This window comes from Glycine max, chromosome 5 (genome assembly GCF_000004515.6).
Source record: "Glycine max cultivar Williams 82 chromosome 5, Glycine_max_v4.0, whole genome shotgun sequence".
In the NCBI taxonomy this organism is placed as follows: Eukaryota; Viridiplantae; Streptophyta; class Magnoliopsida; order Fabales; family Fabaceae; genus Glycine; species Glycine max.
Genome location: NC_038241.2, coordinates 14,673,430 through 14,745,518, shown reverse-complemented (window position 1 = coordinate 14,745,518; position 72,089 = coordinate 14,673,430). Strand labels below are relative to the sequence as shown.

Here is a 72,089-nt window from a genome sequence, read left to right as displayed (position 1 = left end):
TCATCTGAAACTAAGAAGCTTGAAGGCAAACTGGATGCATTGGTTAACTTGGTAACCCAGCTGGCCTTGAATAAAAAATCTGTACTTGTCGCAAGGGTTTGTGGTTTGTGCTCCTCTGCTGACCACCATACAGACCTTTGCCCTTCCATGCAGCAACCTGGAGCAATTAAGCAGCTTGAAGCTTATGCTGCAAACATTTACAATAGACCTCCTCAAGCTCAGCAGCAAAATCAACCACAGCAGAATAATTATGACCTCTCCAACAACAGATACAACCCTGGATGGAGGAATCACCCTAATCTTAGATGGTCTAGCCCTCAACAACAACAACAGCAGCCTGCTCCTTCCTTCCAAAATGCTGCTGGCCCAAGCAGACCATACATTGCTCCATTAATCCAACAACAACAACAGCCCCAGAAACAGCCAACAGTTGAGGCTCCTCCACAACCTTCCCTCGAAGAACTCGTGAGGCAAATGACGCTGCAGAACATGCAGTTTCAACAAGAGACCAGAGCCTCCATTCAGAGCTTAACCAATCAGATGGGACAATTCGCTACACAATTAAATCAACAACAGTCCCAGAATTCTGACAAGCTGCCTTCTCAAGCTGTCCAAAATCCCAAAAATGTCAATGTCATTTCATTGAGGTTAGGAAAGCAGTGTCAAGGACCTCAACCCGTAGCACCTTCCTCATTTGCAAATGACCCTGCCCAACTACACTCTACCCCAAAAAAAGGTAATGACAAAAATTTACCTAACAATTTATGTGCAGGTGAATCTTCCACTGGTAATTCTGATTTGCAGAAGCAGCACATCCCTCCTCTTCCATTCCCTCCAAGAGCAGTTTCCAACAAAAAAATGGAAGAGGCAGAGAAAGAGATCTTGGAAACATTTAGAAAAGTAGAGATAAACATACCTCTACTGGATGCAATAAAGCAAATTCCAAGATATGCTAAATTCTTGAAGGAGCTGTGTACTAACAAGCGGAAGCTTAAAGGAAGTGAACGAATTAGCATGGGCAGAAATGTCTCCGCATTGATTGGTAAATCTGTTCCCCAAATTCCTGAAAAATGTAAAGATCCAGGTACATTCAGCATACCTTGTATTATAGGGAATAGTAGGTTTGACAATGTCATGCTAGATTTAGGAGCTTCTGTTAGTGTTATGCCTCTGTCTATTTTTAATTCTTTATCTCTAGGTCCCTTGCAGTCAACTGATGTGGTAATTCATTTAGCTAATAGAAGTGTTGCCTATCCTGTTGGTTTCATAGAAGATGTCTTAGTTAGAGTTGGTGAACTGATTTTCCCTGTTGATTTTTATATTTTGAATATGGAGGATGGATTCTCTCAAGGATCAGTTCCCATCATTCTAGGCAGACCCTTTATGAAAACTGCTAGAACTAAGATAGATGTATATGCAGGCACACTATCCACGGAGTTTGGTGATATAACTGTTCATTTTAATATTCTGGATGCTATGAAATACCCATCTGAAGATCTTTCTGTATTTCGTGCTGAAATAATTGACCATGTTGTTGATGAATACATGAATGATCTTTATTCTAATCTGCATGCCTCTCACTCTTCATGCATTGAGTCTAAAATTGTACTTGATCATATGTCTGAATTTGATGCTGAGAGTGAATCTGAGAGTGATATTGATTGCATGTCTGGTGGTGGTGTTTTACCTCTCGAGATTGATTTTATAGAGTCAGATAGGACTAACCATGTTTCAGGAAGTACACATACCTCTGACTTTCTTTATGAGGTAAAGGCTGAGAAACCATCTCCTTCTGCCACTATCCAACCGACCACACCAGAATTGAAGCCTCTGCCATCAAATTTAAAATACGCTTACTTGGATGATAGCAAGAGTTTTCCAGTGATTATATCTGCCTCCCTTGCTGATGAGCAAGAGGAGAAGTTGTTGTCTGTTCTCAAGAAGCATAAGAAGGCTATAGGCTGGACCCTGGCGGACATTCCTGGTATTAGCCCATCCACATGTATGCATCGAATAAATTTAGAGGATGGAGCTAAACCCGGTGATTCTTGATGTAGTGAAGAAGGAGATAACCAAGCTTTTGCAAGCTGGTATCATTTATCCTATCTCAGACAGTCAATGGGTGAGTCCCGTCCAGGTAGTCCCGAAGAAGACCGGCCTCACAGTGATAAAAAATGAGAAGGAGGAGCTAATTCCTACTCGGGTGCAGAACAGTTGGAGAGTCTGCATTGACTATAGGAGGCTGAACCATGTTACCAAAAAGGACCATTTTCCCCTGCCATTCATTGACCAGATGCTTGAACGCCTGGCAGGTAAATCCCACTACTGTTTCCTTGATGGTTTTTCTGGTTATATGCAAATTACTATTGCTCCTGAGGATCAGGAGAAGACCACATTCACCTGCCCCTTCGGCACTTTTGCCTATAGGAGGATGCCTTTTGGCCTGTGCAATGCCCCTGGTACCTTCCAGCGGTGCATGATTAGTATTTTCAGTGATTTCTTAGAAAATTGCATAGATGTGTTTATGGATGATTTCACTGTATATGGATCCTCTTTTGATGGTTGTTTGGATAGTTTGGAAAAAGTTTTGAATAGATGCATCGAAACTAATCTTGTTCTAAATTTTGAAAAATGTCATTTTATGGTTGAGCAAGGTATAGTTTTAGGGCACATTATTTCTAATAAGGGTATTGAAGTAGATCCTGCAAAAATTTATGTTATTTCACAATTGCCTTACCCCTCTTGTGTGCGAGAGGTGCGATCTTTTCTTGGTCATGCAGGATTCTACAGGCGCTTTATAAGGGATTTTAGCAAAGTAGCCCTTCCATTGTCCAACTTGTTGCAAAAGGTTGTGGAGTTTGACTTTAATGACAGATGCAAAGAGGCTTTTGATTGCCTCAAAAGAGCGCTGACTACCACCCCCATCATCCAGGCACCCGATTGGACAGCCCCTTTTGAGCTTATGTGTGATGCATCAAATTATGCATTGGGGGCTGTCCTTGCTCAGAAAATTGATAAATTGCCCAGGGTGATATATTATGCTTCTAGGACTTTAGATGTTGCCCAAGCGAATTATACTACTACTGAGAAAGAGCTTCTAGCCATAGTTTTTGCTCTTGAAAAATTTCGATCTTATTTGCTTGGTACCCGCATTATTGTTTATACTGACCATGCAGCTCTAAAGTACTTGTTGAAGAAGGCTGATTCTAAGCCTAGGTTGATCCAATGGATGCTCTGGCTCCAAGAGTTTGACTTGGAGATCCGTGATAGGAGCGGAGCACAAAATCTAGTTGCTGATCATTTGAGTCGGATCGAACGTGTATCTGATGCAGATTCACCTATTCGGGATGATTTCCCGGATGATCATTTGTATATACTGTATAGTATTTCTGACTCTCTTTCTACTCCCTGGTTTGCTAACATTGTCAATTATTTAGTTGCTTCTATTTTTCCTCCCTTAGCATCTAAGGCCCAAAAAGATAAAATTAAAAGTGATGCTAAGCATTTTATTTGGGATGACCCCTACTTGTGGAAATTATGCAGTGATCAGGTCATTAGACGGTGCATTCCAGATCATGAGACTGACTCAGTCCTGCAGTTCTGTCATTCTTCCACACCGGGAGGTCATCTGGGTGTTCAAAGGACAGCTCGCAAAGTGCTTGATTGTGGTTTTTATTGGCCCACCATCTTTAAAGATGCGTGGAAGATCTGCAGCACTTGTGAGCAGTGTCAGAGAGCAGGAAATACACTTACATGGCGACAACAAATGCCTCAGCAACCTATGCTATTCTTTGAGGTGTTTGATGTCTGAGGTATAGATTTCATGGGTCCTTTTCCTGTCTCTTTTGGTTATGTTTACATTCTCCTTGCAGTTGACTATGTTTCAAAATGGGTGGAAGCCAAACCCACCAGAACTAATGATGCTAAAGTTGTTGCAGATTTTGTCAGGTTTAATCTGTTCTGCAGGTTTGGAGTACCTAAAGCAATTGTTAGTGATCAAGGAACCCATTTTTGCAACAGAACAATGCATGCCCTGCTTAAAAAGTACGGGGTGGTACACAGGGTATCCACACCATACCACCCCCAGACCAATGGACAGGCATAAATTTCTAACAGGGAAATCAAGAGAATTCTAGAGAAGATTGTGCAGCCAAACAGGAAAGATTGGAGTACCAGGCTTGATGATGCTCTCTGGGCACATCGGACTGCCTACAAAGCACCCATAGGAATGTCTCCTTATCGGGTTGTCTTTGGAAAGGCATGTCATCTTCTAGTGGAAATTGAGCACAAAGCATACTGGGCAGTGAAAACTTGCAACTTCTCTATGGATCAAGCTGGTGAGGAAAGAAAGTTGCAACTGAGTGAGTTAGATGAAATCCGCCTAGAAGCCTACGAGAATGCCAAGTTCTACAAAGAAAAGACCAAGAAGTTCCATGATAGCATGATAGTTAAGAAGGACTTCATGGTTGGGCAAAAAGTGTTATTGTATAATTCTAGGCTTGGACTCATGAGTGGTAAGTTGAGGTCTAAGTGGATTGGTCCTTTTGTTGTTACTAATGTTTTTCCTTATGGTACAGTTGAGATCAAAAGCGACTCCACCAACAAGAGCTTCAAGGTCAACGGACATCGACTTAAGCCATTCCTCACGAATCTTTCTCTAGTGGACGTAGTGGTGGAAGAGACTTCCTTACTCCACCCTACTCTTCCTCCACCATGACTTATGGAGTTTTTCTTTTCCTATCTCCTTCTTTGCTTTTATTACACTTGTCCGATTCTATTTGATGATTTAATTGTTTTTAATCTTTTAATTGTGCTACATTGAGGACAATGTGTTGTTTAAGTATGGGGGGGGGGGGGGAGTGTTCTTTGGTTTTGCTAGTTTTGTTGGTTTTGTTAATTTGTTAATGTTGTTAGTTTCGTCGGATTGTTAGTTTAATATTTTGGGTCAATTTTGTGTGCATGTACGACTTTGCATGTTTTTCTTTGAATTATAGGATATGTTCAAGAAATGGGTAATTGTTTTGAAAATAAAAGTTTTTGGCATGTTGTGACTTGAAATCCTTGATTCTCATCTACATGTCATGATAGTTTTGAAAGCTCAATTTGAAAGTGATGAGTTTACCTTTGTGAGAATTTGAGCCATCCATCATCATAATCATTTGGTGTGTTTTGCCCCATTGATTGCTTGCACAATAACCTTGGCTTGATTCTTGTTGATGCGTCCTAATTCACATGCATATTTGGAAATGATTGATGCAATTTTGTTCTTATAAGCTTCTAGCCAAATGGACTTACCTTGAATTAATTCCTTTGATAGCCCTTTTGAGCCTTGTTTCCCTTTCCTTGTTTTGAAGCTCACTACAAGCCTTAAGTGAAAAACCATGATATCACCATATCCTTAAGGAATTTTGGAGCTTTGGAATTGTTTTGGGAATAAGTGTGGGGGGTTTTTTGTTTCAATGGATAACTTGTTTTGTTGGCTATACTTCATGATGTATTTTGGGCCATACTTGATGTACATTGTATATTGGTTAAATGAATGAAATGCTGTTTCTCAAAGGATATAGAGTAAAAAAAAAAAATCGAAAATGAAAAAGAAAAGCAATAAAGTTGAGTGAATAAGATCTTAAATGGCAAAAGAATGATGAGACTCTTGGTTCTACTCTTTATGTTTAAATTTTATCTTTACTTCTTTTTATTTTCTTATTTTTTCTTATTATGCACTTATTCCCCATTGCTCCTCTATTCCTTTGGGATTTAGCCACTTATTCCATATTTTTCCATACCTTGTCCTTGGCCCCATTACAACCTTAAAAGACCTTTTGATCCTCATGTGCTTGTGTTTATGGGTTGATTGTCAATTTTAGAATCTTGCCATGTTTATGTGGTGTTTGTTTTCTTGGGTGCTTTGAGGGTAAATAGTAGCCTAGACACTTGAGAGATAGAGTGTATATCTTGTGAGGCTTTATCACTTTTCATTCTTGAGCTGATTAACTATTTTGCCATGATTGGGTTGCTTGGATGATTTTCATCAATGTCTTGACTTTTCGGATCTCCTTATGTTAGATGATACCCATTACTTTCATTCCTTGATGTTCATTGAGAAATATGTGAATGTTTTCGTTTGTCTCTCTTTGATATCCTTGGTTTTTGTTCTTTGTTTCATTTTGCCCAGGAGTGCAAAAGGCTAAGTATGGGGGGTTTTGAGGTGCCATCATTTTCTTCTATTTTCTAAACCCTTTTTGCACCATTTTAATTACTAATTGGTCTTAATTGTCAATTAATTAGGCAGTTTTATTATTTGGGCCCATTTAGCTAATTTGATGTTTTTAATCTAATTTCAGGAATTAATGAAACATTGGGCTTAATCCGGATTTTGGTTGTGGACTTGAAGAGGGCAAATAAAGCAGCGCTTACCTTAGTTAATTTCTAATTAGGAAATTTTGCAATTTTATTTTATTTTGTTTAGTGTTTATTTCGTTTTGGGCCAAAGTATTGTAATAGGGCCCAGTGACTTTGAGTGACTCTTTTTAAATAGCAGCCTTGGGATTCGTGCAAGGCATTCTGTTATGCTATTTTATTATTCAGAGCTTTTGTTTTAGGTTTCTACGTTTTTCTGTTCTAAGGCTACTGTTTTCGTTCTTAATGCAATTTTCCGTTTTCTGCTTCTAATTACAATTTCGTTCTTGCTTCTTCTTCTACTTTCATTTACGTTTCTATCTCATTTACGTTTCTGTTCATTTACGTTTCTGCTTCATGTTTCGTTTGTGTTTTCTGTTTGAATCCATGAAAGGCTAGATTTTCTGGTGTTGTTTCCTTTTGAGGACGAAGCCCAACTCTCTTTGAGGTTTTGCTTGTAATGTGGTTTCCTGGCAGTTTTCCCTTCACCAGTTATCCCAAATTCGTGAATATTAATCAGTGCACGCTTCGTGTTCGATTAATTGCCTCTGAGCCTAACTTGCGTTCATGCTTAATGGACGAAGGGCTAATTGGTGTATGTGGTGCCTAATCACGTATTGACAACCCTAAGTTGATTTTCGCTTAGTAAATTGAAATAAGGTTGGATTAAGTGGTTGACTGTTAGGGACGAATTCTCCATAACCCAGGATAAGAGAATGGCTTCTGAATCAGAGGAAACAACCCGTTTTTAATATTAGTAGTTTCGTATTCCAGTTTACTTGTTCTGCTCTTTAATCACAAAACAAACAACCCCCCCCCCCCCCCCCAATCGTCACTGTTACTGCAAGTATATTATGAACATTTGGTTTATCACTGCTCGTTGGGAAACGACCTAGGATCATTTCCTAGTTACTGCATTTTCATGTTTATTTGATTTGGGTACGGCCTCGATCATAGTGGTAGCTAACCCACTACTTTCTCAACTCAGATCACTTGTTACAAATGTGGTAAGCCAGGGCACATCTCCTCAAATTATGCTGATAAAGGCATGACCTGTTTCAATTGTAGACAAAAGGGGCATATTCAGTGAGACTGTCCATATTCCAAGAAGGAGCAGAATGGTGGGGGCCTGAATGACCAAACTGGACATCCAAAGGACACGGGAAGAGTCTTTACCCTTAACGGTGTCAAGGCTTCGAAATCCAAAGATCTAATCCAAGGTAAATGTTTCATAAGTGGGATTCCTTTACTTGTGCTATTCTATTCCGGTGCAACCCATTCTTTTATATCTTGTTCGTGTGTAGAGAAAATTAAGCTTTTTGTGTCTTCTTTAAATAAAGACCTGGTCGTAGAGACCCCAACTAGTGGTTATGTGTTAACTTCTAATATGTGTTTGAATTGTCCTGTGGAAATTTTTGGTAGAAAATTCTTGATTGATCTGATTTGTTTGCCTTTGAGCCAAATTGATGTTATTTTGGGTATGGACTGGTTATCTTCCAACCATGTCTTGTTAAACTGTTTTGATAAAACTATGGTGTTTGATGATTCTGGAGTGAGTAAGGATATGATGTTTATCTCTGCCAACCAAGTCGTGACATCTTTAAAAGAAGATGCTCAAGTGTACATGATCTTGTCTAACCTAGAAGTAGAGACAAAGGTTTCCATGGGTGACCTCTCTATTGTCAGAGAGTTTCCTGAAGTGTTCCCTGAAGATATATCCGGTCTACCACCCGAGAGAGAGATAAAGTTTTCCATAGACCTAGTACCTGGTGCTGGACCCATATCCATAGCCTCTTATAGGATATCTCCTATAAAGTTAGCCGAGCTTAAGAAACAGTTAGAGGAGTTGTTGGAGAAGTGGTTTGTGAGACCCAGTGTATCTCTACGGGGAGCACCAATGTTGTTAGTAAAGAAGAAAGATGGGACCATGAGGTGGTGTGTAGACTACCACCAATTGAATAAGGTGATGATTAAGAATAAGTACCCTTTGCCTAGAATAGACGACCTTATGGACCAACTGGTAGGAGCTTATGTGTTTAGCAAGATAGACCTTAGGTCAGGTTACCATCAGATCCAAGTGAAGTCTGAGGATATACCGAAGACTGCTTTTAGGACCAGTTATGGTCACTATGAGTATTTAGTCATGCCCTTTGGTGTCACTAATGCTCCAGGTGTGTTTATGGACTACATGAATAGAGTCTTTCACCCTTACCTCGATAGTGTAAACTAATGCTCCAGGTGTGTTTATGGTCAGTAAATAAGCGTCTTGTTGTAAAAGGTTTGTGTGTAGTATGGACAGTGTGTAAACTAACTAATCAAAGGTAAATAAAAAGGTGAGCCGTGGTGGGTGCGAAGGCAGATGGTCAACGTGCTGGTCTTCCTACTGGGTGACTGATGCTACTAAAGATGTTCTCTACCTAACAACGTTCCTGTGTTCTATGTTGTCTCCAGGAGTGCTAAACCCCAATGTGTCGTGCATGTTTAGCCTAATCGTAATCAAGTGTCGTCCTTAGATCCCTCTGGTTGGACTAAACTTGACCAAAACTGCATTAAGACATACAAAACAACAACTAGGTTACCGTACCCAGATCCCTTGTAAAAATACGATAAACTAGCCTCGTCCTGTCAAGTTCTAAGGATCAAACCATTTCCCAATGTTGAATGATCCTAACTAAGCATACATCTACGTGATCAAGGCAAAAGCATACTAAAATGAAGTACTGATAGCACAGAGAAAACATGCAACATCATTAGATAGATATAAGAGTATTTACATCAAGTACCCCGTAGGAAAAACCAACTGAGGATTTAGCTCTCCATAGCTGGGAAGCTTCTCATACAAAGATGAAAAAGAGAAAATAAAAGATTAGGAAGTACAAGTGGTGAGGATGTCTCCTTCACCTCTAGAAACCTCACAATCACTCAAACTCTCATCCAATACTTTGCATGATAACTTCCTCTTCAATCTCTGTTGTCCCTTAGGATCTTCACACTAGAAGTTCTCTTCGCCACTCAGCCACTCAGATGAATGCTTCCAAGAACAGAGAAAATGCCAAAAATTGAGAACTCTCTTCCATTTCTGATTTTAGGCTTTAAATAGTGTTGCTGATTTTTGGTCGTTCGCTCAGCCACATTCTGGTTCGCTTAGCCAAATTAAGTGACATTTGGCTTAGCGTGCCTCTTCTTCGCTCAGCCTGGAGGTGCAAGCGGTGCACTTAGCGAGTTTGACTCTCGCTCAGCACACCTGTACAGGTCATCTTCTTCCAGGTTCTTCTATGCGCTCAACCAATCATGCTGCGTCCAGCGGATCATGCGCTCAGCCAGAAGAGGATGGCTCAGCGAACTGCAAAAATCACACTTCACCAAACTTGCTTATTTTACCTGAAATTGAAATGGGAAGGTTATTAAATACACAAAAGTAGGATACTAAGTACTTATTACCTAAATTTACAAAAAGTACTTACAATACTACAAAAAGAACTGCAAATGGAAGGAGTTGAATACAATTTACACAGCTTTTTTACACAAAAGTTAGTCGCATTAACCGACTAACAAACTCTCCCAAATTTACAGTTTTGCTTGTCCTCAAGCAAATAAAGAGCAGCTCACTGGTCCCCAAGTGATAAAACATGCAGTGATTGTGTACAAAGGTGTGTAACTCCACAATATTAGTTGCATGATAAAAAATGAAATAAAAATGCCTTTATCAATTGCTTTTCTCAAGGCATGCAGTTTTTCAGAGAAAAGAACATGTTAGCAAGCAACACAACTAAATAAAGCTAGGTTGGAGACAAATTTCATGGAAAGATGCTTAACCGAAATCTCACGACTTCTGTTTCACTCAACCACAAGTGTTTAAGCTTTTTATCAATAACGACTAGCAAGAGGTCCAATCTTTGAACTTCATCTCATGTCTTAAAGTCAGAAATGCACAAATTGAATCAGAAGGACTTTTATTGGCTTGTAATGAGGCTAGGTTATAATGAATATTGGTTTTTCTAGGATGCCAAAGCTTGGATTCTAAGTGAGCACAAATCCTAGACTTAACCAATTAGTCTTTTTAATATACTTAGCTTGCTCATTAGCCTTTCACTTGACTTGTTCTAACAACACACACACACACACGCTTATTTGAACTCTTTTTTTTTAATTTATTTATTTGTTGTGTGTGTTGTTGTTTCTTACCTTTAAACATTAACCATCTAACAGACCCCCAAATTTGGGGTGAAATTGTCCTAAACCAATGTGCCCTCTTAAAACCTAAGCAAGGTAAATAGGAATTACAACTTAAGGCTCACGGTTCAATACAATTACAGTTTAGCTCAAAGATGGGTGCAAATGATATAATCATTGATAACAGGTAAGCTTTTGGTCAAGTGGCTTGTATATACAAAAATGGCCTTCATCATTTCAAATTCATACATTTCATTCTAAATTTCAGAGATTGATGCAAAAATTATTACTCTATGCTAGTTGTTCTCTCAACAATTAAGTTCACACTCTCACCGGTTTATGATCAAGCTTTTCTTTCACAATCAACATGTCTACTGACTAACATTTCTAACTGTGAGCCTACTTTCTTGTTCTTTCTCATCTAACATACACACTTGCTCAACTCTTGATAAAACACACTCTTCATTTCAATCATGCATTCATTCCACAATCAATTCACAACACCAATTCCACAAAAAGATCAAGTGCTTCCACTGCATACTCAGAGAATTAAGTTAAGCTGTTCAGTATGCTTCAAAACATTCATACTAATTATCCATAGAAACACAAATATATAATTATAAATATAAACCAAAATCACCAAAAACAATGTACTAAGACTAAAATAATTATAATAATTTCCAAAAAGACAAAATAAAAAATTTAGAATTCCTGCGACTGGTCCTGTGTGCCTTGTGTGTCCTGGTCCTGCATATCCTCCTCATCTGTCAGATGTAAAACTGGGGTAGCTGAAGGAGTGGATGACAATCTCAGGACTGGCGTGGTAGGGTCTTCTAGCATCTCCATGATGGGTGTAGGAGGATCTGCTTGTCTCTCATGTACTGGTGTAGGAGGAGCTGCTACCTGCTAAGCAAAAGATAGGTCCATCCCCGGTGAGAGTGGATCTTTTGGGGTCTATGGTGTCCTCTCAAGAGTAGCAGCCTCCTGTCCCAATTGTGACTCACCTAGTTCAATAGTCTCATGTATAACTGACAATTGGCTCAGAAAGAACATCCTCATTAGGCCTCATCTCTACTCCTGCACCAGAAAAATCAAAAGCTCCAGGGATGGTAGCCTCAGAAGACGCACCCTGTACCTGTTGAGGTACCTGAGCACTGGGGACCTCACCCTCTCTCACAGCAAAAGGTAAGGTTCTAGGCCAGGATACCTTCTCAATGAACTGCTCTGCCGACAGAATGGACCCTGGAGGAGCTACCACATGCAAGCTCTGCAGTAATAAAATTTTCCCCTGATGAATACTCTGAAGCATGGCTTCAAAGCGTTGAGAGTCCTAGGTAGCTGGTGTAGGGGTGGCAGAAGTGGGAGGAGCTGGTGGTGCGGAAAAAGAAGGAATATTTGCTGGTCAAGCCCTTACCTTCCTAGCCCCTCTGAAGTTAACTGTCAGATCATCCATATTCCAACAATTTTTCTTAATGTAGGCCAAGTTAATGGCCGGGCTCAGGCTCTCATTGGTCAGACTGTCAGAGGTAACTCCTCTAGCTCTGCATAGAGCAGTGATCAAGGATGGGAATCCGAGCCTAGAGGAGTTACTCTGGGCAATGGTAGAAATCTGACCTGAGATTAGGGCTCCGATATTCATGTTCATGCATGTGACCAAGCCGTAAACCAACCTAGCTCTATCCATATTAAGATCAGAGGTGTGGGAAGTGGGGGTCAGGTTGCTGTAGGAGAGGACACTCCATGTCTGTGCAAGAGTGGTGAGATCTTTCCTCAGAAGCTTCCAAGGATGGCCCTCTGCATTCAAAACAAAACCCCTACCAGGGATGCAGAGACGTGCAACAAACTCTTGAGGATCAATCCTCATCCTCGTAAATCTGGAATAGTAAGGCAATGTCTCACCCTCCTCCAAAACTATTGGGGTCTCTAAGAGGTATTCAGGCTGTCAGCATCAATCCTGATTAAGTGTCCTCTCACCCTCACTTCCTTAGGGCTCTGGTCTTCCGAGCTGTATAAGTTGGTATAGAATTCTTTAACCACCGCCACTTTTATGCTTCCCTCCTGAAGGTTGGTGAGGCGTTTGTGTAGGTTATGCCTTTCCAACTCTGCCTTAAACTCATCGAATTCAGTATGATAAATTTTAACATTCCTTTCCGGAAGGATCTTTCGATCCAGAATGTTATCTGTATATCGGTTCCAGGCTTCCAAGGATTGGAATCTCCTGGTATCATACTGAGCTTGAGGCCTGGAAGCAGTGCTTTTCCTTTTCCTGGATGCCATCTGTAAAAAGAACCCAAAATTCATATTAGAGCAAAATTTATTTAAGTTCAAAAATAGAAAATAAAAGTTGAAATTAACTATGTGCGCTTAGCAGGATACTACTCGCTTAGCGCGCTCTCAGAAATATAACACTACAGCTTAGTGCAACAGGGGCACGCTTAGCCAATTATGACAAAAAAATTTGTTTCTACATAATTGGCTTAGCGAGGCAGGTAGTCGCTTAGCCAAGCTCTAGTTATTTCACACAGTGGCTTAGCGCAACAGGGTCACGCTTAGTAGAGTCATGGCCGCACTGAATAGCGCTTAGCCCACAATAGTGGTGCTTAGCGCACACAAAACTTCACAAAATTTTTCTAAGTTAAGTGGTTTAGTGCATTAGACGCGCTTAGCTCAAATATCCTTGGCTTAGCGCACAGTAATTGATCAGAAAATGCTCTAAGTTATTTGGGCTTAGCGAGACAATACTCGCTTAGCCTCAAGTTTTGTCTCTTTCAAGGCTCTGGTGGCATAGCGCGCATAGCTGTCGCTTAGCCATGTCATACCAGATGATGAACATTCATCTTAAAAGATGAACTCGCATAGCGAGTTCGTCTAGAAATCCATACATTCAAGCACTTTTGATGAACTCGCTTAGCGCAGTAGATGCGCTTATCGAGTTCGTCGCGTTTTCCAGAAAAAATGCAGAAAACGAACTTCATTTTCTTCTTTTCTTAGGCCTCTAAAAGGCACCTATCAAACATCCAAAATCATCACATTTACATACATTGTACAATCGCTAACAAAGTCCTAATTTTTACCTAATCTACTTACAATCTAACCTAAAGAAAATCAAAGTCTCTAACCTAAGGTTTTCTATCCTAAGGTTCAACAAAAGCAAACACAAAGGTAAATTTAAGGAGCTTACTTGATTCAGAGATGTTCGTTGATGATCGGAAAAGAATTGCGCTAAAGGATGCTTAAAAATGCAAGAAGGATTTTGTAGGTAGAGAGAGAGTGCAGGAGAAGGTTTCGGATTTTTGGCAAAGTGAAGTTACACTCACTTTAGCCAAAATCGACGCGTTCGCTTAGCGAGCTGGCACGCTAAATGAATGTGCGAGACATTTGGTTTCTCAACAAGCTGAGCCCAAGCCCAAAATTTAAACTTCAAATATTATTTTTTCGTTGGGCTTAGCGCATACCATGGCGCTCAGCGAGGTGTGCAAATGAAAATTCCTGCAACTCTTGCTCAATTGGGCTTAGGGCCAGCTCAGCGAATTAAATGCATCCTATAGTACAGGGGTCTTTGGCTTAGAGAGCCGTTACTCGCTTAGCCAAATACAGGCCGCAAACATATTGGGCTTAGTGCAGTGACTACTGGCTTAGCCCAACTCAAATAAAACTGAAGTGGGCCTAGCTCAATGATGGTTCGCTTGGCACGCCCAGCTAGCTATAGATGCAGGGGTTGAATCGCTCAGCGCGGCCTATGGCTCGCTTAGCGGATCACAACTATGCACTCAGCTAGAGCAATTTGGCTTAGCGAGAGGACTATTTTTCAGAAGAAAAAATTTCTGAGTTAAAACTCAGTCCTTCTTCAAGAAAAATCCCTATATCTATTATTCAAACAAGCTGATATACCCCTGTCTAATGATTATGAAGTAAGTTATAACTTATACCATGCAAGAAAAACAAAATAACATAATTAAAACTGGGTTGCCTCCCAAGAAGCGCTTCTTTAATGTCATTAGCTTGACGCTTTTACCTCAATGGGTGATATCCACTTTGTCCTTTAACTTCAGGACCTCCTTACCACCCTCCATCACTTGCAAGCAGACATTCTGATCTGACATAGGCTTGTCTTTTTCAAATAGATCAAAATTGATCTTTTGATCTTCAAAACCCATTTCCAATGTCTTTCTTCCCATGTCAACTACACAGCTTGCAGTTAACATAAAGGGCCATCCCAAAATGATGGGAACCTCATGGTCTTCCTCCACATCCATGACCACAAAGTCAGCTGGAAAGACCATCTGCTTAACTCTTATCAGAATGTCTTCAATTACCTCGTAAGGCATTGTGATGGTTCGATCAGCAAGCTGTAAAGTCATTCTGGTGGGCATGATTTCCAACTCTCCCAACCTTCTACACATGGAGATTGGCATTAAATTGATATTGGCTCCCAAGTCAATGAGAGCCTTTCCCACTGTGACTTCACCTATTGAACAAGGAATAGTCACACTTCCAAGGTCCTTGTGTTTTGGTGGAAGGATCTTCTGTATCACAGCACTGCAGTTGCCTTCCACAATGATATTCTCCTGGTGAATGTATTTGTGCTTCCTTGTCAACATATCTTTCAAAAACTTTGAGCAGAGTGGCATCTGCTGCAAAGCTTCTCCAAAGGGCATAGTTATTTCCAATTTCCTGAAAATGTCTAGGAATCTCGCCAGATGGCGGTCCTTATCTTTCTTGGAATGTACCACGGGATATGGCACTTCCGTACCCTTATCAGAAGTTTTTTCTTTCCTCTTTTCTCTTTCTTTTTCACTCCTACTCTTTTCTTCTTCTTCATTTTTTTCAACTTTTTCTTTTTCTCCTTTTTCTTTTTCTTTTCCTACCTCTATTTCTTTTTCTTGGTCTTTTATTTCTTTCTCTTCGACCATTATTTGTTTTTCCTCCCTCTGACTCATTGCATTTGTTACCTCATTCTTCTTTTTAACCGTAGTGTCCTTCAAAGAAACAACATCTTCATCCTCAGCCGCCACAAGTTTCCTGCTTCTTGTTACAACAACTTTGCATTTTTCTTTAGGATTCTTCTCAGTATTTGCCCCAAAGCTGTTGGATGACTCCTCAGCTAACTGCTTGGCTAGTTGACCCACCTGAATCTCAAGGTTTTTCAGGGCTGACTCAATACTCTTATGGTTGGACATGGTCACTTGCATGAATTGAGCCAGGGTTTCTTCCAGTTTGGTAGTCCTCTGGAAAATATTAGGCCCTTGTTGAGGTGGCCTATTGGAAGTTCCACCCTGGTCCTTATTGAATTGATTACCAGGGTGTGATCTCCATTGTCCTTGCTGATTGTAGGGACCTTGCTAGAAAATTGAGAATCCTCCTTGGTTGTATCCTTGCCTTTGTTGATTTCCCATGTAACTAACTTCCTGTGTTTGTTCTTCAAAAGGAATACAATGGTTGGATTCATGAGCACCACCACAAATGGTACAACTTGTAACCTGCAAAACAGAAGACTGCGAAGGTTGACCAGTAGACAATTTAGTTGGCAACTTACTGGTTGTTTCTGTTAAGATCTCAAGTTGCTTAGAAAGCAACTTATTTTGTGCCAACACAGCATCTTGTGATGATAACTCCAATAAGCTCTTCTTGGTGGGTTGATGCACTCTATCACGTAGAATAGCATGATCACTAACAAACATATTTTCAATCAACTCAGTTGCCTCCTCAAGGGTCTTCAGCTTTATCTTTCCTCCTGCTGAAGCATCTAACAACTGCTTAGTTTGTGGTCTCAGCCCGTCTATAAAAATGTTCAATTGAATTGGCACAGAGAATCCATGTGTGGGAGTCTTTCTCAACAAACCTCGAAACCTATCGAATGCTTCACTCAAAGACTCATCAGGGAACTGATGAATTGATGAAATAACAGCTTTCCCTTCTATAGTCTTTGACTCGGGGAAGTATTTCTTTAGAAATTTCTCAACAACTTCCTCCCACGTCTTTAGACTGTTACCTTTGAATGAATGGAGCCACTTCTTGGCTTTTATTGCCAAAGAAAATGAAAATAAACTGAGCCTAATGGCTTCATCTGGCACTCCTGCAATTTTTACAGTGTTACAAATCTCTATGTAAGTTGCTAAGTGTGCATAGGGATCCTCATTTGGTAATCCATGAAATAGGTTCCCCTGTATTAGATGAATCAAAGAATGAGGGTAGTTTATATTATATGCTTGGACTTCTGGTCTCGTAATACTTGTAAAGATTTGGGTACTGAACTACTGGAATAATCCTCAAGGGTAACCCTTTGCTGGTGTTCATCAGCCATGACAGAGGCTTCTGGTAAGTATATAGTTGATTCCCTTGATGATAGTGAATCAGATGATGTAGAGTCAAAAGATTGAGCTTCTTCTTCTAGAATGGAAGCTACTGTCCTATCTTGCAACAACTTCCTTCTCCTCTCGGCTCTGTTCCTTTCTTAAGGTGGCTTCAATTTCCAAGTCCAGAGGAACTAGGTTGCCTGTGGGAGATCTATGCATACAAAATACTGACAGCAATAGCGGTTATCCAATGTTGGATCAAGTGGCCTCAGAATAATTAAGAAGGGGGGGTTGAATTAATTATTCCTAAACCTTTACTAATTAAAAATTTACTCTTCTAAGGCTTTTACTTATGTTGTTAAGAGAATAAGGAGTATAAGAGAAACTTAACCAAAAGTAAAAGCGGAAATTAAAATGCACAGCGGAAAGTAAAAGAGTAGGGAAGAAAGAGACAAACACACAAGAGTTTTTATACTGGTTCGGCAACAACCCGTGCCTATATCCAGTCCCCAAGCGACCTACGGTCCTTGAGATTTCTTTTCAACCTTGTAAAAATCCTTTTACAAGAAAACATCCACAAGGGATGTACCCTCCCTTGTTCTCTTTGAACCTAGTGGATGTACCCTCCACTAGAACTGATCCAAAAGAGATGTACCCTCTCTTGTTCTCAGTCAACAACCCAAGTAGATGTACCCTCCAATGTGTTAAGACAAAGTTCTCAGGCAGTTAAACCTTTGAAACTTTGTGAATGGGGATACAAAAGAATTCTCAGGCGGTTAGTCCTTTGAAATCTTTTGTATATGGGAAAGGGAAGAATCAAAAGAATTCTCAGACTATGTCTTATTGAATTCTTTGACAAGGGAGAAGGGAGACACAAAAGAATTCAGGCGGTTAGTCCTTTGTTCTTTTGGAAAAGGGAGAAGAGAGACACAAAAAAGAATCCAGGCGATTAGTCCTTGGCGAATTCTTTTTGGCAAAGGGAGAAGAGAATGAAAAGATGAATAGCATAGTTTTCAAGGTTTGGAAAACCAGAAAACTTTGGAAGGCTTTCGGCAAAAGGAAGAAGAAGAGGTTCAAAGAGATTCAGAAATAATCAAAAGCAAATATTCACAAATAATCAACGAATAAAGAATAGACACTTAAAGAATTGAACTAAACTTTCCAAATAGAAAGAAGTTCCCCGGGAACGGCGCCAAAAACTTGTTCGACGGCTGACAAGTGCACCGGATCGCGCAAGTAGTATAAAATGGTAAGAACCGAGTATCGAACTCTCGGGGAACTTGTTTTACTCGGAAAAGCTGTGGTTCAGTAAATAGGCGTCTTGTTGTAAAAGGTTTGTATGTAGTATGGACACGTGTGTAAACTAACTAATCAAAGGTAAATAAAAAGGTGAGCAGTGGTGGGTGCGAAGGCAGATGGTCAACATGCTAGTCTTCCTACTGGGCAACTGATGTGCCATTATTTTCTCCTATTTCTTAACCCTTTTTGCACCATTTTAATTACTGATTAGTCTTAATTGTCAAATTAATTAGGCAGTTTTATTATTTTGGCCCATTTAGCTAATTTGATGTTTTTAATCTAATTTCAGGAAGTAATGAAGCATTGGGCTTGAATCCAGAATTGGGCTTGGACTTGAAGAGGGCAGACTATTTTATTCTACAAAATTTTATCTTATCTAGACTTTATCTTATCTAGATATTATTTAGATTTGATCTCATCTAGATATTATTTCATCTAGATCTTATCTTATTTTATCTTATCTAGATATTATTTAGATTTGATCTCATCTAGATATTATTTCATCTAGATCTTATCTTATCTTATCTAGATTTGATTTTATTTTATTTATGGGCTTGGATTTAAAACAAATTTGTAAGCTTTGGGGTTGGAAAACTATATAACAACACCAAGGTTCTAGTTTAGGCCTTCTCTTCTCTCTCTTCTGTTTTCATTTTTAGTTTTAGGCTTTTTTTTCTTTTAGACACTTTTTTGTTTTGCAATTCCAGTTTTTACTTTTCGTTTCAGCGATAAAATTTCGTTCTTCAATCCATAATTTCGTTCTCTATTGATTAATGGAAGGCTAAGTCTCCAGCGTTGTTTTCTCTTGAGGATTAAGCACAGTTCTCTTTGAGGTTCTATTATTACTGTTAAATTCTGTTCAGTTTTTTCTCTTCACTAATTACTCTGAATTTGTTGCTATTAATTCATGCATGCTTAGTGCTTGATTAATTGTCTCTGCGCTTAATTTACGTTCATGCTTAATGATCGTTTATGATTAATTGGTGTATGTGTTGCTTAATCACATAATGAATGCCTTATGTTAAATTTCGCTTAGTAATTTAATTTAGGGTTGGATTAAGTGGTTGAACTGATAAAGGATAAACTCTCGTAACCTAGGATAAGAGACTTGCTTGTGAATCAAGGGGAAGCAACATGTTTTAATTTTGATATTTTCTAATTCACATCTATTCGCTGTTTAATTTACAAAAGCAAACAACCTCCCCCAATTCGTTACTATTTTCCTACTATCTGTCATGAACATTTGGTGTATCATTGCTCATTGGGAAACGACCTAGGATCACTTCCTAGTTACTACATTTTAATGTTTATTTGATTTGGGTACGGCCTCAATCAACGACTGATGCTACTAAAGATGTTTTCTACTTAACAACGTTCTTGTGTTCTATGTTGTTTCTTGGACTGCTAAACCCCGATGTCTCGTGCATGTTTAGCCTAATCCTAATCAAGCGTCGTCCTCAGATCCCTCTTGTTGGACTAAACTTGACTAGAACTGCATTAAGACATATATACCAACAACTAGGTTACCGTACCCCGATCCCTCGTGAAAATACAATAAACTAGCCCCGTCCTATCAAGTTCTAAGGATCAAACCGTTTCCCAATGTTGAATGACCCTAACTAAGCATGCATCTACGTGATCATGGCAAAAGCAAACTAAAATGAAGTACTGATAGCACAGAGAACACATGCAACATCATTAGATAGATATAAGAGTATTCACATCAAGTACCCCGTAGGAAGAACCAACTAAGGATTTAGCTCTCCATAGCTAGGAAGCTTCTCTTACAAAGATGAAAAAGAGAAAATGAAAGATTAGGAAGTACAAGTGGTGAGGATATCTCCTTCACCTCTAGAAACCTCACAATCACTCGAACTCTCATCCAATACTCTGCATGATAACTTCCTCTTCAATCTCTGTTGTCCCTCAGGATCTTCACACCAGAAGTTCTCTCCGCCACTCAGCCACTCAGATGAATGCTTCCAAGAATAGAGGAAATGCCAAAAATTGAGAACTCTCTTCCATTTCTGATTTCAGGCTTTAAATAGTGTTGCTGATTTTTGGTTGTTCGCTCAGCCACATTTTGGTTCGCTTAGCCAAATTAAGTGACATTTGGCTTAGCATTCCTCTTCTTCGCTCAGCCTAGAGGTGCAAGCGGTGCGCTTAGCGAGTTTGACTCTCACTCAGCACACCTGTACAGGTCATCTTCTTCCAAGTTCTTCAATGCGCTCAGCCAATCATGTTGCGCCCAGTGGATCATGCGCTCAGCCAGAAGAGGATGGCTCAACGAACTACAAAAATCACACTTCACCAAACTTGCTTATTTTACCATAAATTCAAATGGAAAGGTTATTAAATACACAAAAGTGGGATACTAAGTACTTATTACCTAAATTTACAAAAAGTACTTACAATACTACAAAAGAACTGTAAATGGAAGGAGTCGAATACAATTTACACAGCTTTTTTACACAAAAGTTAGTCGTATTAACCGACTAACACAAACCACCGAGAAGGTCAAGTTGATCCAAGAAAGGATGAGAATTGCTCAGAGTAAGCAGAAAAGTTATTAGGACAAGAGGAGGAAAGACCTGGAATTCGAGGTTGGTGATCATGTATTCTTGAGAGTCACTCCATGGACTGGGGTTGGTCGAGCATTGAAATCCCAAAAACTCACACCTTATTTTATCGGTCCTTTCCAAATTCTTAAAAGAGTCGGTCCTGTGGCATACCAAATTGCATTACGCCCATCACTTTATAATCTTCACAGTGTCTTTCATGTGTCTCAACTCCGTAAGTATATCCATGATCCATCTCATGTGATCGAATTGGATGACGTATAAGTGAAGGAGAACTTGACATATGAAACATTGCCTTTGAGGATTGAGGATAAGCGTACAAAGCACCTAAGAGGGAAGGAAATTCCATTGGTCAAGGTGATCTGGGGAGGTGCATCAGAAGAAGATGCCACGTGGGAATTAGAGTCAGATGCGAGCAGCCTATCCAGCCTTATTTGAGTCAGGTAAATTTCGGGGATGAAATTTCTAAAAGGGTGGGAGAGTTGTAACACCCTGAAATATTGCAAATTATAAATTGATGTTTACTTGTATTTATCGTGTTATTTGACTATATAGTTGACGGGAGAAGCGCGCTAAGCGCAATTCCAACCCGAAAAGGAATTGCGCTGAGCAAGAATTTTCGCGCTTAGCACAAGAGGAGTTGCGCTCAACGTGAATTGTCACCCTAACCGCGAAAAGTAGACTCTCGCTTAGCGAGACAAGCTCGCTAAGCGAGATCTGCAGATTATAAATACGTTCTTCAACGTGAAAACATGATTTTCTTCACTCTCCTCCTCTCCAAACACCCACCCAAACCCTAACACCTTCTTCTCCACCACCCACGACCACTGATGGCTAGCACGAGCCATTGTTGCTTGTCGTCGAACCCCCACACCAAGAGGAACGTTTTAATCAAAGTGGAATCCTTAGAATCCCCCTTAAGGATTCAGTGGAGAAAATTCCCTCAATCCTTCCTTTCGTAGCTTCTCTGAGGTAATCTTGACTTCTAAGCCTTTCTCTTAGTTAGTTTGACTTTCTCTTTGTGTCTCTTGTGTTTTGGGTACTATAATAAGGTATTTTTACACTTCCTTTGAAAAACCCTTGAAAATGAGACATTGTAAAAATTATCTTTTTATAACATTGATGTTATTTTCGTGACCTTCACTGAACCCCGGTCACATTGGCATGAGCGGAATTTCAAAATGACTTTTCCTTTAAGTAAAATTCGAAACACCCCTTATCCCTTTATGTTTTGACAGGGGTATTTGACTTCGATGTTGTCATTAACCTTATTTCTAAAATCTATACTAAATTTCCTTCAATTTGGTATATAGAACCTTGCATTTGGACTGACGAACGTGAATGAGAGAGGTCTCTGAGTGACACAAAGAGAAACTGACGTAGAGCTTACAGTAGATGAGGGGAGTTTATTATAATTTACGGCTTTTAAGACCATAGTTGGGGTCAGGGAACCAAACTATGGGGATGTATGCCTATCCCTGTTGCATGCTGGTTTTCAAGAAAAACAATATTTTTTACTAATGGGATGTGATGCGTCTATTATTGATAAATGACATTATTGTTTTTATTAGACTTGTATTGTCTGAAGTCTTGGGGAGTGTGAATCCTAGGCATGAACTATATATGTATGCATATGTGGAATGTGACTTACTGATGATATTGTTATTGATGACATTAATTGATATGAGGTGACGTTGGTGTTTATGATAATGTTGATACAGAGAATGATGTTGTTATTGAAGATGATATTGATAATAATTGATACGAGACTATGTTGGTGTTTATGATAATATTGATATGAGATGATGTCATTATTGATGATTATGTTAATATGAGATGATGTTGTTGTTGTTGATAATGTCATTGACATGAGATGATGTTGATGTTGAGAATGATATTAAGATGAAATGATGCTGATGTTCAGAATGACATTGAGATGAGACAATGTTGATGTTGATAATGACATTGAGATGAGATGTTGATGATGTTGAAAATGTCATTGTGATGATGTATGTTGTGTATGTACATGGGGGTGCAATGACCTTGTTGGATATCCCTGGTGGGGGAAATAGAGTGGTTAAAGAGTTTTAAGCATCTCTGGAGGAGGATGACTTAGAATCTTTAATTATCCACAATTAGCGCATTAATGGTGCCCATGTTTCATACTTCATATTGCATGAAAATAGTATAAACTTTGTTAGTAAGTACTTGTAGTTTCTCACAAGGAGGAATACTTGTATTTGGAGGCATGTCACTCGGTTTGGAACTCCCTTGAGACTCAGGCTGATCACCGTGGGGGGGGGGGGGGTTGTCTGTGCACAACAAGGTGACCTTGACACTTACTGCCTAGTTTTCCTAAGTGAGAGTGTCATGTGGACACGTTTAGGCTATTTCCTTGAGGATGGTACCACACTACATTTGAGAGTTGAGGTCAGGTACATGCTTCATACTGAGCATGATTTATTGGAATTGTGGATGGATGATGACTATTTGTTAAGTGTGTGTTGGACTAATGAATGTTTGTGTAAGCTTATGATATTTGTTAATGTTTTCTTACTAATTGTGGTTATTTGATTTTTGTACTAATTTCTTTTATAATAAACTCACCCCTCGCAATTTTTGTATCGTGTAGTTGGTACCTATGATGATCGCAAATCTTTGTTCATGGGAACAAAATGACAGCAGTAGAGTACGTGAAGTGAGTTCTTTTGTGGAGCTGCCAAGCCGACGTGATGACGTTGGGATTATTTTGGAAGAGAGTTGTGTTTTTGTTGATCAACTCCTTCGTAGCTGGTTCCATAATTCTTTTTTTGAATTGAGGATGTAAATCACAAATTTAATTATATGTATGAACAAATTTACTTTCCATGTGAATGATGTGTACTGAGTTACTATACCTATATATATATATATATATATATATATATATATATATATATATATATATATATATATATATATGTATGTATGTATGTATGGATGTATGTATGCATTCATTTAAGTAATGGTGCGTTGTTTGGTGAATGTATATCATGAAAAATTTACTTTCATTTTTCATATGCAAATTAATGGAGTTTTCCATTAAAAATTGAAATTTTTGCGATTTAGAGTGGTGATATCATAGCGATGAGGCGGGTTGTTACAACGCTCATGTCCGTCGGTCCAAATGCTAAGTTCTATATATCAAATCGAAGGCAATTTTAGTATAGGTTTCCAGGATAAGTATCAAAATTATGGGTCAAATACCCATTCAAATTAGAAAAGGGGCTAAGGGATGTTTTGGGGTCCACATCAACGATACGTCATTTTGAAATTTCGATATCGCCAATGTGACTGGGGACCAGTGAAGGTCATGAAAACTGTAATGACCCGCCTCGTCGCTACGATATCACCATTCTAAATACCTTGAGAAATTCAATTTTTTTTTTGAAAACTCCCTTAATTTGCTTATGAAAATAGAAATAAATTTTGTCTTGACATACATTCACCAAACAACACACCATCACTTGAGTGAACTTATATATATATATATATGAATAGTAACTCAGTACACGTTATACACATAATGGAAAGTAAATTTGTTCATATATATAATTAAAAATCTGAGCTTTACATCTTTAGTTCAATAAAAGGAATCATGAACTAACTATGGAGGAGTTGATTAACAAAACACAACTATCTCCTCAACAGGATCTCACTTCCTGCACCCTACTATTGTCATTTTGCTCCCACGAACAAGGTTCGCGATCATCACAGGTATCAACCACACGATACAAAATTGCAAGGGTCAGTTCATTATAAAAAGAACAAACACTAAATTCAAAGAACCACAATTAGTAAGAGAACATAGACAAACATCATGAGCTTGCACAACATTTCTTAATCAAAACACACATCCAACAATTATTCATCATCCATCCATGGATCCAATCAATTATGCTCAGAATGATACATGCACCTGACCTCAATTCTCAGATGCAATGTGGTATGTACCATCTCCAAGGAAATAGCCTAAGTGTGTCCACACGACACCTCACTTAGGGAAACTATGTAGTAAGTGTCGAGGCCACCCTGTCGTGCACCGTAACTCCCCCCCCCCCCCATGGTGATCAGCCTGGGCCACAAGGGAGTTTCCAAACCGAGTGACACACCCCCTAGTACAAGTAGTCCTCCTCACAAGGAACTACAAGTACATACTGCCATGGTTTATACTATTTCCCATGTCATATGAGGCATGAAACATGGGCACCATCAAGTGCAAGGACCATGGATGAATTAAAGATCCTAAACATCCCCTCAAAGATGTTTAAACTCTTTAACCACTCTATTTTCCCCCACCAGGGACATCCGACAAGGTCAACGCACCCCCCCATGAACATACACAACATACGATGTATGAACGTGAGCACCATCAAGTACAAAGACCATGGATGAATTAAAGATCCTAAACATCCCCTCGGAGATGTTTAAACTCTTTAACCACTCTATTTTCCTCCACCAGGGACATCCGACAAGGTCAATGCACCCCCCACGAACATACACAACATCCAACATATGAAACACGGGCACCATCAAGTACACTAACCACAGATGAATTAAAGATCCTAAGACATCCCCCCGGATATGCTTAAACTCTTTAACCACTCTATTTTTCCCCACCAGGGGCATCCGACAAGGTCAATGCACCCCCCCATGAACATACACAACATGCATCATCTCAATGCATTTCCAACATCATCAACATTTCATTTCAATATCATTCTCAACATAAACATCGTCTCATCTCAATGACATTATCAACAATAACAACCTCATTCCATATCAACGTAATCATCAATAATAACATCAATTCATATTGACCTAATCATCACTAACAACGTCATCTCAAATCAATATCATCATAAATATCAACATCACCACATATCAATTTAAGTCATCAATAGCAATATCAACAGTAAGTCGCATTCCGCATATACATATATCTTTCATGCCTGGATTCACACTCTCAGGTCTTCAGACAACACAAGTCTAATAAAGACAATAACATTATTCATCAACAATAAATATATCGCATCCCATTCGTCAAAAACATTGTTTTCTAAAAACAAAATCAACATGCAACAGGGACAGACATATATTCCCATAGTTAGGTTCCCTGACCCTAATTGTGGCATCAAAACAGTAAATTTATAATAAACTCCCCTCACCTATTGTGAGCTCTCCTTTAGTTCTTCTTTGCGTTACTCAGAGGTCTCTCTCGTTCATGCTTGTCAGTCCAAACACAAGTCTCTATATACCAAATTGAAGGAAATTTAATATAGATTTCAGAAACAAAGTAATGACAAACATTCGGAGTCAAATACCCCTGTCAAAACATAAAGAGCTGAGGGGTGTTTTGGGTTCTACATAAAGGGAACATCATTTTGAAATTCCGATCACGCCAATGTGACTAGGGTTCAGTGAAGGTCACGAAAACAACACCCATTTAATAAAAAGATAACTTTTGCAATGTCTCATTCTCTTGGGTTTTTCAAAGGAAGTGTAAAAACACCCTATTACAGTACCCAACACATAAGAGACACTAAGAGGAACTCAAACTAACTAGAAGAAGGTTTAGAAGTCAAGATTGCCTCAAAGAAACTTTGAAATGAAGGATTGAGGGATTTTCTCTATCGAATCTTTGAGGAGGATTCTGAGGATTCTGCTTCGATTAAAGTGTTCTTCTTGGTGTGGGGGTTCAACTACAAGCAACGGCGGCTTACGGCAGTCACCGGTGGTCTTGGGTGGTGCAAAATGAGGTTTTAGGGTTTGGATGGCGTTTTGGAGAAGAGGAGAATGAAAAATCATGTTTTTCACACTGAAAACGTATTTATAACCTGCAAATCTCACTTAGCGAGTTTATCTCACTAAGTTGGAGTCCACTTTTTGCGCTTAGCGTAACTTCCACTGCACTATGGCTCACTTAGTGCGCTCCTGCTCGCTCAGCGCAATTCCCTCTCGGGTTAGAATTGCGCTTAGCGCGCCATGCTCACTTAGCGAGACCAAAATTTGTTATTTTCAAAATCCCAACATTCAGACTATGGAAACACTTCTTAGGAAGCTCCAGACAAAATTTGAAGATGATCCAACGGTTAACAAATCCGGGATTGCGATGTTACTGAACTAGGTTTAGGTAAAATCTAAAATCTCATAATTTCAACTTAGCTCAACAAAATTCCACATGACTCAACATCCACATCAAGAAATTCACACATGACTAATTCAAGGCATACTTCAACTCATTCAAGTCAACCATATAGTCAGATAACATAATAAATACAATTAAACATTGATTTATAACTTGTAATATTTCAAGGTGATAGAAAAACAACATCAATTTTATGAAGGGTAACTTTTACAACATCTCATTTTCAAAGTTTTTTCAAATGAACTATAAAAACATTTTATTACAATACCCAAATCACAAGAGTTACTAAGAGAGACTCAAACTAACTAGGATAAGACATAGAAATCAAGGTTACCTCGAAGAAACTACAAAAAAATGGTTAAGAGCTTCGTTCCTCTCCATGTGGAGGATTCTAAAGATTTCGCTCCAATTAAAGTGTTCATCTCCATGCGGAGGTCCAGCGGCAAGCAACGGCGGCTTGTGGCGGCCACCGGTGGTTGTGGGTGGTGGAGGAGGAGGTGTTAGGGTTTTTGGGCAACAATTTAGAAAGAGAGATAAAGAGAGATAGATAGAGGTGAAAATGCGTATTTTTACATTGTTGGACGTATTTATAATTTATAGATCTCGTTTAGCGAGATGAGCTTGCTAAAAAAAATTCAACTTTTGGTGTTGAGCAAATTACCTCCTTGGGTTGGAATTGCGTCTAGCACACTGGTCTCGCTAAGCGAATTTCCTTCTCAGGTTGAAATTGCACTTAGCACACTGATGTCGCTAAGCGAGATGTCCCAAGATGTCATTTGACAAATCCCGACGGTCAAAACGTGCATACGTGAGTCATGAACCTACAGTTCAAGTTTGAAGGTGATCCAATGGTTAACGAGTTTGGGATCATGGTTTTACCAAAACAGGTTTTTGGGTCAAACTTGACATCTCATATATCCAACATAGGTCAAACAAACTCCACATAACCTAACATTCACATCAAGAAATCACACATAGATAATTCACACAACACCTTAACTAATCCAAATTAATCAAATAATGGACAGAATGTAACGCCCTGAAATTTCGTCAACTATATATCGATGTTTAATTGTATTTATCGTGTTATTTGATTATACAATTGACTTGAATGAGTTGAGGTACAGTGTGAATTAATCATTTGTGATTTTCTTGATGTGGATGTTGATTTATGTGGAGTTTTATTGACCTAAGTTGAAATTATGAGATTTCAAATTTTACCTAAAACTGTGATCCTGAACTCATTAACCGTTGGATCGTCTTCATATTTTGACTGTAGGTTCCTAATACATGTCCCCATGTTTTGACCGTTGTGATTTTCAAAATAGCAATTATGGACCTCTCCCTTAGCGCGTGAAGCGCGCTAAGTGCAATTCAAACCGAGGGTGAACTGCGCGGAGCGAGAATTGTCGCACTCGGTGCAAATCCCAACCCGAGAAGAATTGCGCTGAGTGCGAAAATTCATGCTTAGCGCCAAAATTGGACTCCGCTTAGCGAGACGAGCTCACTAAACGAGATTTGCAGATTATAAATACGTTCTTTAGCGTGAAAAACATGATTTTCACTCTTTTTCTCTCCAAATGCCCACCCAAGCCCTAACACCTCCTCATCCACCACCCACGATCACCGGTGGCCACCACGAGTCATCGTTGCTTGCCGCCGAACCACCACACTGAGAGGAGCGTTTTAATCGAAGCGGAATCCTTAGAGTCCACCTCAAGGATTCGATGGAGAACAATCCCTCAATCCTTCCTTTCGTAACTTCTCTGAGGTATTATTGACTTCTAAGCGTTTCTCCTAGTTAGTTTGAGTTTCTCTTAGTGTCTCTTGTGTTTTGGGTACTGTAATAGGGTGTTTTTACACTTCCTTTGAAAACCCCTTAAAAATGAGACGTTGTAAAAGTTATCTTTTTATAAAATTGATGTTATTTTCGTGACCTTCGCTGAACCTCGGTCACATTGGCATGATCGAAATTTCAAAATGACCTATCCTTTTAGTAGAATCTGAAACACCCCTTATCCTTTTATATTTTGATAGGGGTAATTGACTCTGAATGTGATATGTCTGTTATTGATAAATAACATTATTGTTCTTATTAGACTTGTGTAGTCTAAAGACCTGGGGAATGTGAATCTCATGCTTGAACTATACATGTATGTATGTGCGGAATATGATTTACTGATGATATTGTTATTGATTATTATAATGTTGTGTCTGTACATGGGGGATGCAACGACCATGATGGATATCCTTGGTGGGGGAAATAGAGTAGTTAAAGAGTTTTAAGCATCTTTGGAAGGGGATGGCCTTAGAATCTTTAATTATCCACGATCAGTGCATTGATGGTACCCATGTTTCATACTTCATATTCCATGGAAATAGTATAAACTTTGTCAATAAGTACTTGTAGTTTCTCACGAGGAGGAAATACTTGTATTTGGGGGCATGTCACTCGGTTTGAAACTTCCTTGAGACTCAGGCTGATCACCGTGGGGGGGGGGGGGGGGGGGAGTTGCCTGTGCACGACAGGGTGACCTCGACACTTACTGCCTAGTTTTCCTAGGTGAGAGTGTTGTGTGGACACGCTTAGGCTATTTCTTAACAAATGGTACCACATTACATTTGAGAGTTAAGGCCAGGTGCATGCATCATACTGAGTATGATTGATTGAAATTATGGAAGGCTAATGACTACTTGTTGAGTGTATGTTGGACTAATGGATGTTTGTGTATGATTATGATATTTGTTAATGTTTTCTTACTAATCATGGTCATTTGATTTATGTTAATTTCTTTTATAATAAACTCACCCTTGTAATTTTTGTACCGTGTGGTTGGTACCTGTAATGATCGAGAACCTTGTTTGTGGGAGTAGATGGACAACAATAGAGTACGTGAAGTGAGATTCTTTTGTGGAGCCAACAAGCCAACGTGATAACGTTGAGATTATTTTGGGAGAGAGTTGTGTTTTGTTAATCAACTCCTTCTGGTTCTATAATTCTTTTTGAATTGAGGATGTAAATCAGAGATTTAATTATATTATGAACTAATTTACTTTCCATTATATGAATGATGTGTACTGAGTTGATACACAAAATACATTAAACTTCTATTTCCAGTTATTGAAAATTTAGGGCGTTACAGGTGACACAAAGGTGGCACGAAGGCTCAGATCTGACAAATTTGGGAGTTCTAGTTTGGATTTGGATTTGGTTGCAAAAATAAGGAGACAGTGTCATAGAGTTCGAGAGAGGGAGCGATGACAAAGGTTTGTGAAAGCCCTCCTCTCAAGATCCAAATTGTGTCAACATCTTCATCGTGACAACAAAGTGTAATTTTCTGAGGAAGGGAAAGAGAAAGAGATGTTACACATGCCAAGTTTTCTGTAGACAAACAAATGTCACGTAGGTTCAGACTCATCCAAACCTAACTCTAGACCAAAAAGTTACACATTTTAATTTTGCAAAAACAAAAATTTTACAAGGACTAAAAATAAACTTTGGGTATTTTAGAAGGACGAAAAACATTTTAGCTAAAAATTATTTTCTATCCAAATATTTATAAATTTACCAAGAATTTTGAAAATAAAATAACTTCAAAATTTTAGAAATAAAAAAATATCAAATTTTGATAAAATGGAATATTTTATTGGATGAGATAATTTGAGTAGGGAAAGTATTGCAGTTTTTTATGTGAAATTTGATATTTTGACAGGTAAGATGTGTAAAGTAAGGTTTAAATAATTTTATCATTTCCTCTTTCAAAAAAAAAAATCATTTCAATTTATTGAGTGAGAATTTTAGGGAAAGGAAAATTAACGGCAAGACCGATTGGCACTTCCGTTAGACATTGCCTCATTCTCAAAGACAAAGGGAACCATTCCTCTCCCATCCTGTAGAAAATATTCCCCTTTTTTGTAAAATAAAATAAGTTTTAATGATATGTAACAAATCGACAAAATTACCCAAAAGAAAACATACAATCATACGTGACATGCTAATCACACTTGATTATTACCAAGTTTTATCAACCATGCACTGTACACAAGAAGATTCATATAATATAAATAGTAATATTCCAATTTTCAATCGCTGGATACATTAGAAAAGCAACAAACCACAATGAATACAAAATATGAGCAAGAACAGCCTAAACGGCTTTTCTCAATATCAACAGCATGTTGGAGAATATCATCAGCAGGCATAACCACAATATCAACGCCCAATTGAGCAACTTCACGAGCAGCACTAATAATTACTCTCAAACACAAGATAGCTTTCGACGTTCAACTTCTCAAGTTCACCACTCATCTGGTATTGACATTCTATAAGCATATTGCAACTTCCCAATTTTTTCATTGTCAGCACAAACATTATCTAATTGCTCCGTGCAAATTTGCACCATCGAGCCTCGCACCTTCCAATTCCTGAGTAAGATCAAAAGGAACAGAGAAAATGTGTTAGCTTTATCATACTTAAACAGAAAAATAAACTAGCCATTATTTTCCACCCGCTCAAGCCACAGGAAGACAACAAATCCCAGAGTATGAATTTGTTCTCCAATCAAAACCCATTTTTAAAACATAAATAAACAAAACGTGCAATTAAAATAAAGGGAACTTGAAAATGTCGAAGTCTCAAACCTATCTAACAAGATATTCATTTGCCAAAAGTGTATGTTATTTTGGCTCCACCTAATAATTTTATGTAGGAAACAACAAATTATATAGAAGTTCTCCGTGCTGTGTGATTAAGTTTATTGTACTTCGAACAATACAGAATGACTTCCCTGTTTCAAAGGGTTATAATCTAGTTCAGCCACATGTATCTACTGATCAACAAAAATAGTTAGTCTGTGGAACACACTTTAATACATAGCAGCAAGCCGGCTTGAACTGAAATGCTGTGTTCAGTTCAGTTCCATTCCAACTACATTTTTAAAATTAATTGTTTCAAACTGCACAAGCATCCACCAATTATTGGCAGCAGCAGCACAACCAAATGCACCACAAACATTCCCCACTCCCATTTATATCAATGGACAGTAGAATTTTCAAAATAGCAATTTCAGGACCAAAACAGGTGGAATTAGTTAAATGGAAAGTATTGACTTGCTAATCTACAATATCATAAATAGCGAAGATATTTAAAAGTACAAGAAAACGCAGCTAATTAACATACTGTATCTCGAAGATTGACACGACAAAGATAAGCTCGTTGAAGGTTTGCACCCTTCAGGTTTGCTTTGTTCAGTTTTGCACCCTGAGAAATAGGGAATTGATTTCAAACTAAGCCAAAATAGGATAACAACATTTTACACAGCCATAAACTTATTTGATCAAAGAAAAATGAATTGAAAATCATTAGTAAATTAAACTGACACATCCTAATGTTTAATAAAATGATAGCCTTTTATTTCTAAATTTAACCACCTATCTTAACATAACATATAGTCTCTCTGTTTACAAAATTACAAATACCTCCCTTGGCATAATAACCTTCCCTAATGTTTTGTTAGAAGAGGTCAATGTGATATCAAACATAAGGGAAGAATTTCTGTAATTTAATAATTAAACCTAAAGAAAGGTCCTCATAAAAATGGCGGTCCAATGCACGAGACTCCTATCATTGTGGGGTCTAGTAGGTATACTGCCTTGCATCTGTGAATGAAGAGTGTTTCTATCATAAGTAAGAATCCGTGATACCATATCACAAGTCAGCAACCTCATCATTGCACTAAAGAAGCTCAATAATTTACTCAATAATATACACGCACATGTTGAGCAACAATAAATGCATGATGCATAGCATAATTTCCCAAAACTTCAGGTTGTACATACTCATGTTATCCAATACATTACATAGTAGACAACATCAGTGAGGACTGAGGAGTCTATGGAGGAGTATGTATGAAGTGTATACTAAAAGGTAGAAGATATGGTACAAATATTCTTCATAAAATAAGGCAATACTCTCTAGATTGGCATTGGTAAGGCGATACTCTCCTTTTTGAGAAAATAATGCAGATATCATCTGCCCCTTTTTTGGTATCTATTTTGTCTTGTGTAAAACTTCTTTGACCCTATTGTATGTGCCCATATAGATCCAGGGTATTTTACCTTCAAATTAGCTCCTTCTAGGACGGCTCCCTCTAGATTGGCATTGGTAAGATCTGCATTCTGTTAAGTTATGAGACAATAATTAATCAATCACACAGACATTTACACAAGACAACATTAAAGCTGCTTGTATCAAGATACAACCCGTCTCTAAAAATCAAAATTATCCATTATAAAGAAAACTTTCATTTGCCACTATACATTAAGCAATTAAAAAGAGTAATATGCTGGGTAGTAATTTTGTGCAGAATTGTCTTTCAGATGAGGGGGATATAAACTGATGGAGTGAGAGTGTATAGGCTTACACATAACGTAGAGTAATCTAACTTGGGAACTGGTATGGGAAACTGTTTTGCTTTTGTTTGTTGCTGTTTAATGGTTGTCATAGCATAGTATAACTGGGGTAATAGCTTTTTGAGGGTCATGGTATTATGTAATATTGGTGGTTTTATATGGGAGGTACGTCTTGTACCTTATGAAATGAAATTCCTCTTCGCCAATAAAAAAATATGCACAACAGATTTCACCATAATTAAAATGCTCAATTCATCACTTGCTCGATTTATAAAAAAAATTATTGAATTAAAAGCTCAAAAGTCATAAAGCTGCCTTCTCTAAATTAACTATCATACATCATATACATGATTCCAATCCAAAAGTTCTACAAATATGATGCATTTTCATAATGATATACATCAATTTTATTGACCTAATCATATTAATTTAAATCTCTAATCAACCACCATGAGACATTTCATTTCAAACTTTGACAAGGCTGAATGGGGCAAAAAGAGACAAATATAAATTTAAGTGACTTATTTATTATTTCTTGATTTTAACATAACTTAAATTGAAGAGACAATATTGAGGCCATTGCACTTGTTCCTCTTCTAGATAAAATGAAAAAAGAAAGCTTGTACAGGAATATGTTTGTCATTTAAAAAAAGGTTATACTCTGATGAACCTCACAGATAAGTAACAAATACTGGCACAAAATATAAAAGCTTTAGAGAAAGAACAAAATGGATGACATAAACAAATTCAAATAATTAATTAGACAAGTTAGAGATTCAAGTTGTGAACCTGTAGATGTGCAGTACGCAGATCTGCTCCACAGAAGCTAGAGTCTACTAAGCAAGCATCTGCAGAATAGCAGTTTCAAACAAACTAACTTCATTCCCAAGTATACTGTTTAATATATCAACACAAACAAATGCATGATGCACTTCTCATTACATTTCAGTGTAACCAAGAAAATAACATGGATTTTGCAAACCAAATTTAAATATTATGCTGAAGCCTGAAAAGACCGTAACATCAAAATTGGGCTTGGTTAGAACACTGGATTTATTTACTATTTGTTAACAATACACAAATAATATGAATATGAATGCAGACTATTATATTTTAGATTTATGAGAAATAGTTTATGTTGTAACATTAAATATTTAACCCTCTATTTTATTTATTTTAGTATGAATTAGTTGCATACTTTGTCACATTATTATTAATATTTAATCTTATCTTTTTCTTAAGTTATTTAATGTCACATCCCAAATGTTATTTTCCAAACCACCAAGCATAATGCTTATTCAAACTATTCTAATTCATATTGAATGGGGGGGAAAGTCCATTCTGTCATTCTTACAAAATTAACAAGGCATGTCTGTTGTGTCAATCATGTAATTTTGCTAAGGAAGTTATATGTCCTCTATTAGAGTACCAGTAGATTGTAGTCTCCTAAGCTCATAGTTCAAGACAGAACAGCTGTTGCTGATCTGTCTGTCATCTGATAGCAGCACAGTTAGTATAACTGTAAGACATTTTGGAAGTTAGTTAATATAGGACAGCTAGCTCAGCAAGCCACCTTGCATATAAAAATTCTCTGTATCAATGTTTCTCTGTATTGAAGGAATCGAATTTTCAGAATCTAATAGCAAACATGTTTTTTCTCTCCCCTGAATTCTAATATCCTCAAACTAAATACAAAATAACAAAGTGAACTTGTGTGTTATAGAAAGTAGAAACAGATATATATATATATATATATATATATATATATATATATGAATGCAGTATGTATTAACAGTAATTATGAAAAACAGTTATGAGTGCAGTAGAGAGTACCAGAGCGAGACAGAGAGAGGGTCCATGTATGAGTATCACCGGAAACAGGAAAGGATATCAACAAAGTTACATGCGAGAGAATTGGAGAGACCATAAGGATGTAAAGTCTTTCTACTTCACCCGGTTCCCTGATGATACAGCTGAAGAAGATTTATGGCAGCATTTCAAAAAAGCGGGCGATGTAAGGGAGATTTTCATCTACAAGAAAAGAAACAGGAATGGCAGGAAGTATGGCTTTGTCAGATTCAAAGGGGTGGAGGACAAACGCCAGTTAGAGAGGAAGCTGGACAACATCATCTTTGGTGGGCTAAAGATGTATGTTAACCTTCCAAAATTCGGAAGAGTTAGAGACGGAAAATCACAGCAAGGTGTAGAGGGGCGATCATATATCAATCAAGGGGAGGAGGAAAATAGAGATGCATACCTGCGAATGAAGCAAGGAGTATCAATGGATATGAAGCGAGGCTCGTATGCTGATGTTGTTAGAAGAAATAACCTACAAGCAGAACAGGGGTATTCAGTAAACAAGGAAGGCAACACAGGCAACAGGTCACAATCATCGGTGTACCTGGACATCCCTTTGACAGGACAAAAATGGTTAAAAGAAGCATGAGTGGGGAGATTAAAAAACTTGTCCAGGTTTGACAGCATAGAAGACGACATCCTCTGGGAGTTCGATGATAACATATCACCGAAATACATCGGAGATGACATGATATTGCTCCTGGGTCTCACTGACGACAAAGCAAGGCAACTGATGGATGATGAAAATGAAGGTGGGGCTACGATGTTCCACACCTTGGATAAATGGCATCCAGGGATGCGACCTGGTCATCGGTTGACATGGGTGCATTGTTGGGGTATACCCTTAATAGCTTGGGACATGCAGCAAATGAAGAAGGTGGTGGCTGGTATCGGGGACTTGGTGGCAGTCGATGATGACGTGGAGGAACTAAGGAAGCTAGATATGGCAAGGATCTTACTAAAGACACCGTGGAGGCCGTTAATCCAGCACACTATTAATGTACACATTCAAGGAGAGATATTTCAGGTGCACATAATGGAGGAAAGCGGCATCTCATCAAAGACATGCAAGTACTGGTGCAACAGGGATTATAGTTCATCAGAAGAAATTCACTCTGAAGAGAGTGATGTTGCTTCACCGAGGTGGTCAATGGTGGCAACGACGTAGAACGCTCACGAGAGGCACGCCGAGATGAAGGGTCAGGAGGAGACAAACGACAACGTCACCATCCCGACGGAAACGACGGCCATCCACAGACCGCCGGGAATCGCAGGCCAAAACCAGGCGACAAACGCCAACCAAACCAGTCCGTCGGAAATGGCGGAAAACCACCGAGCGTCGGGAGACGAAGCCCACAACCAGGCGCCGAGATCTGCTGGACACGACGACCACCTCGACCCAGCGGACAAACACGCTGACCGCTGGGTTTGCGTGCCAGACCAAGGAAAAGTCAGCACTGACAGCACCAATGCTACCAAACACGAAATTGCAGGTTTGCATCGCGACACAACAGACACCAACCAAGGGACCGTGCACCAAAGAAAGGATAAGCAGACTTTGGGGATTTGAAAGGATAAGCAGACTTTGGGGACTTGTACCTCGGATGGAAGGAGAGAGAATATGCATGAGAAAGGAAAGTGGGAGGCAGAGAGGACTGTTGGGGTGGTGGGGAAGGGTGCTTTATGTTCAGAAAAGCCACGTGACCAAGAAGCTGAAGATACTAGCAGCCCATCATCAAGCAAGGTGGGCCAAAATAACTATTACAGACTGTTTTACAGAAAACGTAGGTGCAGAAAGCAAAATGCTACCTTTCCGGAAGATGCTATGGGCCAACAAGTAACACCAACACCACCCAATATGCAGGGGAGTGAACATAGGCCACAAAGGGTCCGTGAACAAAAGGACCATTACCTCTCATCACAACAATCAGCACTTGAGGAAGCACTTCTGGTCAACAACAAGATGCAAGAGGCAGAGAAATTATGGGAGATGACAAAAGAATTAGGGGTTACAGGAGGGAACGTTCAGAGGAATAAATTGCAGCAAATAATAATTGACATGGAAGATAGAGACATCAAAGAGGCTGCCAGATTGGGAAGCAAGAAAAGGACCCCATGAACATTATCTCATAATGTTAGAGGGTTAGGGAGGGGGGTCAAGTGGCCAGCAGTTAGAAGGTTGGTCAATAAACACAATGTAGACATGTTGTGTATACAAGAAACAAAAAAGGAAGTCATTGAAAGAGCCATGTGTCAAGCTTTATGAGGAGATTCTGATGTTAGGTGGGAAGCTCAGCCTTCAGTTAATTCCTCAGGTGGTATTCTGTGTATTTGGAGTGATAAATCATTCAAGTTGGAAAGGAAGATTACTGGAGCTGGCTTTATTATGTTGGTGGGGAAGTGGCAGCAGGAGGCACAAACACTTAACATTATCAACATTTATTCACTGTGTGATATTCAAAGCAAAAGAGTACTATGGGATAATATCAAGCAATTGAAAAGTCAGAATATTGGGGAATTGTGGTGCATATTGGGGGACTTCAATAACATTATGGCCCCGCAGAGAGAGTCAGAGCTTATAACAGGGGGATGGATGTAAGCAATTCTAGGGAGTTTAATTAATGGATTGCAGATTTGGAGGTGGAAGAAGCGCCATGGGTTGGGAGAAAGTTCACATGGGTCAGGCCAAATGGAACAGCCAGGAGTAAATTGGATAGATTTCTGGTATCCCCAGAGTGGCTTTCCAAATGCCCGAGCACATATCAATACACACTGGATATGAACTTCTTGGGCCATTGCCCATTATTGCTTAGATCCAAATATGCTGACTGGGGCCCAAAACCTTTCAGAATCCTTGATTGCTAGTTATCTGACAACTCTTTCAAGAAAATTGTGCATGAGAGTTGGACATCTAACCAATAGAGAGGATGGGGAGGCTTTGTGCTAAAAGAAAAAATTAAATCCCTCAAAGACAAGATCAAGGTGTGGAACAAAGATCAGTTTGGAGATACTCTCAGGAAGTATAAGAGGATTGAGGAAGAATTAAACAAGATGGAAGAGGAATCAGATGACAGACAACTAACTGATCAACAGGTGCTTGCTAGAAAGAAATTGCAGCAAGACTTATGGGAAGCAGCCCAGGCTCATGAGTCACTGCTGAGACAGAAGGCGAGAGCTAAGTGGATTAAAGAAGGGGATTGTAATTCTAGATTTTTTCATCTTATGATCAATGCAAGTCGCAGAAATAATTGCCTGAAAGGAGTGCTGATTGATGGGTCATGGATCGAAGAGCCGGCACCAGTTAAGGAGGAAGTCAGGAGGTTCTTTTTGCAGCATTTCCAAGAATCTGATTATGACAAACCTAGATTGGATGGTATACGATTTCAGACCATTGGAAGCCATCATAAGGACATGTTGGTGGAGCATTTTCAAGAGAAGGAGGTTAAAAGGGCAGTGTGGAATTGTGGGAGTGATAAAAGCCCGGGACTTGATGGACTTAATTTCAAATTTATCAAGCAATTCAAGCATGTGATTAAACCTGATTTTTTTCGGTTTCTGGATGAATTTTATGCCAACGGAATCTTTCCAAAGGGATCCAATGCATCTTTCATAGCTTTAATCCCTAAACTAGTGGATCCGCAAGTGTTGAATGACTTCAAACCTATATCATTGATAGGATGCACATACAAGATAGTGGCTAAAATATTGGCCAATAGATTGAAGAAGGTCATGCCTTTTATTATTCATGAGAGGCAATCAGCATTTATAGAAGGAAGACATATGCTACACAGCGTGGTGACTACAAATGAGGTAGTTGAAGAGGCCAAAAGATGCCAAAAGCCTTGCATTGTCTTCAAGGTTGATTATGAAAAGGCATATGATTTTGTGTCTTGGGAGTTTCTCACTTATATGATGGGTAGGATGGGCTTTTGCAGCAAATGAATTCAATGGATTGAGGGGTGTCTAAAATCAGCATCTGTTTCATTTTTGGTGAATGGTAGTCCCTCAGCTGAGTTCCTACCTCAGAAAGGACTAAGGCAAGGAGACCCTCTATCACCTCTTCTTTATAACATTGTGGCAGAGGCACTTAATGGCCTCATGTCACAAGCTTTAGAGAAGAGGATTTATAAGGGATTTCTAGTTGGCATAAATAGGGTGGAAGTTAGTATCCATGCGGACGACACGATCTTCTTTGGGGAGGCAACAATGGAAAATGTTAGAGCAATTAAAGCAATATTGAGGGCTTTTGAGCTTGTATCGGGCCTCAAAATTAATTTTGCTACAAGTAGTTTTGGTGCTTTCGGGGTTCCGGATCAGTGGAAAATCGTTGCAGCCAATTACCTCAATTGTAGCTTGATGTCCTTTCCTTTCACATACCTCGGCGTTCCCATTGGAGCAAATCCAAGAAGAAGTCAGACTTGGGACCCTATTATTAGCAAGTGTGAGAGAAAATTAGCGAAATGGAAGCAAAAACACTTATCTTTCGGGGGGAGAGTGACTCTCATAAAGTCAATGCTAACATCCATTCCTATTTATTTTCTTTCTTTTTTCAGGGTACCTAAAAAAGTGGTGGATAAGCTGGTAAGGTTACAAAGGAATTTTCTATGGGGAGGTGGCCATGATCAAAACAAAATAGCATGGATCAAATGGGAATCGGTCTGCATGCGAAAAGAAGATGGTGGCTTGGGAGTCAAAGATATTAATTCTTTCAATTTATCACTGCTGTGGAAATGGAAATGGAATTTATTTCAACATCAAGGAGAGTTGTGGGCCAAGGTACTTGAATCAAAGTACGGGGGTTGGAGGAATCTGAATGATGCACCTAGAATCAATAGTGAATCAATATGGTGAAGGGATTTGAAGATGGTAGCTCAACATCCGCAATATGGTCAGATACTGGAAAATTCAACATTATGGAAGGTTGGTTGTGGGGACAAGTTTAAATTTTGGGAGGACAACTGGATGGGTGGAGTGGGTAAGTTAATAGAGAAGTATCTTAGGCTGTATACTATTTCTTCCCAGCAAAATCAGTTCATACATCACATGGGAGCTTTCAAAGAATCAGGGTGGGAATGGGAGTTCAGATGGAGGAGACCATTGTTTGATAATGAATTAGATATGGCGATCTCATTTCTAAAAGATGTAGAGAGCTATAGAATTCAGCTGCAACATACAGATCAGTGGGTGTGGTTGACAGATTCGAATGGTCAATACTCAGTTAGAAGTGCCTATAATGTGATGAGGGAGAACGTAGTAGAGGAGATACAGGATGGAGTTTTTGAGGAGTTATGGAAGCTTAAGGTGCCATCAAAAGTTGCTACATTCGCATGGAGGTTACTCAAAGACAGGTTACCAACCAAGGTAAATCTGCGGAGAAGGCAACTTGAGTTAGATGATTTTCTTTGTCCTTTTTGCATATCTACGGAGGAGAGTGCAGGTCACCTATTTTTCCATTGTGACAAGATACTCCCAGTCTGGTGGGAATCGATGTCTTGGGTGAGTTTGGTGGGCGCCTTTCCGCTTCACCCAAGACAACATTTTCTCCATCACATTTATGGCGGTTCGGAGAAAATGATGGCTACCAGATGGAAATGGTGGTAGCTAGCATTGACTTGGTCAATTTGGAGGCACAGAAATGATATTATCTTCTCCAATGTTATCTTCAATCCCAACAAACTGATGGACGACGCAGTGTTCTTACTATGGTTGTGGCTCAGACATCTGGAGAAGGATTTCGACTTTCACTACAATCAATTGTCTACCAATATCAGGGATGGGTTTCTAAGAAGCTAAGGATCACAAAATAGAATACATATGTGTAACAGTTTAATCTTGTTTTCAGACTTGGATCAAGTCAATCTTTATGTATGACTTGGACCCAGTTCTGATATACATCTTGTATCTTTTTAGTACCTCTGGTACTTATTAATATACAATTATTATCTTTGCCGATCAAAAAATAGAAGCGGCGGCAGAGCCGCACAGGATCGGTCAGGAGAGAGAAGGGATATGAAAAGAAACTTTGTGTTTATTCAAATCGAAAGAAGAGTTTACAAAGATTTTTTCTATGCAGAGCGCCTCTCTAAAACCTGAAAAAATTGGCTATCTGAAAGGGTGTCTCACATCATGGTCGAAGACTCCTTTTATAACCAAAAATTTCACTATTTGCTACAGTACCGGTTACTTGACCGGAACTATTACAACAATAAAACATTCAACCGGTTATATGACCGGTAAAACAATTAACATTTTAATCATCATTCAGGGAAATACCAAAACAATCACCTTCGTTCTGGTAGAAAGGGCTGCTTCTTCCTATGACGAACTTGTTTCTTCCTTCTTTGAGGAATAGCCTTCTTCTTCTTGCTGTAACATTTGGAGAACTTCTTTAAGATTCTTGGCCAAGCTTGCTTTAGATCTTGAGCCGGCTAAGAACGCCGCAAGTTGGGACTTCTGGTTGAGAAATATAAAAGTCTCTGGATTGACTACTTTGAGAAGTTCTGGATGAGATTGAAAACACCATTTCACGAAGGCATGCCTCTGTAGTGATGAAAATTGGTTTGTTCTTTCAGTTTTACTGTAACGATATTGTCATAAAAAAATCCATGACAGAGCAAAACTGGAGAAATATTTAAGATCTGTTGGAATTCGTGATTCCTGATAATTGAATTGTTTTTTGAATTGAGCAAAGCCCCATTGAACCTGCTCTGGAAAGATCTCTGGTATTGGGCCAAAGAAATCCCAGCATTGAAAAAACCAGTTTGGAAAATTATAGACTGTGTTAGTCTTGAAATATATCAGCCATGAGTGCTTGCTACGGGTGTTTTGGTGCCAAAATGTCTTGGTCCAAGCATCAACATAATCCCAGTAGGTATAACCTACAAGATCAAATGGTATTGAAAATTTTTGTCTTTGTTTAGGTCTGGGCCAAAATGTCTTGGTTGAAGAACTTTTAAGATTTGGATCGTTGAGTGAGCGTTGAACGATTGGTCCTTTGGATCCTTGAAGTGCTTGATAGACACTGAATTTGAGTCTACCAATATAAGTTCATAAAAAGTTGTTGTTTTATTGATGGCAGTTGATTTGAAATGAAATCCTAACGGGAAAGCCTTGGCTGTCGCCTTGAATGGGTTTTTATCCCAGAATTCAAGTTTCATGTGTAAAACAGTTGAAAATTTGTTCTTATAAATATAACTGTTAGTCTGTTTCGTGGATGGTGTTTGGGTTTGGGCTAAGGTTTGTTTTCCTTTAAAATTGATAACCGTTTTGGAAATTTTTGCATCTTAAATGGTGTTCTGTAGGTTTGTTTCAAAATCATCGTTGGATTTTGAGGCAATGTTTGTCCAAGTCTTTTTGGTTAATTTTGAAACTTTGGTCAGACCCATTTCTTGGAGGGCCTGAAGTGTTTGAATTGACCAAGCATAGTCGGCCGATGTCTGTTTGGCGGTTGTCAGTTTGGGGGATCCTTGAGTGGATGACTCAGGTTTGATAGAGATGATTTGGGTCGATGACCCCTCAACTTTGATTTTCTGGGTGGATGACCCAACCTGGGTTGGTGACCCAGAAGATGATGATGAATTTTTCTTGATGGTTGACTCTAGTACAGCCAACTTGAAACCTTTGCTTGAACTTCTGCCTCCCCTCAGGGAGGTCCCTGCTGCCTTAGGCGACATTACCATTTTTCTATAAGAATTACGGGTAAGGTAGTCAGGTAGAAAGTTTGAGGTGCCCTTGATATATTCTATATCAAAATCAAAGAGACTTAAAATTGTTTGTCATCTTTCAAAAATTCGTTTTGAGGCAAGGTTTTTGACATCTTTTTGTAAAATATCTTTGGCTGATTTACAGTCAACCCGTTCAAGCTCGGCTTGTTTGTTAACATAGAAAGCTGCACAAGACCATGGGCTTTTACTCTTTCTGATAAGGCCTTTGTCAAGCAAATCCTTGATTTCCCTTTTGACAATATTGAAGGAGTTCTTCATTCATTTGAATCGGTCTAGCTTTTATGAGAATTTGTTTTTCCTTGAAGTCTTTCTCATATGGGAGATCGACAATATGTTTTTTTCTATTCCAGAACGCATGTAGCAAATCAAAACAAATAGTTTATTCGATATGTTGTAACAAGGATGAATTAATTATGTTGCGTCTTTTACGTTCTTTCTCCCGTATTTCTTTTAGATCTAACTCGTCTTCAATTTCATCCTCAATAAATTCCCCAAGAAACACCAATTTGCTCAACAAACAAGAAAACCAGGCCCACGAGGTCACCCCTAAAGACAATCTCTTCGATGAGGAGGTCCGATTCGAAGATATAAACCAAAACATGGATGACTGGAATATTCCAGAAAACCCTCAGGAACACATTGTATGTTCCTGAGACAATTAAAGATAAAAATAATTTTGATTACATAATCAAAAACTGTAAAAAATAACATTCCTCTAGGACAAGATATAGGGAAAGAATTTCATTTACTTTAAAAAAATTCTATTTATGAACATAGTCGTAAATACAAATATCTACACATAGAATGTGTACAAATAGCCATCAACCCCTTAATTGATATGGGCATAGATGCAGCAGTATTAATGTACCTTAGAGACATTAGGCATAACAAATTTGAAGATTCCTTGATAGGAACGGTAGAAACAAGCCTAGGACAAGATCCGGTATACTTCAATTGTTATCCAAACAAAACAGTGAGTCTGATGGACAGAAACATTCTTGACTCTCTGTTCTTAAATATCCACTTTCATGGCCTTGACATGAAAGAATAATCAATTCCGGTAGGCTTAATCTATAGGATTCAGTACAAAGTCATGAACAGTTGTGCGTCAAGAGTCCTATTAAAACCACAAAGAGCAGAGACAACTTTGTTTATCACTGATATGACAAAGGACACTGTTTCTCTCCCGAGAACAATAAAATGGGATGAGGTAACTCTTCCCGAAAAATGGATCATGGATAAGGCCACACTATCTGTTCCCCAACCCACTCCAACCATAGAACAAATTAAAACAGATAATTCTGGTAAGGTAGAAATAACCTTTAATAGAAGAAATTCTTTCTCATCAAGGATAGAAGCCTCTAGGTCTGAATATGAGTCAACAAGAAGGTCTTTCTCGGTGAGAACCCGTTCAATTCCAGTAGGATTAACCAGATCTAAGTCACACAACCAGTTCCCTACTGTAAACCTCCAAGGTTTAGATACTACTTCTAGTATACCTAGAACAACATACAACCAAGAACAAGAGGACGACCAAAAGTCAATTCAATCTCCAACTTACCCCTCTATGCATGAACCTTATGATGTTATCTAACAACTTTAGCATTGATAAGAAAATCCTTATAAAAGACTATTATTCTCCGGAGAATGAACCTCAAAGGAGATGGTTTTTTCAACATTTTAAGGGTTCAAACAAAAAACAAATCCAAGACAAGTTCTATGAATTTGTCGAAAGAGTCAAAATTAATGTTTTTTTCTTTGATTGGTTTCATGCTTATACCATTAAAGAGGATATAAATTACCCGTGGAAACAAGATATCATAGGTGATCCAACAACAAATGTAATTACCAATTGGTAAATCAAAGATGGTGAGTTAATCCAATCGGAATTACCTCCCACAACACAATATCAACTACCAAAGGTCAAAGACAGTAATAATAAACCTGTCATGGCTAGTCCATTTAAGACAAAAGATGTTAACGAAGAGATAACTTCTAAAGACATCAAAAGCCTCATGGAACAGGCTAATTATACCAATAAATATTTGCAAATTTTAGGAGTCTATCAAAACCAAGACACTTCCTACACAAAAATCTTTTGAAGAATCTCAGTCAAATATCCCCATAGAAAAACCTTTATTCAAACCTTTCAAAATTAGTGACAGAGCTAAACAAAAGATTAGGGAACTAAGGAAGAACAAGTCCCTTATAGGAGTAGGTGACAACAATGGTGAATTATTAAACAAGCTTGATAGTTTACTTAGAGTCATCCCCGTAACTCCCTAACCTTCGAAAGGAACATCAAAAATGGTAACAAGAAGTACCTCCAAATTAATTAATGTTATTAATGAAGATAGTGACCAAAACTCAGAAAACACAACTGAGATAGGATCAGTATCAGAGAAGGACATCAATCCAATAAATTCTAAACACTGAAAAACACCCTCCAAATTATATTATCAACAACTAACTACCCCTGACCTTCTATTAGAAGAAAGAGGTGAAAGTAATTTCAAAAGTTTTAGTGCAAATAACATTTATGAGTGGAATATAGATGCCCAAACGGAGTACAATATCATGAATACACTCCAACACATGACCATAGTAGCCACAGCCTACCAAACATTCCATGAGTGTTCAGAAGAAACCATTATTGACATCCTAATAGCAGGATTTTCCGGACAATTGAAAGGATGGTGGGATAGTTATCTCACTAATGATGAAAAGTCAAAAATTTACAACATAGTCAAAACGGATCTCAATGGAAAAGTCATTACTCATGATGATAATAAAGAGATTCCTGATGCTGTAAATACCCTCATTTTTACAATAGCCCAACATTTTATTGGAGACCCGTCACTCTGGAAAGATAGGTCTGTAGAATTATTATCCAATTTTAAGTGTAGAACTTTAACAGATTTTAGGTGGTATAGAGATACCTTCCTAACTAGAGTTTACACTAAAGAAGATAGTCAGCAACCTTTTTGGAAAGAAAAATTTATAACTGGTCTTCCAAGATCATTAGGAGATAAGGTTAGAAACAAAATCCGCAGCCAGTCTGTTAATGGAGACATTCCATATGAGAGTTTAAGTTACGATCAATTAATTTCTTATGTCCAGAAAGTGACCCTAAAAATCTGTCAAGATGACAATTCAAAGGCAATTAGCCAAAGAAAAAGCCCAAACAAAGAGAGATCTAAGATCTTTCTGTGAACAATTTGGACTACCAGCTTGTCCAAAACAAAAGAAAAAACAAAATTTTAGGAAAGAATCCCATGAGAATAAAACTGTCCACAAAAAGAGATTTTCAAGAAGGAGATACTCGCACAAACCCTCCACCAGTAAAGAAATGGAAACTCCTAAACCAAAATTAAAATCCAAAATAACATGTTACAACTGTGGAAAATAAAGTCACATTAGCAAATATTGTAGGTTAAAGAGAAAATTAAGAAATCTTAACCTAGAACCAGCCATTGAAGAGCAAATTAATAATTTGCTCATAGAAACTTCGGAGGAAGAAACAGAAACTTCATCCTCCATACTCTTTGACGAAAACCTTAACATAATACAATAGGATGATCGTCCATCATCTACGGACGACGAAGAAGGACAAATCAATACTCTAACAAGAGAACAGGATCTCTTGTTTGAGGCAATCAACTCCATACCGGATCCCCAGGAAAAGAAATTTTTTCTGGAAAAATTAAGGAAAACTCTGGAAACCAAACCCAGACAAAAAGATTTCATTATAAATAACAAATTTGACTTTATTAACATAGTCAAAAGATTAGAAAATACTTCAGCAAAACCAACAACAATTCAGGATCTCCAAACAGAGATTAATAATTTAAAAAGAGAAGTTAAAAAACTTTGTCAACAACAGAAAATTCATCAAATCATCATTTCCCAACTTGAAGAAAATAGTGACTCTGAGAGTACCGAAAAGGATGTAGAAAATGAAACTGAAAATCTAGAATATGAAATGTTCATGGGGTTAATCAACAAGATTAAAATCCATAAATTCTACATAAACATGAAGATCATTATTAATGATTTCGTCTTAAATACTATGGCCCTATTTGATACAGGGGCTGATTCAAATTGTATCTTGGAAGGATTAATTCCTACCAAATTCTTTGAAAAAACTTAAGAGAAATTAAGCACAGCAAATGACTCAAAATTAAAAATTAATTACAAGTCATCAAGTGCTATAATTGAAAACCAAAGCCTTAGGATTAACACAAATTTTCTTTTGGTAAAAAACCTTAAGAACGAAGTAATCTTAAGTACTCTCTTTATTAGAGCACTTTTTCTCCTTCAGATATCCAAGGAGGGAATAACTACAACCCATTTAGGAAGAAAAATTATATTCAATTTTTCCACTAAACCAATCTCCAAAAACATAAATTTCATAGAGAGTAAGATCAACCAAATCAACTTCTTAAAAGAAGAAGTATCCTTTAAAAACATTCAAATACAGCTAGAAAAACCCCAAATAAAAAAGAATCCAATCCTTGTTACAACATATCGAATCAACTATTTGTTCCGATTTGCCACATGCGTTCTGGAATAGAAAAAAACATATTGTCGATCTCTTGAATGAGAAAGACTTCAAGGAAAAACAAATTCCCACAAAAGCTAGACTGATTCAAATGAATGAAGAACTTCTTCAATACTGTCAAAAGAAAATCAAGGATTTGCTTGACAAAGGCCTGATCATAAAGAGCAAAAGCTCATGGTCTTGTGCAGCTTTTTATGTTAACAAACAAGTCGAGCTTGAACGGGATACGCCTCGTTAAGTTATAAACTACAAAACCTCTGAACCAAGCCCTCCAATGGATTAGGTATCCTATTCTAAATAAAAAGGACTTACTCAACAGATTGAACTCTGCAAAAATATTTTCCAAATTTGACATGAAATCTGGATTTTGGCAAATTCAGATCCAAGAATCAGATAGATACAAAACAGTCTTCACTGTACCTTTCGAGCAATACGAGCAGAATGTAATGTCATTCGGTTTGAAGAGCGCCCCTTCAGAATTTCAAAAAATCATGAATGACATTTTTAATCCTTATTCAAAGTTCGTCATTGTCTACATAGATGATGTTTTAATCTTCTCCCAAAACATTGATCAACATTTCAAACATCTACAGACCTTCATTCATATCATCAAACAAAATGGTCTGACAGTTTCCAAATCAAAAATCAATCTTTTTCAAACCCGAATTAGGTTCCTTGGTCACAATATATATCAAGGCACAATCATTCAAAAAGACAGGTCAATAGAATTTGCCAGCAAATTCCCCAATCAAATTTTAGACAAGACCCAGTTACAACGATTCCTTGGTTGTCTAAATTATGTAGGAGAGTTTGTCCCATATTTAAACAACATAGTCAAACCATTGCATGATAGGCTGAAGAAAATTCGTCTTCTTGGACTGACCTCCATACTCAAACTGTCAAAGATATCAAACTCAAAGTTCAATCCATAAAATGTTTGAATCTCCCTATCCCACATGCATTCAAAATTATTGAAACTGATGCATCCGACATAGGTTATGGTGGTATCCTCATACAAAGAGCCCATGACCAAGAGAATATGTCATAGCATACACATCAAAGCATTGGAATTATGCACAACTAAAATATTCAACTGTTAAAAAAGAAGTTTTAGCAATTGTTTTGTGCATTTTCAAATTTCAATCAGATTTGTTAAATCAAAAAATTTTAATCCAGATTGATTGTAAATCAGTCAAAGATATTTTACAAAAAGATATCAAAAATCTTGTCTCAAAACAAATTTTTGCAAGATGGCAAGCAATTTTAAGTGTCTTTGATTTTGATATAGAATATATCAAAAGCACCTCAAACTCTCTACCTGACTACCTTACCCGTGAATTCTTACAGAAAAACAGTAATGCCGCCTAAGGCAGCAGGGACCTCCTTGAGGGGAGGCAGAAGTTCAGGCAAAGGTTTTCAAGTTGGCTCTACCAGAGCCAACCATCAAGAAAAATTCATCATCATCTTCTGGGTTACCAACTCAGGCTGGGTCATCCACCCAATAAAAACTGAGGGGTCATCGACCCAAATCATCTCTATCAAACCTGAGTCATCCACTCAAGGATCCCCCAAACCGACAACCGCCAAACAGACATCGGCCGACCATGCTTGGTCAATTCAAACACTTCAGGCCCTCCAAGAAATGAGTCTGACCAAAGTTCCAAAATACCAAAAAGACTTCGACAGACATTGCCTCAGAATCCGACGATGATTCTGAAACAAACTTACATAACACCATTCAAGATGCAAAAAATTTCCAAAACGGTTATCAATTCCAAAGGAAAACAAACCTTAGCCCAAACCCAAACACCGTCCACCAAACAAACTAACAGTTATATTTATAAGAACAAATTATCAACTGTTTTGCAGATGGAACCTGAATTCTGGGATAAAAACCTATTCAAGGCGACAACCAAGACTTTCTCGTCAAGATTTCATTTCAAACCAACCGCCATCAATAAAACAAGAATTTTTTATGAACTTATATTGGTAGACTCAAATTCAGTGTCTATCAAGCACTTCAAGGATCCAAAGGACCAATTGTTGAACACTCACTCAACAATCCATATCTTAAAAGTTCTTCAACCAAGACATTTTGGTCCAGACCTATACAAAGGCAAGAAATTTTCAGTACCATTTGATCTTGTAGGTTATACCTACTGGGATTATGTTGATGCTTGAACCAAGGTATTTTGGCACCAAAACACCCGCTTCAAGCACTCATGGCTGATATATTTCAAGACTAACACAGTCTATAACTTTCCAAACTGGTTTTTTCAATGGTGGGATTTCTTTGGCCCAAAACCAGAGATCTTCCCAGAGCAAATTCAACGGGACTTTGCTCAATTCAAAAAACAATACAATTCTCAGGAATCACGAATTCTAGGAGATCTTAAATATTTCTCCAGTTTTGCTCTATCATGAATTTTTCATGGCAATATCGTTACAGTAAAACTGAAAGAACAAACTAATTTCCATCACTACCACGGCATGCCTTCGTAAAATGGTGGACACGGTTTCATTCATCCAAAGTTGACCCAAAACAAGTCAGGCTTTGGTTCCAATCTCATCCAGAACTTCTCAAAGCAGCCGATCTAGAGACTTCTATATTTCTTAACCAGAAGTCCCAACTTGTGGCGTTCTTAGCCGACTCAAGATCTAAAGAAAGCTTGGCCAAGAATCTTAAAGAAGTTCTCCAAATGTTACAGCAAGAAGAAGAAGGCTCTTCCTCAAAGAAGGAAGAAACAAGTTCGTCAGAGGAAGAAGAAGACCATTTCTACCAGAACGAAGATGATTGTTTTGGTATTTCCTTGAATGATGATTAAAATGTTAATTGTTTTACCGGTCATATAACCAATTGAATGTTTTATTGTTGTAATAGTTCCGGTCAAGTAACCGGTACTGAAGCAAATAGTGAAATTTTCGGTTATAAAAGGAGTCATCGACCATGATGTGAGCTCTTTTAGATAGTCAATTTTTTCAAGTTTTAGAGAGAGAGAGACGCTCTGCATAGAAAAAATCTTTGTAAGCTCTTCTTTCGATTTGAATAAACGCAAAGTTTCTTTTCATATCCCTTCTCCCTCCTGACTGATCCTGTGCGGCTCTGCCGCCGCTTTTATTTCTTTAATGTTTTACTTTTTTAATTTCATTTATTCTACTGCACTCATAATTGTTTTCATAATTACTGTTCATACATAATGCATTCTTACTTCCTTTCTGTCCGTTGGATCCTCCGCTATATATATATATATATATATATATATATATATATATATATATATATATATATATTCATTTGGGCAATTACACTGAAGTGTTACAAAAGATTCTTTATAGAAATAGGTTTGCACGAAGGATTAACTGAGTACATATTACATAACTTTTAGCTTATTTTGGACATGATTAGGTGGTATTTGGCCGGTCTCTCTCTCTCTCTCTCTTTTTTATCTTAAAAGTTACTTTAAGGTTTAAGCTAAAAATAATTACTTTAAAAATAAAGTTAAAAGTTTCTTGGCAATTTCCAATTTTCTTTTCTTCACATAAAGCAACCAATATGGCTGCTTCTTATTGTTATTTGTTAATACAGCTCTGTAATGGGAACAGGGGACCTTGGGGTTTGGCTTAGACGATGGTAGTCCTGGTTCTTGGCAGGGCATGGCAGCTAGCTCCAGCAATGGCTATGGGTGTCAGGTCCTTTGTTAAGAATAAGGTCCCCATTACTAAATTGTATTCTAGAGGGAATAAGAAGATAACAGACTCAACTGACTCACAAGGCAGTGACATGGGTTGGTTACGTAGATAGGAGTTAGTCTGCTATGCATAGTAGAACTTGCATCAAGAGAAAAAAAAATTTGCACACATGTAGAGAGAGAACTACTGTTATGCATTGGTTTACTGAGAATTCAAGAGTCTCAACACTCCACAATTAGTTTCCAAAAACTTCCTCTGCAATATCTAAACTTCCTAATTAATTGATTTGTGAATCAGTTGGGTCAGCTATCTTCCTATTCCTTCTAGAATACATTCTGACTAACTGGCTATCAAAGGCTGAGACAGGGACTGCAGATGGCAAAGGTATTTGTCTGAAGCAGGGACAGTGACTCGCAAGTCTGCCAAAAGCAATTTGGTAGTGGAATAATAGATTGCCAATGGTGGTTGATAATGATGTCCACACATGGAGAACAAGGCTGTATCAACTGATAGTGAAACTTTTTTGGGCATGGGGGCAGTAAAGGGTACAAGATTGATGATAGTGTAATGGCAGAGAGGAGATGAGATGGTAGATGGAGGCTGATGTTGGCAGTTCAAGAGGGCCTAGTTCATTGTGGCTTCTAATAGTGGGGGCAATTTGGAGGTTGTTAAAGCACAGGTTTGAGTGGAAGTGGGTCATCAGAGGAGGATGCTTTGTGGTTTTAGGGCAAAAGTGACCCGTGGCTACAGCTTTGGAATTAAAACAAATAGCTGAGGGTAATTTTGGAACAATATTAAAATGTGTAAAAGCCAGCTAGCTTAAAGAAGGAGAAGCTCCTCCTATTAGCTCATATATTGTTTGCATTTTCTTCATAAAGAATCAGTTCCCTTTAAGTTTTAGAGCTTTTGTGAAAATGTGTTATTGCCATAATGCGTGCTTTTTGTGGATTATGATATCCTCAGACTTGATGTTTCGAAGAATAAATTTTAAACTTGAGTTGTGGAGAGTAGTTTCAGAATCAAAGGGCTTTTAGTAGGGGTAGGATGGAGTATAAAGAATCAAGTTATGTAAGAAGAGAGTTAGCGATATTTTAGACATGAAAATAGGGAATTACATCATACCACAAATTAGCTTATATCTTGGATATGGCATGTATAGGATTCATGTTTGGTCGATGAAATGAAAAGCTTCAAATAAATTTGTCATGGCAGAGGTTAAAATAATTGAAGTAAAATTTTACTAGACAGCTAGAAGACAAATGATGCTCTATGATACATGATAGTGATTAGTGAATGCTGGGCAAAGAAATGCCAACAAAAAAATGAGCAAATTATAGTGACACCCCCTGAATTTTTTCTTAATTACACATGCACCCCCTCCTTTTTTCACCCTACAGAAAACACCCTATCTTTTTCATTTTGGTTACAGTGGTACCCCCTCCCCTCTAAACAGCATTAGCTCCGTTAGATTTTATGCTCACATGATTCGCATGTGGTTTTTTTAAATTTCTTTATCTCCAAAATGCCCCCTTCTCCTTCATTAATTTTGCTGAAAACTTGGCTGTTTCGATTCCTTTGATTCTGACATCCTTACCCGAAATACACGCATCCAACTGATCCATATCTACAATTAAAGCAAAAATGCACCGTCACTGTGCATTTTGTTCACATCCCTATTTTCCCACCTCACAATCTCATTCTCTTCACTCTTCAATTTTAATTAATCAATTCACATTTTTGAATTCAACTTTTTAATTTTCTCACATATTAAATGAACTTGTTTGCAAACAAATGAGAAAGGAAGTAGATTAAGGAATCACAGCATAATTTGCACATACAATGGAACCAAGATTATTCCATTCTCTTGATAAGTGTTATCAATGGCGGATGGCGGAAGGCCGAAATTCCACCATATGGCAGGCCTCCCTTAACAAATTCTTATGGCTGTTGGCGAAAAATCCGCCATGGCCACTATTTAACAACACTGCTGTCATGAAAGGCAGTAATTAAAACAAATTATATATTAGAATCTTGCACAAAATCTGAAAGCAAATAATAAAACAATTCAAAAGGAGCAGCAGAAGAAGAAGGACTTAAGGCTCTAGGAGACGTTGTGGGGAAGGGAGGGAGCAAGCAGGGTTCAGTGTCTCTAGGAGTAGAAGCAGAAGGGTGTAAGAAGAAACCTTTAATTTCTGTTCTGGATCACTCCTCCTCTAGAACTGCCCCCAATTCATCTTCACATTCCTCGGCGCCACCGTCACCACCGCCAACCCCTTCTACACTCTGGAGAGGATGGCTAAAGTCAAGGATTTTGCAAGAGAAAACAACGTCAAAGTGATGTGTGTGGACGTGGCACCGGAAGGTTACCTTCACTTTCTCTTCTGTGATAATCAAAGTGCAGTTGCTATAGCTCATAATCCTATCCTTCATGTATGAACCAACCATATGGAAATTGATGTATTCTTTGTTAGGGGGAAAGTTCTGACCAAGCAGCTAGTTTTGTTCATCATATTCCTGCTCTTGATCAGTTGGGCAGATGCTCTCACCAAGCCACTCTCTCCAAGCAGATTCATGTTTATAAGAGCCAAACTCAATGTGATTGAGACTTCCTCAAAGTCTCATCCACCTTGAGTTTGAGGGGGGGTATTAGAGTACTGTACAGTGAGTTGCAGTATTCAACTGCACTCTCGGTTAAGTGTGTTAGTTAGGAGTTAGTTTACTCTACTGAGTTAGTTAGTAGGTTAGTTATTGACATCTGTTCACAGCTGTCATAACTAACTATCTAAGCCTATATATATCAAGTTGTAACAAAAAGTTCAGTGGCCAATATTGTTTTCTCTATCTAAATATCTTCAGTTACACTCAGTAAGAATTCTGTTAATGGAAGCCAACGAGGGAGGCATCCTCATCGTTAAAATTTCCCCCGATGGCGTGGTTGCACTGCCATGTTCATCTGGCACGATGGAGCTTTCCAAGGGAGTGTGCTAAAGCACAAGGGACTGATTACTTAACTGAGGAGTATTTTGGGGTTTCAATTTTAAACACAAACTGTAACTTAACACCGTTGCATCAAGGGTGCCAAAGAAATGGTTTCAAACGGAAGGAGTGTATGCATAATTAGGAGAAAACTCAGCAGGTGTTACTGCAATTTGCTAAAAAAAAAAGGCATAGCTGAGGAAAATGTTGAGGTGGATGAGTGGACAAACGTATAGAAAAATATAACATTAATGAATAAAAATATCAGGGAAAAAGTTATAAAGGAAATGATAGGAAAATTGATTAAGGTGGCTAGGTAATTAGAAAAGACCAAATGGAGGCTCTAGTGAAAAAGTGAATCAAATGAAAAGATTAAACAGGGTAACAAGGACCTAAGAAAATTTCACTATAAAGTAATTTAGTGATTATATATTTATGTTTTATGAATTTGTATACATATCTAGATATGTATGTTAAACGTATTGTATCCTATATATTTTTAAAATAATCGTATTACCATACTAGATACGTATTCTATCCTATACATGTATCATATTTGTGCATCATAGATTAACCTTGATTTATACAGTTCTACTGAAATTGTGGTGTTTTGATATAGCCCAATACATTGATCAATGTAGCCAACTCCATATAGTGCGACAAGGCTTGGTGGTTGTGTGTATGGGTAATGTTGTGGGTAAATGACAGTAGTAGAAATGACAAGCAAACATGTAGAAACAATACACGTATTGATTCCAAACATGAGAATTGTTAAAAACAAATAAAGCATATAAACATAAAACATTTCTAGACCTTGTAGATTTGCACTCTGAAGGCATGCACCAGCCAATAAAGCACCACGAAGATTTGCCGCAGTAAATTCACATCTTCCCTAGGCAAGAGGAAATAATTTAGAGGCCAGAAATTATGTATGCAACTGAATAATAGAATTTTCTGAGTGACTTACTCACGCAAAGTTGCATTGTGAAAGATGGAGCCCTCGGCATCAACATCCTATTAAATTAAATAGGTACAGGATAAATTTTAAATTAAAATTAAACCTATATGGTGATGTGGTTAAAATAGCCAAATATACATTTTTCTAACTAACTAAAACAAGATAAGCATGTAGTGTCACGAATTTTATAAAGTAATCAAGAAAAAAATGTTGTGATTATAATAGCAAAACAAGTTTTTGCTAAATGCTGTACCATAAATCAGTTACATCATATATATTGTTAAGTTAAAAAATGAATATTTTTGGTCTGGTCAAGAAAGTGGGATTTTATTGTTCTCTAGCAAATGAAAGCCTAAACCCAAGAATAGCCTGACTAAATTTAGCCCAAGATTATTATTTCAGATCTAATTTGCATAGTCCAAATAGGACTGCTCAACTTGCCAAATCAATATCCCAAGTATTGAGTCTGGTCAGAACCATACTTACTCGAAACTTTGCACATTGAAGGTTTGCTCGTGAAAAAAACACGTTTTTAAGACAAGCATAGCTGAAATCAACATAAGATAAATCCTGAAAATCCATAAATCAAGATATCATGACTATGCCAGGGGATCATGTTAGCAGACATATTATCCTGAAATCACATTATAAGTAAAACTAAGATACTGTTCAAAATATTTTGGGCCAAAGAAAATACCAGTTTAGAGAGGTCAAGGCCGGAAAGATTAACCCCTCGAAACCTTACTTTCTCAGATTGTATACACTTGATGATATCTGTTCGTGTCAACTCTGTATGGAACTCATCGTCTTCATTCTTCTTATTAAGGACAGAATGGATTCCATCAATAAGCCCCTGAGGTTCAGCAAGTTATCAAAGGTTTTATGTTTTCAATAAGGACTGAAGTTTCAGTTTCTCTCCATTAGGTAAAGTAATTGGAAGAAATCTAGGCAGACGGTAATAAGAAAACTTCAAGTTTAACATCATGGCATATACACATAAGCAACGATAGCAAGTGGTAGAATGCATTTATTTACTTATGATACAACAAAGGACCTTGTTTTTGAGTTAAGATGGGGAAAGTTTCCATCATAGATTGCAGTTCTTCAAACAAAAACCACAATGAATGTGAACCTTGTATTTAAAAAAATTATGTTCTGGAAAATCGATAAAGAAAAAACAGCTTTCTGGCTGATAAAACTAACAGCCAAAAACTTACAAGATTCTAAATAAACAGCCCAATCAATTTTTACTACATTGTCTTTATAACCATGAAATATGAGTAACTGTCAAATAGATGCATTAACCTACCCACAATGGAAAATAATAATTAAATAGAAAAACTTTCATTAAGGACCCAATGGTAGTACATGGCATCATCACAAAGCCAAGTCAACATTCTTGATTCTTATGACAAAAGCAAATACTCATGTGTAGCTATTAACTAGGCCCAAACAACCTCCGACAATTCCAGTACTAAACAGAAGGACTCCTAACATGGTTTTAAATTACAGCCAGCAACAACAATTGCAGACACAATATTACAGTTTCTAAGGCCTCTGCGTCCCAACCACAACCGCAATTTATATCCACATATCTTTAAAAATAGTAAATTTCAGCTTACAAGTAGCTGATAGTACTCAGCCTCCCTCAACAGCTCTGAGTACTGAGACTCCTCGAGAGTAGGCACCACACCATCCCTTAACCAATTGAGAATGTGCCGAAAGTGTTTACCATCCCTATCAACAAACACATACCCCTGCACCACAACAGTGAGGGTAAAATGTGTTCACAACAAATCAATCACTAAAACTAGATACATAATAAGACAAACACATAGAATTTTATTTAAATTTTAAACAGTGAGGGTAAAATGTGTTTTAGGTGTTTAAGATTTAGTCAAATTTGATTTTAGTCTCTACATTTTAACCTGACGAGGGACAAAATCCACCGCATTCCGATACGATGATCAAAATCACCGATTATAAAAATTGTAGGGACTAAAATCAATCTGAACCAAATCTTGAGAACCTAAAACAAAATTTAACTTAATAATAACAACAATAATAATTTGAAATTGCCTTGTCAGGATCTTGGCACAGCGTGTGGCGGCCACTGAACATAGCGGCAAGCATTGAATCGGGTTCGCGCTGAGTGAGAGTATCGGTGGTGGTGCAAAATTTCTTGCCTCCTGAGAATTAAATTTCAGAAAGAAAATTAAGGGAATTAGAGAGGGGGAAACGGCGTCGTGTTGTGAGGGAAAGGGAAAAGAGGGATTACCAATGTTGAGGCGAACGGCGGAGGATAAATCGGATTGGAAGCCTTTCATTGTTGTGAAGCCCAGAGACGGAAAGAAAGCACCGCCAGCAGAAACAGACACTGCCCACTGTAGTCTATGGAAAAGGATACAAAATGGGTTGGTTCAAGACAACGTTTGGTTGCGTGAGAAAGACAAAAGTCACGGTATTTGGATTTAATTATCTTTTTAATCCATTGTGATGTGAGACTTTCCTAAATCTGAATAGGAATAGGATGGGGCTACAAATGTCCAGGGGTAGCAAGTGTCTCATACTTACACCTTGCACATGTGTGACAATGTTTAATGAAATCTTGAACATCTTTAATATCTTTTTCCACCAAAACTGGGATTTCGACCTTTGATATGTTACTTGCACTTAGCGGTGAAAATGAGTCAAGTCAAGCCAAGTTTTATTGGGCTTGAGTTCGGCTTAAGTTAAATACGTAAGGCTTGAGCTCGGCTTGAGTTAAATACGTAAGGCTTGAGCTCGGCTCATTACTTGTCAGGCTTGACTCGGCTTACATAAAAGTTTAGTTTGGTTTGGCCTACGAGCCTATTTAAAAGTCTGCTTAAAGACGTCTTTAACCAATTAATCATTTTAAAACCTAGTGAAATACTAACCAAAAAAAGAAACTTATAAAATTTCGTATAAGTAATGTACAAATCCAGAAATAATTGATAAACAAAATCATATTGAATTCAAATTATTAAAACACAAAGTATATCAAAAGAAAATGAATAAAAAGAACATAATATTAAAAAATATATGGATTAGAGATGATTTATACTAATATAGTCAAATAAAAATATTTAAATTGTCTGAAAATGTCTTTGCAAAACATTTTTTTCTTTGGAAGTATTAATCTGGTTGCATTATCCTTTTAACTTAAGTCTTTTTCTTTTTGAAAATTTTTCACATGCAAGTGAACTCTCTAAGCACTTTATGTCACTACATCCTGTCATTCATAATGCCACAAAAATGGTATAGATAATAGTTATTATTATTCTTCTTACTATTATTATTACTTAAACAAGCCGGTTTGTCAAGCTTAACAAGCTTTTTTTATAGTTTGACTGTGACCTTTTTATTTAAAAAAGCTTTTTAAAAAGCTTGAGCTTGACCTTTATAGTAAACAAACCAAGCCGAGCCGAGCCTTAAATAGGCCGAGCCATTGGCCCTTGACAAGCGGCTCGGCTCATTTCCATCCCTACTTGCACTCCTCACCTCCTTGAGGGCTAGAATGCATCCATTGCCTCAACTCACCATCACTTAAACTAGCATGCTTAGCGCAGGTGATTCAACTGATTTCGCATGTTTTATAAGTAGGCAAGTAAATAATTACATATCCAATTTATTAAGGTCATTGTTTTTTTTTTTTTACTGAAAGGAGCTTATCTAATTTCATTAATAATCAACTACTCAATACATGACAAAGGATGATTGAAGGTATAGAGGTTAGGGAAGAATGAAGCAAACCTTGCTAATTCTTTAGCCACTCCATTGACTAGCCTCTTTACAAAGGCTACAACATAGCTTGGATTAGAAACCTATCCCCAAGGGTATTGGATAGAAGACTCCAAGAGGATTGGGCTAGAGCTGCTAAAGAAGATCTTGGGGTTCTCATGAACCTCAGGGTAGATTTCTGAGCCCATGGGTCAAGGTTGGGTCCACTCTTTGAAAATATTAGAATATGTTTTTTCTTCTTTTGGACCTTGTATTTTTGTCATTCTAATAGTATAGGGTTTTAGCCTTATATTTCAGAGCATTTTGAGTAGTCTTTGTAGTAGGGACTTTTTTGTATTTTCATGTATTTTGGCATGGGGTGAGTTTAGCTATTATAGGGGTTGTGTGTAGTTAAGCTCTAGCTTCTCATCTCAAGGAGGTGAGCTTAGCTATTAGAGGGGTGTGTAGCTATGTTCTAATTTCTCTAGGAATCTTCTCAAGGTAGTTTCTCAAAGAAGTTTCTCAAGGAAGCTTCTCAAGGAGGTGAGCTTAGTTATTAGAAGGGTGTGTGTAGCTAAGCTTTAGCTTCTCAAGGAAGTTTCTCAAGGAAGCTTTTCAAGGAAGCTTCTCAAGGAAGCTTTTCAAGGAAACTTCTCAAGGAAGCTTTTCAAGGAAGCTACCTAGGCTATAAATAGAAGCATGTGTAACACTTATTGTAACTTTGATGAATGAGAGTCTTGTGAGACACAGCTCAAAGTTCAACTTCTCTCCCCCTTTTCCTCCTTCAATCTCGTGCTCCCCCCTCTCTCTTTCTTTTCCTCCATTGAAGCATCATCTCCAAGCTTCTTATCCAAGGCACATTTTTGGTGGCAAAGCTCCTTCTTCCATAGCTTATTCCCTAGTGGATGGCGCCTCCTCTCACCTCTTTTCCTTTATCTTCCGCTGCATCTCCATGGTGGAAAATCACCATTGAAGGACCTCATTGAAGCTCAAAGATTCAGCCACCTCTTCTCCTTTATCTTCCGCTGCATCTCCATGGTGGAAAATCACCATTGAAAGACCTCATTGAAGTTCAAAGATCCAGCGACCTCTTCTCCTTTATCTTCCACTGCATCTCAGAGTTGTCAATTGCTGAGGAGTGAATTTTTCTAGCCACTATCTTGTAGTCAATCTCAAAAACTACTTGATCCAGGCCAAGCAATTCTACAAACTCCATGGCAGCTAGCAAACCCTACGCCTCCCCCTCACTAACCCACATGCACAGCTCCCTCCACAATGTCCTAGCCATGACAATTACTCCTCTAGCATAGCGGATGCACATCCCAACTCCTGTACAGTTGCTCTGAGCAAAAAAGCCAACATCTACATTGCACTTAACAAATCCATCCTCAGGAGTTATTGAGCCTTAGGTCTAATTTAGGATTATTTGTAGGAGTTATAAATAGACTCTTTAAACATTGTGTCTCTCTTGGTTCTTGTGTGAAACCTTAGGTTCTTATCAAAGAATTCTATTCTTTGTGGCGAATCATCCTCAACTTATCAATCTTTCAAGATTGTGGCGTTGTTCTTTCCATCTTCTTCTCTAATTCCGCTTTATCCTTTTATTTTCCCCAATCTCATAGAGCCCTAAATTGGTTCCTCAGCTTGTTGATGCTAAAAATTGGATCTGCAAATCAAGGTTCCATCAATTGATATCAGAGCTTTGGTTCTTGAAATAAGGTGTTATCTATCCTTTGTGTTTTCTGTTTCATGTGTGTTTCCTCCTTTATTTGTTTTGTCAATTTTTTTGTTTAACTCTATATTATTATTTTATCTTCCTTTGTTTTATTTCTTTGAGTCTATCTTTCTTTTTTGAACTATATCTAGTATCAATATCTTTTTATCTTTTTTTTATAAATATAGTAATAAAATTCGTGCAAAAAAGGAAAGAAAGAAGTAAAAAAAAAGAAAGAAATCCAGTTTTCAGATTTGGAGGCAAAGTTCTGTTACAATCTAGATTTGGATTTTCTCAATCACATATTTACATTCAAATTTGAATTGTGTGCCAAAAAAAAGCGTAGAGTTAAAAAATAACAACAGAAAACGCAAAAAATAAAAAAAAAATCTGCATTCAGAGTCTTTCTTGTTTTTACATACTTCTATTTTAAAAAAAAAATGTGTCTTGTTGGTTATTTGCATATAGTATAGTTCAATTTTTGGACAATCCTTTTCTTTATTCTGGAGTCTTTTAGTTTGTCTTCCTTGACATTCCTTTTGAGTATTCCTTTCATTTTTTTGCTTGTCTTTAAAATTCCCTAGTTTTGTCTTAGAGTATTTCTTTTCTTGGCTTCTTGAGTTGAGTTTTGATTTGTGACATATTTCACATTGAACACTTCTTGATTTTGAGCTTGAAAGTTCTACATAAGAATTAAAAAGAAGCAAGAGTGGTAAAAGGAAAAAGTGCATACTATAAAAGAAAAAGCCGTGAAACAGTGATACACGAGTGAACTTGAGTGAAACACTAAGTTAAGTGGTGAGGTCCTATTCTATTTTTTTTTACTTGTGCACTAACTTTTCTTGTAGGTATGGCTTCTACAAGTGGAGATGCTACTCCACTATCTCCAAAAAACGCAAGGTCATGGAGGAGATGATTAAACTTGGTGAGCAAATGAGAAGAATGAGTTATGAAGATGAAGAAAGGATAGAGAGAATGAGGAGAGTTTGGGAAGAATACACAGGAGTAGTGAAGCTTTAAGTGTGAGGATTGAAAATATAGAGCGAAGAAGAGAGGACAAATCATCTAAGTCTTCTCATGGAGAAGATGAGGGGTATGAAAAAGATGAGGAAGGAAGGAGGAATGAGAGGTATAGGGAGAGAAGAAATCACAGAAGATAAGGAGGTAGACAAAGAGAGGAAGGGATTGAGGGAGTGAAGGTGAACATCCCTACTTTTAAAGGGACTTATGATCCAAAAGTGTATCTTGAGTGGGAGATGAAGGTTGAGCAAGTCTTTGCTTGCTACAACTATAATGAAGAGAAAAAGATCAAATTAGCCTCCCTGGAGTTTGAGGGATATGCCTTAGTATGGTGGAATTAAGTGAGGAGTGATGTTGAGAGGATGAGAAGACCTTTAATTAATACTTGGCAAGACATAAAAAGAGTTTTGAGAGAGAGATTTGTGCCTTCCTATTATGGGGGAGACCTTCACAACAAGCTCCAAAGACTAATTCAAGGAAATAGGAGTGTGAATGAGTATTACGAAGAGATGGAGGTTTCCTTGATCAGGGCTCAAATTGAGGAGTCTCAAGAGGCCACCATGGTAAGGTTTTTGCATGGTCTCAATAGGGAGATCCAAGACATTATAGAGTTGCACCACTATGCCTCTTTGGAGGATCTCATTCATCAAGCTATCAAGTTGGAGCAGCAATTAAAGAGGAAGTAAGCATACAAGTAGTCCCCCTATAGGTCTTCAACTTGGAAAGATAAGGAGACATTCAAGAAGGAGGGCAGATCTTCATTCAAATCTCATGAAAAAGGTGTTGCCCTTGGTAAAAATAATTCTAACCCTACTCCTATTTCTTCAAAGGCGAGTTCTATTAAATGTTTTAAGTGTTTGGGAAAGGGTCATATTGCCTCCCAATGTCCTAACAAAAGGACTATGGTTGTGCTGGGTAATGGGGATATCACTAGTGCATTTTCTTCTAGCTCTTCTAGTTCTTCTAGTGAGAGTGAAAGTGAATGTGATGTACAATCCCTGGAAGGTGATCTTTTGATGGTTAGGAGGTTAATGTGGAGTGTGTGTAAGGATAGATATGAAAATCAAAGGGAGAATATTTTTCATACTAGGTGCATGGTCATGGGGAAAATATGCTCTCTGATTATTGATGGGGGTAGTTGCACTAATGTTGCTAGCCAAAGATTGATTGAAAAACTTGCTTTGAAAACTTCCTCTCACCCTAGGCCTTACAAACTACAATGGTTGAGTGAGAATGGGAAGCTAGTTGTAGATAGACAAGTTTCGATATGCTTCTCCATCGGAAAATATGTTGATGAGATACTGTTTGATGTAGTCCCTATGGCGGCTACCATCTCTACTTGGAAGGCCTTGGTAGTATGATAGGGATGTTGTCCACAATGGTGTCACAAACAAATTTTCATTTGTACATAAAGGTCAAAAGGTTACCCTTAAACCTTTGTCTCTAAGTGAGGTTTGTGAGGATCAAATAAAAATGAGAGTGAAAATAGAACAAGAGAGAATAGAAGAGAAAAACAAAATTGATGAAAAGAGAGAGAAACATGAAAGGAGAGAAAAGAAAGAAAAGAGTGGAGATAAAAAAGAGTGAAACTGAAGAAAAAAAAGATGAAAATCAAGAGAGAAAAATGCAGAGCTTGTTCATGAGAGAAAAGACATGAAGAGAGTTATGTTAGCTAGGCAACCTATGTATTTACTAATGCCTCATGATTATTGTTTGTCTTCTATTGCTAGTTCTTTGCCTATAGGTGTGGAAGAATTATTGAAGGAGTTTGGAGATGTCTTTCCTAAAGACACCCCTCATAGGTTACCTCCTTTGAGAGGGATAGAACACCAAATTGATCTATTCCGGGAGTGTCCTTACCAAATAAACCAGCATATAGAAGCATTCCGAAAGAGACAAAAGAGATCCAAAGGCAAGTGGAGAGCTTGATGGAAAAAGGTTGGGTGAAAGAAAGCTTGAGTCCATATGCTATGCCCATTATCTTGGTGCCAAAGAAGGATGGAACTTGGAGAATGTGCACAGATTGTAGAGCCATCAACAACATCACTGTAAGGTATAGACATCTTATCCCTAGACTTGATGACATGTTAGATGAGTTGCATGGTTCTAGTTATTTCTCCTAAATTGATTTGAAAAGTGGTTACCATCAAATTAGAATTAGAGAAGCCAACTTCTATGTGGACACAAATGATAAGAACGACATAAGTCTAATACCCATTGCTCAAAATGTTGTTGTGGTTGTTCACCAACAACCTTAACCAAATCATTTTTTGATGATGAATCATTTTGAACCACAACATCAACATAATCTTTCTTTGCTTTCTTTAGACAATATTTCTCCTAATGACCAGGTTCTTTGCAATAATTATAGATGCCATTTGGATCAACCTTGTTGTTCTTACTACATTTACCTTTCTTCTTCTTCTATCATTTAGTAGAATTAGTCATTGATAATCTAGACGTAGAGGCTTCATCACCATTGCTAGATGCTTTTAGTCGAAGCCCTATGGAATAGAGATTGGACTTGACTTCTTCAAATGTAATGGAGTCCTTGCCAACACTAACAGAACTCACAAAATTCTCATAGGAAGGAGGGAGAGAGGCTAACTAAATCATTTGAAGTGACTAAAATACCACAAGAAGGGGGGTTGAATTGGGGTTTTGAAAACTTTTAAGCTTCCTTTTTAAACAAAAAGGTTTCTAATGATAGTTCAAAATGAAGAATCGTTTTGAGCTCAGAATAGAAATTCAAGTTGCTAAGAATGAAAATGCAAAATTCATCTGGGAAAAGTTCTTTTTGCAGTTTAAAGCTTTTTGTTTTAAAGATAGTGTTTAACTTAAAGCCTTTTGATAAAAAAAAAGTTCACTTTAGTTGTTAAGATGAAAGGTTAAAAAATTTAATGTCATGATTAAAAGTAGTTTTCCAGATTTATGAAAAACAAAGTCAAGAGGGATTCCACTCAGGAATTTAATCTCACACATCTATCTAAGATTATTATAAGCTTTGTAAGCACAAATCAGAAGTAGGTCGCTCTAACAGAGAGGGCTGAAGCTGAAACACAAATTTCTCACTCAAAGATCTTGCATATAGTGGTTGTTCAGTGACATCTAAGGGTTTTTTAAAACAATTTTTCAAATAAGCACTTGGTGTAAAATGATGTTAGAAAAAGATAATATGAATACTTAATAAAATAATATGGAGAGAAGTATAACAACTTGGATTATATCGGTTCGCTCAACTTGACCTACGTCTAGTTCTCCTTTACTCACTGGTAAAGGGTTCCACTAATCAATAACTAATTACATATAAGTATTCTAATCCGCAACTCCTGAATTTACAAGTATTCTTAACACCACTTATAGAATCTTCCTAGACTCTCCCTGAATCTAAGAACCCAAGTATTTTGAACACTAAGTCACTCCTGTCACAAACGAATGCTTGATTGGATACAAATATTCTTAACAATTAAGGACAAATACAAACTTTTTTTCTTTGCAAAGGATAATAACAATGTAAAACTTGTTGTGTGAATAACAGAGTTTCTCTTTGAATATTTCTCTCTCTCTTGTTTTTTCTCGTCTTTTCTTGTCCTTTGCTTCATTGAGGGAGACATCCTTTTATATACTTTAGTGAGATGTCTGTCGCAAAATTTGTGTCGTTATCTTGATTGGATTGTTGTCTCACATAGAGTTATTGGTCGATGTATCAAGCTCTGAATGGCAAGGATTTATATGAAGTACAAACAGCACCATGTACTTTTTGTCCGCTCTGAAAGCGACCTTCAAGATAATATTCCATGGAAGCCTTCTATTCTCTTCTATATTGTCTTTTTCTTAAATTCAAATGTAAGAAAAGAAAATAGAATGTGAATAAAAAAGTACATGAGCACTTTCCTTTTTTGTGATATAGTCTTTGAGACTGAACGCACAAGTTTACCTTATGACAATGTGTTATATTGTTATACACAAGAGTGGATGCTTACTGAATATATTATGTTGGATGCTAGCTTAAAATAAAGCATACTTTCTATAAATATAGACTATATTCCTTTAACATAATAATCTTTTCCACTTGTCAAAAATTCATTAGAATATCAATAATTTATACTTATGTTATACATCAAAATCTCGGTTAGATGAGATGCATGGTCGTCCAGACCTAACATTACAACTGTTATGAAGTGACAACTAACATAACCATTATGAGGAACCTTTCTGATGGACATTTTGAAGAACCATCAGAATAACTATTCTGATGTTTACTGAGAATGAATTCATACTTGATGAATTCCTTTGATGAAGTTTAGATTGATCTTCTATTATGAGGTAGCACAACTTCATCACTCTTAACACTTCTTCACAACTTCAAGCATTCTGAAGTTGATTACTTCAGAAAGACTTAATAGAAGTTTAGTTATTGGTGTGTTAGTACTTCTCATCAGTGCTTCTTATAGACAACTTTATCATTCAAATATCTTGCATCTTCTTATGCAGTTAGTTCTTACTTTCTAATGTGCCTCTAGTGATTGTAGCAGCATGTGGAAAGTGAAGAAATGACAAAATTTAGTATTCTGATATTGTCCAAGTGATGCATTTTGAGTCTTTCTGAATCATTCTGATGTTCAAAAACTTAGAGTCAAGCTCTTCATCATTTTGATGTAGACTTTGCATAACTTCATTCTGAATTAGGATGCTCTTCATGTAGCCTTTGATGAGTCTTCTATTTAAGGCCTTGATGTTCAGTATCTTTCTAGGAACTAAGTACTTAGAGGGAAGCAAACTTCGTCATTCTAATGGGCTTCAAGAATTCTTCTATGTTCTTAATTCTAATAGTTGTTCTTTGAACCTTTCTGAGCACCTCAGAATGAAAGAACATATCTTCTTCTTAAAGAAATAAACATTGAAACACTCAAGCAGAATGTTAGTCATCACTTAAACCCATCACCCTTTCAATTTGCATTGCTAATGGTTTGTCATAATTAAAGCTAGGGGAGTGGATTGAATAATCTCCTTTTTTTTATGATGACAAACCCTTGGGAGCAAATTCAAAAGGTGATAGTATCATTTTGAGATTTTTAGTTTTTAGCTCCGAATGGGAGTATGCATCAGTTCTATTTCATTTTATTAAAGGGAGGCTCCCCCTCAATTCATGCATTATAAGTTATAACAGTTAAATCACAACATAATGCAAAAGTGAAACAAATAGAAAATTGGAAGGATAATCATTCGATACCAAGATCAGTTTCATTAATAAGTTGGGATCATTACAAAATACATAAAAAGGATATAAATAAAACATAATATGATCCTACAAAAACTGATCCCATTTCCTACTTAATCTCTCCTAACTTTCCCCCCTTTGTCATCAAGCAAAAAGTAGAAGGAAGGAATAAAGATGACAAATCATTCAGGCTTGGTAGGAGATAAGTTTTTTGATGAGGAAGATGAGGACCATGGTGGTAGATCTTAGAGGTGGTGGTGGCTTATGTTGCATAACTGCATCTTTAAGAATCAAGGCAGGTTTTGCCTTGTCTGAAATCCACTCCTCAAGTTTGAGGAATCTCTCAAAGAACTCATTCATGGTCCTCTAAAGTTGATCAATGTTGCTAAACAACAACTTTTGGTTAGAATGAATCTTCCTGACTTGTTTCTACAAAGAAGTCAGTCTGGATTCTATTGACCTAGAAAAAGGTTTAGCAACAACAATAGGTGGAGTTGGAATGTGAACATGGGGAACATCCTCCTGAACCCTATAAGGTTTTGCAGAAATTGACTTTGTAGGAACTGGAGGGAAATGGATAAAGAATGTAGAAGGTTCACCTAGAATAAGGCCTAAGCCATAAGCAATCTTGATTGAGGTGTCAAAAAGGGGAGAGCTGAAGAGATTCCCAAGATTTTCAGTGATGAAAACTAAATCCTTCATAGACCCAATAGGGGTCCTCTCACCAACCTCTACTTTTGGTGCATTATGAACAATATCCACGACCTTACACTCGTGTTTCAAACACGTTTAACACATTGCGCTACAATTTAACACTTTAGGTTCATAACTAGGAATCCTACACTTTCCCTTTAACACTGCGCATAAACATTTTTCTCAAGGTAAACATTGGTTGGGTTATTGTATAATTCACAACTCACAACACAAGTATTTTCACATCAAGTGTTAACTACACACTTATTCACAACTAAATCTCATGTTCACAATTTCACATCTCATAATGTCACAATCCACCATCACATGTTTACTGTTGGACAAGTGGCCTCAGATATCTTAAGAAGGGGGGGGGGGTTGAATTAAGATATTACAAACTATTTCCCCAATTAAAATTCTATTTCACTTTCTATTCAAGTTACAAATTCCCTTAATAATGAAATTCTTAAATATTAATTCAAATAGAACAATCTGAATATAAATATAAAACAATATTAAATAAAAGAGTTTAAGGGAAGAGAAAGTGCAAACTTAGATTTATACTGGTTCGACCACACCCTTGTGCCTACGTCCAGTCCCCAAGCAACCCGCTTGAGAGTTCCACTATCTTGTAAAATCCTTTTACAAGTTCTAAATACACAAGGACAATCCTTCCTTTGTGTTTAGAATTCTTTTACAACAAGAGACCCTCGGTCTCTTAATCCCTTAGAGAATTAGAAAGAGAAGAAGAATGAATCTCTCTTGAAAGAGATAGATTTTACAATCTGAGCACTCAAATGATTCCTTAATGAATTGCAATTGAATTGACCAAGGAATTCTTAAGAGGATAAAATGATTTTGCTCTTTGAGAGAATAAACACTTGTTGTTCTGAAAAACTCTGAGCAAATTTGTGTTCTAAGTCACATATATATAGACCATTGGTGGTCATGTAAAAAACCTTTTGAGAAGTTGTGACTCTTAGAAACATTTTTCTGAAAATCTTGTCAGGTAATCGATTATAGGATTTGTGTAATCGATTACAGCTTTTAAAATTTGAATTAAAACGTTTATTAACTGCTGGTAATCGATTACCAATATTATTGAATCGATTACACAGTCTAAAATTTGAATTCAAATATTTAGTAGCTGTTGTAAAGCATTTTTGGCCACTGGTAATCGATTACTTGGTCAAACCTTTTGCTATATCAATTAGGAATTCCCTTCCTAAAATACTAGTGATCATCTTGATGTTGTGGCTTGTAATCTTGAATCATTGTCTTGAATTTAAACTTGAAAAGCCCATTTGCATCATTTGCATCAAATCATCATGATCATCATCAAAACATCAAAGGCATTTGCTTCTACAATCTCCCCCTTTTTAATGATGACAATATAAGTCCTAAAATCAAGATTCAAGCAAGCAATGTATATATATAAAATTTGCATTCACTCCCCTATGTTTGGGAATTGATGATCACTTGATTTCTAAGCCTTTTCTAAGCCTTTCTACACCCCATTTTTCTCCCCCTTTGGTAACATCAAAAAGCCAAAGAACTTGGGAATCAAACCAGATATAAAATGAAGTGGAAATAGATCAATATCAAGGTATAAGGCATAACCAATCAAACTCACAAAGAAGACATAACCAAACCAGAATCCAAACAGTTTAAAATCCAAACCACATAGTATCAAAACACAAAAGTCTGAAATCCAAATACTACAAGATAAATAAAGTACTGAACATAATAATCTAAGTAGCATAGCCAAAATACACGGCTTATAAGAGACATAAAATTAGAAACTAAATTCTAAGAAGGTGGAGGTGGTGGTGGAAGATCGAAACTCTGACGAATGTAACCCACATCCTCTTCAAGCTGTGTGAGGCGAATATCCATGCCAGCAAAATGTGTATCCAATGAGTCAAAACGTTCACCAACATAAGAACGAAGACCTTGTAATTCGGTAAGGACTTCATTCATGAGTGCTGAATCATCTCGCTGAGGAGGAGGTGAAGGAGTACGCTCATCTTGAGGAGGGAGTGCATCTTTCTTCAGCCATTGACCATTTCGATCCTTACAGTATCCAAAGGAAGTCACTGCACCAGCACCAATTGCAAAGGAACACTTGACTTGAACAAATGGTTCATCATCAAGTGGAATTTGAAAATGACGCAGAAACAAAGTTATCAATTGTGGGTAAGGGAGAGGTGCATTGGGCCGTAATGCCTTATGCATTCGGTACCGAACCAAGTGGGCCCAGTCGATCTGACGACCGGTAAGAAAAACCCACATCAGAATCAAATCCTCCTCAGAGGCTTGTGCTAAATTTGAAGACCGGGGAAGCAAAATTCTCACAATTATATAGTGCATGATGCGATTATCAAAAGTTAATGATCCGGCCAGCAATCTACCGGTCATTTCAGCCTGGTCATTGCAGACCATATGACGAGCATCATGACTAGAATAATCAAATTTCCAGTCATCAACAATGGTTCCCTCAAAAGGTGCACCTTGACTGGGTAAATGAGTTAAAGAAAAGAATAATGACTGATCAATGATCATAGGAATACCATGCACCTCAGAGGAAATAATGTCATCCTGAATTTTCAAATTGCAGTAGAAGACCTTTACAAGTTCAGGATAATGTGGCAATTTTAATGACATGAAATCAACAAGGCTAGAATTTTGAAACACTTGATAGCAATCAAAGGTTTCATCATTAAAGAAATCTACGTCTAGGTACTTAGGGTCTAAGATGATCCTAGAAGAAAATTGAGAAAGGTACCGTAGATGCTGATCATCGGATGAAAACAATGTGGATGATCTTGGAGATGACAGAGAGGGATGAATAGGTGTTGTGGGTGCTTCGGATGGTCCGTGGCGGCGATGGGCAGCAGCAGTGGCGGTGGAGGATGATCCCTTTCTCTTCTTCGATGGCTCTGCCATTTGATGAAGTTTTAGTGGATTTTAATCGGTGGAAGTGAAAGAGGAGTGAAAAAGAGGAAGATTGGGCTTTACGGGACGTGATTTGGTGAAGATTTGAGTAAGATACGAAGGTTGGAAGATTTAGGGATGGAGGAGGCGTGAGGGGAGGCCTTGGCTGCGCAGCAACACTGATTTCGTGAGTATTTATAGACGAGGATGAGTTGTAATCGATTACAAGGCTTGGTAATCGATTACAGGAGTAATAAGCCTTCTGGTAATCGATTACTGGATGTTGTAATCGATTACAGGCTTCCTGTTCTTGTGTAATCGATTACACTGGATGATAATCGATTACCAGAGCATAAAATAGGCTAGTTTCTTAAAAAAATATCTATGTCTATGCTAAATACATCTAATATGATTAATCATCACTAATAATGCACTTAATTCAATCATTCAACTATAAAACACACAGGAATACATAAATTCTATCATAATAAGAATTTAAATAAAATCAATCAAAGTAACATATAAACAATCATTCATAAGAGTAAATTAATCAATCAATCCTTATTTTTCTAAATCACTAACATCTAAGAGGCCTAATTCCCTTCTAATAGACAAGAATGCTTCTTTGGGGAGAGGTTTTGTGAAAATATCAGCAAGTTGATTCTTAGTATCAACAAACTCTAATACACAATCTCCCTTTAGGACATGATCTCTAAGAAAATGGTGCCTAATTTCTATATGTTTAGTTCTAGAGTGTTGAATTGGATTCTTGGAGAGATTAATTGCACTTGTATTATCACATCTAATAGGTATATGGTCAAGAAGAATTCCATAATCAGAAAGTTGTTGCTTCATCCATAAGATTTGTGCACAACAACTGCCGGCAGAAATATATTCCGCTTCTGCAGTGGATAAAGCAACACTATTTTGTTTCTTACTGTGCCAAGAAACTAGAGCAGATCCAATGAATTGACAAGTTCCACTAGTGCTCTTTCTATCTGTTTTAGAACCGGCAAAGTCTGAATCAGAATATCCAATTAAGGTGCATGTAGAATTTCTAGGATACCATAAACCTATGTTTGTAGTGCCTACCAAATATCTAATGATTCTTTTAACAACACTAAGATGTGATTGTTTAGGATTTGATTGAAATCTAGCACACATACACACACTAAACATTATATCAGGCCTACTAGCAGATAAATAAAGAAGTGATCCAATCATACCTTGATATTGCTTAACATCTATTGACTGATCGGTTTCATCTTTATCTAGATAGCAAGTAGTGCTCATTGGTGTAGCCATGTGCTTAGCATTTTCCATGTCGAATTTGTGGATTAACTCTTTGCAATACTTGGATTGATTGACAAAGATACCATCCTTAGTTTGTTTAATTTGTAATCCAAGAAAGAAGTTAAGTTCTCCCATCATCGACATTTCACACTCACTTTGCATGTCATGGGAGAATTCCTTGCACAACAATTCGTTAGTGGATCCAAAAATAATGTCATCAACATAAATTTGAACTAATAAAATATCATGTGATTTTCTCTTTATAAAAAGAGTAGTATCCACTTTTCCTCTAGAAAAGTCCTTTTCTAAAAGGAACTTACTTAGACGCTCATACCAAGCCCTAGGGGCTTGTTTCAAGCCATA

At 37.6% G+C, this 72,089-nt stretch overlaps 1 protein-coding gene across 2 annotated transcripts; it reads right to left on the bottom strand.

Moving 5' to 3' along the window:
* Window positions 1-30,970: 30,970 nt before the first annotated feature.
* LOC100806501 (FH protein interacting protein FIP2) lies at window positions 30,971-57,637 on the bottom strand. 2 transcript variants are annotated; one of them, XM_003524539.5, is made up of 11 exons: window positions 57,389-57,624; window positions 57,190-57,299; window positions 56,733-56,867; window positions 55,808-55,963; window positions 55,597-55,680; window positions 55,120-55,166; window positions 54,966-55,039; window positions 34,134-34,192; window positions 33,051-33,110; window positions 32,113-32,193; window positions 30,971-31,358 (listed from the first exon to the last, which is right to left on the bottom strand). In XM_003524539.5, exons 1-11 carry the CDS (start codon window positions 57,435-57,437, stop codon window positions 31,305-31,307), a joined length of 909 nt encoding a protein of 302 aa, XP_003524587.1. In that variant the 5' UTR covers window positions 57,438-57,624; the 3' UTR covers window positions 30,971-31,304. The 2 variants fall into 2 exon arrangements, with proteins under 2 accessions (XP_003524587.1, XP_014631049.1); XM_014775563.3 differs by lacking the exons at window positions 30,971-31,358; window positions 32,113-32,193 and adding an exon at window positions 32,236-32,591 and having other exon boundaries at window positions 57,389-57,637.
* Window positions 57,638-72,089: the final 14,452 nt, after the last annotated feature.

What these genes read in the sequence shown, in the direction of transcription:
- LOC100806501 (XM_003524539.5), bottom strand. Translation starts at nt 57,437, where the DNA reads ATGAAAGGCTTCCAATCCGATTTATCCTCCGCCGTTCGCCTCAACATT. An exon ending in TGTGCCAAGATCCTGACAAG is followed by an intron (nt 56,868 to 57,189) that starts GCAATTTCAAAT and finishes GTTGTGGTGCAG; the next exon opens with GGGTATGTGTTTGTTGATAG. An exon ending in TCAGAGTGCAAATCTACAAG is followed by an intron (nt 34,193 to 54,965) that starts GTCTAGAAATGT and finishes GCTATTCTGCAG; the next exon opens with ATGCTTGCTTAGTAGACTCT.